The 69,422-nt window shown below is 48.0% G+C and overlaps 3 protein-coding genes across 8 annotated transcripts; 1 reads left to right on the plus strand and 2 right to left on the minus strand.

Annotated features, from left to right (window-relative positions):
* The first annotated feature begins 5,073 nt into the window (after positions 1-5,073).
* Positions 5,074-14,174, plus strand: LOC116241534 (zinc finger CCCH domain-containing protein 11A-like). 5 transcript variants are annotated; one of them, XR_016470226.1, is made up of 8 exons: positions 5,076-11,288; positions 11,577-11,700; positions 12,125-12,187; positions 12,434-12,520; positions 12,812-13,126; positions 13,227-13,276; positions 13,457-13,530; positions 13,988-14,044. XR_016470226.1 is itself a non-coding variant. In XM_090148553.1 (8 exons), exons 2-8 carry the CDS (start codon positions 11,235-11,237, stop codon positions 14,042-14,044), a joined length of 774 nt encoding a protein of 257 aa, XP_090004679.1. In that variant the 5' UTR covers positions 5,104-7,410; positions 9,659-11,234; the 3' UTR covers positions 14,045-14,174. The 5 variants fall into 5 exon arrangements, 4 of the variants coding, with proteins under 4 accessions (XP_090004681.1, XP_090004679.1, XP_090004680.1 ...); XM_090148553.1 differs by lacking the exon at positions 13,227-13,276 and having other exon boundaries at positions 5,104-7,410; positions 9,659-11,288; positions 13,988-14,174; XM_090148554.1 differs by lacking the exon at positions 13,227-13,276 and having other exon boundaries at positions 5,104-6,003; positions 7,102-11,288; positions 13,988-14,174.
* A 7,648-nt stretch (positions 14,175-21,822) lies between these two features.
* On the minus strand, positions 21,823-24,880 carry LOC149916213 (uncharacterized). 2 transcript variants are annotated; one of them, XM_090148557.1, is made up of 7 exons: positions 24,813-24,880; positions 24,579-24,690; positions 24,090-24,213; positions 23,379-23,516; positions 22,917-23,059; positions 22,587-22,712; positions 21,823-22,477 (listed from the first exon to the last, which is right to left on the minus strand). In XM_090148557.1, exons 1-7 carry the CDS (start codon positions 24,820-24,822, stop codon positions 22,357-22,359), a joined length of 774 nt encoding a protein of 257 aa, XP_090004683.1. In that variant the 5' UTR covers positions 24,823-24,880; the 3' UTR covers positions 21,823-22,356. The 2 variants fall into 2 exon arrangements, with proteins under 2 accessions (XP_090004683.1, XP_090004682.1); XM_090148556.1 differs by lacking the exon at positions 24,813-24,880 and having other exon boundaries at positions 24,090-24,600.
* Positions 24,819-33,544, minus strand: LOC149916214 (coiled-coil domain-containing protein 81-like). Its single transcript, XM_090148558.1, has 10 exons — positions 31,580-33,544; positions 30,603-30,731; positions 28,634-28,889; positions 27,988-28,492; positions 27,439-27,904; positions 26,864-26,925; positions 26,156-26,309; positions 25,648-25,904; positions 25,243-25,313; positions 24,819-24,891 (listed from the first exon to the last, which is right to left on the minus strand). The coding sequence occupies exons 5-10, from the start codon at positions 27,515-27,517 to the stop codon at positions 24,831-24,833; spliced, it is 684 nt and encodes a 227-aa protein (XP_090004684.1). The 5' UTR covers positions 27,518-27,904; positions 27,988-28,492; positions 28,634-28,889; positions 30,603-30,731; positions 31,580-33,544; the 3' UTR covers positions 24,819-24,830.
* Positions 33,545-69,422: the final 35,878 nt, after the last annotated feature.

A 69,422-nucleotide genomic window follows, 5' to 3' on the forward strand; every position in this document is an offset into this window, starting at 1 on the left:
ATGCTCAGCTGCTGGCTGAGCAGCCTGAGAACCTCGGACCCCATCACACTTTACGTTTCAGCATTGTACAGTCACAAAGAACTTAGGATTCCTTTTTAGATATCATCAAACCAGCAAAGAGGGTTTTCCTGAGTGGAACCTTTAATGTGAAGTTACTACCAAGTATCACCCACCTGCTTTGCCTTTATCTTAAAAACAGTCTTCACCTCACCTAAGTGTGATGTCAGTCTGTATTTAAATACAGCAAAACACACAGCACTGATAAGCTCCCTGACAAACGCTGCAGAGCAGAAGCAGCCCAAAGGAAACTCTTCCAGCTGACTGCTCTCTGGGCAATTTCCAAAGCAGACATTCAAGTGATCTTTTCAGAGCACAGCAGCTCTCTTATCTATGGGAAACGTCCCACAAGGCCGTGACCAGCTATCCATTCTGCCAGACATAACACTTAAAATTAGCACACCGCTTTTCCTTGAGGAACCGTTGAGCCATTTACAGTTCTGAGCCATTTATCAGTGTTTTATTATTTCTTTTCATCTGGATAAAACAAGAGTCACTTTCTTTGAAGCCATGACAGGAGGCTGGACCATCACGGGAACAAAACCAGTAGGACACCTTTTGTTCTGCTGAAACTCAGGCACACAGCCCAGTGACTCCAAACCCCAACACAAATTTTTGATTGCCTGACTGCGTGTCCTAAGGACAAATTGTCCTCATGGACAGAGGCAGCACTACTGCCGTTTCAGATTCACGATGCAGATTTCTGGATGTAACGTGGTGACTCCTGATGTTGGTTATGAGCAGAAAATACACGACGTGTCTCCTGATGAGACTGTAGGGGTCTTGTCACACCCAAGTGACTCCTTGACTTTATAGTTCTACGATACTGTGATTCTGTGGTTCCATGATTTGTTCATTCTATGAGTCTAAGACCCCACGATTCTGAGATTTCAAAGATCTAAAAGTCATGGTCTTTGGGTTTTGCAGCAGTAAATGACAAGGAAACCCAGCTGCCACTGCCAGATTTTTATTCACTCCCGATCTCCTGCTTGGCAACAAGGGCGCTGAGTGGACACTGCCAGGGACGCGTGTCTTTGTTGCCCTGTATTCTGATGTCCCTGTCACCCACCTGCTTCTATGTGTCCCCCTGTCCTCATGTCACCACGATGTCCCCGTGTCACCATGATGTCCCCACTGTCCATGTCCCATTGGCCTCTCACTTCTCAGTGTCCCCAGATGTCATGTTCCTAGGGCCCCAAGGGATCGGTCTCTCACCTTGGTGCCTCACAGGACTTAAAAGGACTCTGGCATACCTACTTGGACAAATCCTTGATATAGGGACCATCTCCAGGTGGTCCTGGAAGACAGAAGGCAAGTACCAGATGCTTGATTTGGTGGCTTGGGGCTCGGTGCCATTGGGTTCCCAGCACTCAGTGCCTGTCCCCTGATCCACGGCTCCTTCCCATGCCCTGGGGCCGAAGTACGAGCTGGCTGCAAACCAGGCTCAGCCTGTGCCAGGGGACTCTGCCAAGCCCAGGGGCATTTGGGAAGTTATTCAAGAGTTAATTAACTACGGCTGAAAAAAGGACCTGGGCTCATGGTGGTTAGCCTTGCTGCCAACTCCTCTTCTCGAGTCCCCTCATCTCGCCTCACCTCCTGTCTTGTCTTGCCTTTTGTTTCGCCCCTTCTGGCGCCCCCTTCTGTCCTCCCCTCATCACATCTCACCTTTCATCTTGCCCTACCTGGTGTCCCCTTCTGGAATCCCTATCTGGTGTCATCTCATCTCACTTCTTATTGACCCCCTTCTGGTGTCCCATTCTGGCACCCCCTTCTCCCATCCCCTTCTCATCCCCCTTTGTCTCCCCTAGCCTTTTGTCTCACCTCTTTTGGATTCTCCTTCTGGCATCCCCTCATCTCACCTCACCTCTTTTGCCATCCTCTTCTGGCCTCCCCTTACCTCATCTCGCTTCTTGTCTTGCCCCTTCTGGCTTTTTTTTGTATTCCAGCAATACCAGAAGACATTCATTTTGTATTTTTTGTCACTGATGACACACTCCCTGGTGGTTCTCTCAGTCAGAAGGCAGCATCCAGAGATGCTGGAGGAATACGCTCTGAGGCACGTGATTTGATGTCCAGGAGCTGACCTCGATGCCCCTTGTCTCGTCTGAAGCTTCTCTCCTCCTACCCTGTGGGTTCTGTGATCCAGCAGGGACCATGCAGGGACACACACACAGCAGCAGTGGGAACCCAGAGTCCTTTCAGAGGAGATCCAATTCTGTCATGGCCTACTAACGGGGCAAAAAAGGTGACTCTCACATCCAGCGTGTTCTGATGGTAATAATGAAACTTAATGGTGCACGATTCCATGACTTGCACAAGGGGCAACGGGAAGGGAAGGGAAGAGAAAGAAACTGGTGGGAGATGCCACAAGGTAATGGAAGAGAAAGGAGACCAGGAGGAGACACCCCATGGGAAGGGAAGGGAAAGGATAGAAATGGGAGAGATGACATAAGGGAAGGGAAGGCATGGGAAGGCAACTGTGGGGAAATGCCGTATAGGAAGGGAGGGGGACAGGGGAAATCGTGTAAGGGAAGAGAAGGGAATGGGATTGGGACTGGGAGAATTTGCCACATGGGAAGGGAAGAGAAGGAAACCAGGGTGAGACATTACAAGGGAAGGGGACCAGGGGGAAAGGCTGGAACGAAAGGGAAGGGGACCGGTATGAGATGCCGCAAGGGAAGAGAAGGGAAGGAAACCGGGGTGATGATGCAAGGGAAGGGAAGGAGACCAGAGGGAGATGCGGGAAGGGAAGGGGACTGGGGGGAAACGCCGCAAGGGAGGGGAAGGGAAGGAAACTGGTGGGAGATGCTGCAAGGTAACGGCAGGGGACGGGAACGGGGCAGGGGAGAGACGCCGCAAGGGAGCTGAAGGGAAGGGGAGCGAGAAGAGAGCCGGCGGCGCCGGCGCTGACCAATGAGAGGGAGGCCGGTGGCGGGGCGGCGCCGGCGCTGACCAATGAGAGGCCGGGCCTTCGCCGTCGCCCCGCGCCGATGGCGGCCGGCTCAGCCTGCGTGCCGCCGTTCCCCACGGCTGAAGCGGCGGCCGGGCGAGGCTCAGAGCTGGCGGGCCTCTGCCCGGAGGGACCGCGTGCAGCACGGCAGGTTCGGCTGCTCAGTGTGCGAGGCCGGGAAAGCTCGCGGGCTGCGGCTCCAGGGCGGGCAGAGGAAGTCACAGCGCCGGTGCTGCTGGAACCCGCGTGCTGTCACGCTGCGTTTCCATGAGGACGGCGGGCCCTCCCCGAGGAGCCGAGGGCGGCTTTGCTGCTGTGTTCGTTACCCGATGAAGCCCGACGCAGAGGGGCTGGGCAGACAGTCTTGCTAAAGAGGCCCGTGCTAGAGCAGGATTGACAGCACGACTCCTTTCGTTCCCCTTGAGCCCTGGCCAGGCTGCGGGGAGAAAGCCACGAGGAGAAAGAGGGCAGCGGCTGTCCCCCCGCACCGCTCCGTACGTTGGTTTATTCCGTGCGAGAAAGGCTGGAGCTGCTTGCAGCGGCTCTGGACGCCTCACCGTGGGATGGATGCATTGCTGTGCAACTTGCCCATGGCTGGGAGAGGTTCTCCAGATCCTCATTGCAAACGGGGCTCCGCAGTGACTGCGGGTCTGGGTGATGGTAAAGTACTGGGGCAGTTGGTGAGGCACCTGAGCTCAGGTGGCAATGAGGGATCGGGAGGGGGAGGGGGCAGGCAGGTGGACCCCGGGGGTCAGAACGGGGGAGGCACAGACAGGAGGGGTGGAAGAGGACTACAGTGATCAGAATGGAGGAACTGAAAGGGGGAAAAAGGGGAGGGGAGGCGCAACCCCGGGGGTCACACAGAGCGACGGGGGAGGTTGTGGGCGACCAGAGGCAGGGGGAGGGGAGGAGGGCAGTGAAATACACGGGGTGGGGGAGGCGGGGAAACACAGGGCAGCTGCCCCCGCCGAGCGGAAGCCCCGAGCGCCACAGAGACCCCGCGGGGCCAACGCAGAGCGGCACGTGGCCCCCAGCCCCCTTAACCCCGGGGCCCCCCCCGGAACACCCACCTGTAGAAGCTGAGGCGGCGCTCGGAGCCCCGGGGTGTCCCGCCCCACTTCCGCCTCCTCCTCCTCCTCGGGTCGCGGGGCTGGTGACGTCACTCAGCGGGGACGGCGCGGCGCCACAGCGACGGCGCGGCGCACGCGCTGAGGCGCTGTCGCCATGGGGACGCCATCACGCATGCGCTGTCGCCGGGGGGGCGGCTTTACGCGCTGCCATGAGGGAGGGCGCGCCGTCTCCACGGCATCAGATGGAAAACGGCGCTTGGAGACTGCAGCTGCGGGGCAGCAGCTCAGCACAGCGCTGCCGATGACTGGAGCCGAACGAGGAGCGAAGGCGCTGGCCGGACTCCGTGCCGGGCTCGAACGCGCCTCGATCCGCGCGATCGCTCCCTCTCTTCCGGGGCTGCTCGGCTCAGCCAGGAGCCGCTCCCGGACACCGGGCGGGTCCCGCCTCTCGCGGTCAGCCGCCGCTTCTCGCAGCCGGGCAGCGCCTCGCCGCAACGACGGAGGACGGCTCGGTTCCTCCTCCGAGGGCAGCCGGATTCTGACGGGGGACGAACGTGCCCCCGCGCCGCCTTCCCCTGACCGCCCGGCGTCCCTGAGGCACGGGGAGGGCGGCGGCGGACCGCCGTTTTCCCCGCGCGGAGCCCCGCGGCTCCTCCATCCCGCCGTCGCCATCAGCATCTCCATGGCGGCGGCCCCGCGTCCGCAGCCGCCATTGGCGGAGAGCCCGCGCTCGGCCCCGCCTCCTCCGCTCTGCCATTGGTCGGTGCGCCGAACGGGGCGGGCGCTCCGCGCGGGGTCCTTTCTGTCCGCGGTCGCGCCGTCATTGCGACATCACCGCGCGCGTCCCCGTGGCCCCGGCCCCGCTGCCCTCGCGATGCCTGCCGTCGTGCGCCCGCTCCGCTTCCGGGCCCCGGCTGCGGCTGCGGGAGGAGAAGGGCGGGGATGTGGGGGACCTCAGCGGGGCCGGGCCCGCGCCGCCCCGTCCCGCTCCGTGCGGGCCTTGCTGGAGAGCGGCGAGCGCGGGCTGGCGGCCGCCGGCAGGTGGGGGAGCGGGGCGTCCGGGCGGGCGGCGCGGCCCGGCGGTGGCGTGGGGAACCCGCTGGAGACGAGCGGCTCCGGGGCACCTTGACGTTCCGCTCCAGGCGGTCGCGGTGCCGGCCCGAGGCCGGCGCTGTGCGGGGCGGGGCTGAGCGCGGGGCGATCGCCTCCTGCTCCTGCTGCCTTCGCTGCTGCCGGTAAAGCGGGCTTCTCGGCCGCCTGCACAAGGCGCGCTGCTGGCTCGCGTTCAGCCGAGCGTCGGCCCGCAGCTCCAGAGCCTTTTCCTCCACGCGGCCTTCCGGCCGCTCTGCCCCAAGCCTGCAGCGGTGCCTGGGCTTGTTGTGAACAAAGTGCGGGACCCGGCATTGAGTGGTGTTGAACCTCGTGCCGTTGGCATCAACCATCGATCGGCCTGTCTGTAGCCCTCTGCAGGGTCCTTAGGCAGATTATAGGAGGATGCCGTAGCTGAGGGGCGATGGGAGACAGGGAGGGGAGCATCCTGCCGTGCCACCGGCAGCCCGGGGACCACGTGCTGTGGGTGCCGGCACGGAGCTCCTCCATCCGTCAGCACGGGAGCTGCGGTTCTGGCTGCAGCGGCAGGAACTCAGCGCAGCCCTGCAGGGAGCGGTCCGGCAGCACGAGAAGAAGATGACGGCCATGGAGTGCGAGAGCCTCAGCAGCGTCTGCAGCCCGTGAGGAGCTGAGCGGGGCTGGGGAGAGGAAGCTGTGGGAGTCCTGGGGGGGGACGCGCAATGACAGCATCAGTGGCAGAATCATCTGCTTCCTCCTCTGCTCCTGATACCGTGCGCTGGTTTTCTTTGAGAAGCCAGTGCAGAACCAGACTCCACTGTCACATCTGTGGGGTTCCACAGAACACACAGACATGGGGTAAGTTTAGGTTGGATATCAGGACAAACTTCTCTACAGGAAGGTTCTTAAGCACTGGAATGGGCTGCCCAGGGAGGTGGTTGAGTCACCATCCCCAAACGTGTTTAAAAACCGTTTGGATGTGGTGCTCCGGGACATGATTTAGAGGAGGGTTGTTAGAGTTGGGGTACTTCAGGTTGTGGTTGGACTCGATGCTCTTGAAGGTCTTTTCCAACGTGAGCGATTCTGTGATTCTACAGGGACACAGTGTGTTGGATTGCTGTTTGTTGCAGAACACCAGCACAGGGCAGGACTGGGGACTGGGAAGATCACAGAAGATCACAGAAAAACCAAGGTTAGAGAAGACCTACAAGATCATCCAGTCCAACCGTCCACCTATCACCAATAGTTCTCACTAAACCATATCCCTCAACACGAAATCCGAACGTTCCTTGAACAACTCCAGGGTTGGTGACTCTACCACCTCCCTGGGCAGCCCATTCCACTGCCTGACCACTCTTTGAGAGAAGTAGTATTTCCTAACGTCCAGCCTAAATCTCCCCTGGTGCAGCTTGAAGCCATTCCCTCTAGTTCTGTCACCAGTTACACGAGAGAAGAGGCCGAAGCCCAGCTCACTACAGCCTCCCTTCAGGTAGTTATAGAGAGCAATAAGGTCTGCCCTGAGCCTCCTCTTCTCCACAATGAACACTCCCAGCTCCTTCATCCCCCACCCATCAGGCCTGTGCTCCAGACCCCTCACCAGCTGTGTTGCCCTTCTTGGAACACGCTTTGGGGGCATCCTCAGGTGCGTTCAGATGGTCCTGTAGTCTTCTGGAAGGGTCTGGAAATGTTCCTGAAGTGTCTTGGGGTGTCTAGTGGATCCTGGACTCATCCAGAAGGGTCTGGAGATGTCCCAGAGGGTTTGTTGGGGTGAGCAGAGGGTGCCCAGGGTTTCCTGGAGTGTTCCAGAGTTCTCGAATGGGGATTTTGAGGACAACCTCACATAGTGACACGTTCTTATGCTGCTTTGTCCCCATGGGATCGTCCCCAAAAATATCTGTTTCCATTAAAATAAATACTATGTCAATTTTGTTGTATTTTTTCGCCACTTCCTTTCAGAAATGGATGGTTCTCGCCAAATCTCCGTGCAAAGCTCCACAGAAACAACTCCCCACAGGCCACCAGGTGACACCAGAACAACCGTCAGCAGTGTCAGCACCGGGACAACCACCTGTCCCCGAAGTTCTCACTGTCACTGTAACCGTGGAACCTGGGGCCATACCAACCCGTCTACCTCGAGAGCCCCATCAGCATCCTACAGCTCCTGGAGCCTGGTGACGCTGTCACCCTGGCTGTCCATGACTGTCCGAAGCTGTCCCCCCTGCCTTGGTGGCACAACTGCAGCATGGTGACATCCTCATTGAAGAGGTGACGAGGAGGATTACAGGGAGGGAGCTGGGGACAGTTGGGGGACACATGGGGTGTGACATGGGGTTGGTGGTATCATCGTTGGTGGTACTATCATTGGGTGTCACCTTCACTGGATGCCATTGGGTGTCACTGAGTGTCACTGTCTTCAGGTGACACCATGACACAAGGTGACCTCGATGTGGAACAGCCATGACGCAGTGTCCCCATCCCTGGCTGTCACTGTTGTTATCGTCATCTGGTGTCACTATCACTTGTGTGTCACCATGTCTTGGAAGACACTATTCCCTGTACACTGAGCACCACACAGAGGGTGGGACTCGACTGTCATCCGGCCCCGCAAGCCCTGCGTTGTCACCATGCTGTCACTGAGCCTCTTGCTGTCCTTTGTCACCCCTCCAGGTCTGCCTACAGTCGGCCTCTTGTGAGGTTCAGATGTGCTATGTGGATCAGGCTTTGTTTTTAAAGTCCTCGGTGGCTGCTTGCTTTGTACTGCTGGCTGTTGTTTGATAGGAGCAAGAGAAGTCTTGTGTGCTAAGAAGAACCTGGTGGTGGAGGGGAAAAAAATCCTCAGGGTTTGGATGCTTCCGTGTGTTACGAGTGATGGTGATACCGCTGCTCGATCAGTTTGAGTGCATGAAACAAGTCTGCAATCTTTTATTAATGGAGTAATGTGAAGGGAGTCCTATGGATTTGAGAGTTGACTTTAAGTCTGTGGGCATTTTCCAGGAGCTGGGGTAAGGGATGAGGCAAGGAAAGTTGTGGTAAGAGGATGAGGTGTAGGAATAAGAACAGCTTCCATTGATATCAACTCCCGCGGTTACTTTTTGACTTGGAATGCATGCTTTTTTTAGTAAAGAACAAACTCATTGTGCAGCTTTTGAATGAATTCATTCACACCTGTTACTGTTTGGTGTTCTTCTCTACATGGAACTGCAATTGAAATGGAGACTCCTGGTCTGATTGCCAGCCCCCTCCCGCATGCTCAGATCAGCCAAGTTTGCAAGGCCTGGCTCTTGGTGCCCAGTTGTGCCCAAGGTCAGAGAGTTGGCTCTTCTCGGCTTTGAGATGTGTTTTCCAGTTGCATGTTGTGTTATTTCTGTTGCGTTGACCTCTTGAGCTGCAGCCCCAACTGGGGATCCAAGTAAACTAACACAGCAGGAATGGTTGAGGTATATGTGAACTTGGATTGGAAATGCAATGCCAAGGACTGCACAAATGTGGGACAGTTCTGTCAGTGTAAGGAAAGGCATCTGCTGGCTGAGTGCTTTGCTGGGTGGGCATCACCCTGCTGAAGAGTAGGCAGCTGTTGTCTTTGCAGACAGCCACATCCATGGGGATTGGAAAGCTTTTTCTGCCTTCCAGCTCTTGGCTGTTGATCTGAGAGCGGAGGTTCTTGCCTGGAAAGAACCACCAGCAGAAAGGATCCCATGCATGGCTTCTGAGCCCTTTCAGATAAACCAGCTGGATTAACGTGGCCTGTGACCTTGGTTTGGAGTTAATCCAGCAGGCTTTGCCCAAAGCAGAATGACCTGTGGGCACAGCGTCCAGCAGGTAGAAGTGACCAACAGCTGGAGACAGCAGCAGCTTGAGCAGCGCTCTTGAGGGAAATCCTCACTGGGAACAAAGGCCCAGAAGAAGAGAGTAGCTTGTCCCTGTGTTCACATAGTAAGGTTTTCCTTTCTCACCTGACTGTTACCTCTCAGGTGGTGCCTACAGCTGTGTGATGTGCTCTGCAGGAATTGCTAATGTTTTGCATTTAACCTTGTCTTTCATCTTCTTTTAAAGCTTAGAGGCAACCTTAATTTCTACAGTCCTGAGCTTTGTGCCACAAGAGCTCTCCAGTTTCTACCTGTGATGTGAGACTGTATTGTGTCTACTCTATGTCAGGCTCTTCTTCTCTTTTCATTTTAAGCTAGGAAAATTCATTTCTGGGCCAGGAGAAGAAGAAATGCAACAATCTTCCCTGCACTGCTCAGTTTGCCTGAGTTGCCAAGTGCTCCTCATTTTTCTTGTATCCTTCAATTCCAAGTTCATATTTTCCCAAAAACAAAAGAATTCAAAAGTAACCACCTACAGTTAAGTAAGCGATTTCAGTATTTATTTCTGATTGTGGCAATTACTTCAGTTCAGAAGTCATACTTAATTTTAACAAAGTTTGCAGTTGTAGCTGACTTCCCAAGGCTGCAGCACATGGTGGTGGCACAGCCTTGGGCTTCTGCATTTGTGCTAATCCTCTGTCTTGCAGGTCAGCTGGTGCTAGAAGTGGACGGCATCCCAGTGTGAATGAAGGTTTGTGTAGGAGCAGCTGCTGATGGGAGGAAGGAAGTGCAGGCTAATGGACTCTGAAGCATCTCCCAGTACGGTACCAGGGGAGGCAGTAGTGATGTTGGGGGGCAGTTGCAGAAGAACACGAGGAGCTCCTCAGCAGGAAGCTACAAACCCTGCAGAAAGCTGCAGGAGACTCAGAGCACGTGTGGATGCCCAGGAGGAAATGGAGGCCCAGTATTTGAGCAGCGCCTGGCCATGGAGTGCTTTCCAGTCCAAATGCTTAAAGCCACAGTCCAGTTAGAGAGGCTGACACACGTCCTGGGGCCTAAAGATGCTGCTAGAGAAGCCAGGACTGGCCCTGAGGCCTAAAAACAGAGCCAGAGAGACTGGCAGTGGCCACAGGACCTGAAGCCACAGCCAGAGTGGCCAGCACCAACTCTGGGGCATAAAGCCACAGCCCCAGCCAGAGAGGCTGGCACAAGTCCTGGGGTATAAAGCCACAGCCAGAGAGGTCTGCGCTGGCCCTGAAGTCTGAAGCTCCAGCCAGAGAGCCCAGCACCAGCCCTGGGCCATAATGCCACAGTTATAGCCACAGAGGCCAGCACCAGACCAGATGGGGCTTAAAGCCACATCTACAGCCGAACAGGCTGGCACCAGCTGTGGAGCCTAAAGCCAAATCCTGAAAGGTCGGCACCAGCCCCTGCGCCTGAAGCACAGCCAGAGAAGCCGGAACCAGGCCAAGGGCCTAAAGACAAAGCCACAGCTGGAGAGGCCTGCACTGGCCCCAGGTCCTAAAGCCACAACCACAGCCAGAGAGGCTGGCACCACTGCTGTGGCCTAAAGCCGAAGCTGGAGAAGCCGGCACTGTCCCCAGGACTTCAATCCACAGCCTGAAAGGCTGACACCGGCTCCAGGGCCTAAAGCCAGGCACAAGAGGCCAGCACCAGCTTCGGGTCTAAACCACAGCCACAAAGGCCTACGCCGGCCCCGGGGCCTGAAGGTGCAGCCACAGCCCGAGAGGCCGGAACCAGGCCAAGGGCCTAAAGCCACATCTGCAGCCCGAGAGGCCGGCACCAGCCCTGGGGCCCAAAGCCAGAGGCACAGGCCAGTTCCGGCCCCAGGGCACACAGATGTGCCTTCCTATTGGTTTCTACTGATTCCTATAGGACTCCATTGACCACTCTGAGGCCATACTGGTCCTTACTGGTTTTTACTTAGCCATACTGGACTTTTCTGGTCTATACTGGTGTGCACTCCTCCCAGTTCCTACTAGTTCCTCTGGGACTCTACTGACCACAACGAGGCCATATTGAGTTTTTATTGGGCTGCATAAGAGTCATGTTCACTTCTCTGTTGCTTTACTTCAATTAACCCCCATTCAGTTAACCCCATTCACCCCACTGGGTGACCCTGGTGTTGATTTCCTAAAATTTGGATCTAGGAGATCAAGGCAGTTGAAGAACGAGTGAAGCCAGCTCCTTCTAAGAGCGAAGGAGGTTCCTGTGGAGAGAACCCTCAGACCTTGCAAGTCTTCCTCTGACACTTCAGCCATCATGGCTCAGCAAGGAGATGACCGTGGTTCTAATTCCTGCTCTGTGAGAGGAAAAGTATGGCTGGGTTTCCTTTGCTTGATGTTTCTTTCTTTTTCCCATGTTTAAGGGAAGGGGTGGAGCAGGAGGAGCCCTACTGGTCCTTTGTCACCTCAAAAACCACTTGGATTTTGCGCTCCCTGCTGACAGTCTGGGCTAATGACGTGGACATGGCTTAGGCTGTATTTTCCCTTAGTGATAATTAATCTCTCAGCACTCTGATAATCTATCTCTGGCACAATCTGGAACCTCTCTGCAAACCTTGGCTGCCCGTTCCCACTGACGTTTCTTCCTTTCTCTCCCCAGAAGCAGCGCGGCGCGGTTCCCTGTGTTTGGGAGCAGCAGCCAGCAGGCTGCCGGAGATCCAACCGCATCTTGCAGCGCGCAGAGGGACGCGATGGGAACAGAGCGTCCTTACTGCCACGCAAAAGTGAGTTTCTTGAGGCCTCTGTTATGAAGGATGGAGGAATGAATTTTGAGTATTACTTCTGAGTGGGTGTAGTGCTGCAGGGGATGTCAAATAAGCCACTGTGGAAGTGTTGGAGAGACCGACAGCGGCAGTTGGTGGCAGCAGTGAGGCAGAAGTCTGCATATAAATGCTTAGAGTCGAGTGAATTCCTTTTAGAGCCACAAAATGTGTCTCAACTTTTGCACCTGATAGTGTTTTGTTTGGTGATGCACCTCTGCTCTGTCAAATGTAGAGCTGTCAGGGAGGCTGGGGTTCTTCTGCTGTCATCTGAGCAAGAATGAGACTTTTGGTTTTTTGTTGTTTTGGGGATGGATTTTGTCTGACAGGACAATACTTCTACAGGCTACTGGTTTCTGTTAAATCAGCAAATTGTATTTTGTTGTAGGGACGGAGCCTGCGCGTCTGTGGAATGGTGCTGGGCAAGGGGGGAAGCGGAAAGCCTCCGCAGGTAAGCAGCTCTTGTGAGCTGTGGTGTGGGTACCTGCCTCTAAATAGGGCTGCATGCAGGGCTGTGTGTGATGGAGAGGAAAGGACACTGCAGATCTGTGTTGACTGCAGAAATGGCACAGTGTTGAATCAGCAGAAAGGCAAATGGAAGAAACTATGCTTGAAGACCAGAAATTTGTGTCTGACTGTGCTAAAGTCTTCCTCCAAAGAGATGCTCTTCATGTCTTTCTTGTTTCCTTTCTGTCAGAAGCTGATGCCAGTGGCCTTCCTCTGAAGCGCAGCCTTGCAGAAAGGCAGGGGGAAGCTACAGACCATGACATGGCACCCAAGAGAGGTACAGACGCACAACAGGCATCTGGGTTTGGTGCACTGTCTTTCTAACTAGGCTTTCTGTCTGTTCTTCCTGGGACTGTTCTCACTGCGTGTTGCTTGGGGTCTTAATCCCCGGGACTTATAGTTACCTTTCCTGTGCTGATTTGAAATACAAACCCACAGTTCATCCACGATTCTAAGATCCGTGACTGTGAACACTGCAGATGAGATGTGCTAGCATTGTGACCCATTTTGCAGACCGAAAGTAGTATTGGACTCTTGTTATATCTTCTTGCTTCTTCTTTCTTGCCAGAGATAGGTGCTGAGCCCAATGGAAAGATCTACACGAAAGCGGTGCAGGAAGTCCTTTCTGAGAGAGCTCATCTCCATGCTGGAGGGCTTCCTACAACAGCAGGTCCCAGCTCAGGGAGAAGACCTTCCCCTGCAACGTGCCCCCGCTCTGTCTCCAAGTCCCTGGCTGAATGTAAACGCAAGGGCTTGGAAGAAGAGCAGCAAACAGCAGCGCAGTTGCCTGCTACCAAAAGAGCGAGGGGTCAGAGCGGAGACAGCGTGCCGGCTCCAGCAGCACAGCCTGGGCCTGCTGCAGCACGGAGCTCCAAGCTAAGAGGTAAGAAGGTGCTGTGGTACCCACCCTGTAGGGTAGGTGCTGCCCTTATCAAGCACACTGAAGTTGCATAGGGTTTGCTTTGCTTTTTCCTTCTCTGCAGAGGGGAAAAGAGTTGAAGCCTACAAAGTCCAAAGGCAGTGAGGTGCCACAGTATGTAACCCCGACTCCATTAACTCCATGGTAGTCTTCTGCACCTTTCCACTGGAAATGTCATTCACTGAGAGGCTTCCAATTTCCTTTGTCTTTTTTCTGCCATCTGTTTTTATGGTACCCATGTTTCTGCAGTTTTGCTGCTGACAGAACGAATTCAGTTTTATTCTTGCTTTATAGCAAGAAGACAACGAAAAGAGAGAAGAGTGGAATTGAAGAAGGCTTCTCTGAGAGCTGCCGCTGCACGTGCAGAGGTGAGTCCTTGGTGAGCACAGACACGGCTCTTGTTGTTCTCAGTGCCTCTGCCTGTCAGACATGAAAGATATTGCAGAATCCCAAGGCAAGCAATGTAATAGAAAAACACCCAGCTGTATGTTTAAGGAAATCACACTGTCAGTGACAGCTGCCTAGGGGAGCTTGGATGCCTTCCTCTGGCTTGAGAAGGACACTGTTGGTAACGGCTGGAGGGTTTTTCTGTGATAAAGAGCCTTGCCATGTCGGGCACTGCGACCTTTGGGACCTCGTTCCCCCAGCAGAGCATGAATCTTACCATAGGCAGCGTGTTATGGGAAGGAATGTCAGTGACCTGAATGGCAGGAACGTGCTGGGCTGCATGGGGCCGTTCTGGAAGGTTTACTGATCAGACTTTCTTAATGAGATCGCCCTAGATTGTTTCTGTCCTATCTCTATACTTGCCTTATTTCTTTCCAGTCATCCGCAATGAACACCCTTGTGGAGATGATGCAGAAGCTGCAGCTGAAGGACTGAGAGGAAGAGCATCAGAAGGCAGCGGCTGCAGCACGCAGAGTTACAGGGCAGCGTTCTGAGTGCCACCCAACTTGGCACTCCATGTTTGGTTGTAGTCAATAAAAAATAGTCACAATTAGAGATTGACAAAGAGCGCATGGCCTGATTTGTCCAGTGCCATTCCATGAGCTGCTGCACTACTGCTGGTCCAGAGTAGAAACTATGCAGCTTCGGACCACCAAGCTGCCATCCTGGCATTGTTCTTCTTGGAGGCAGTGGAACTTGGAGGTTCTCCTGCTGTTGCTGACACCTGACGTTGCCTAGGGAGGACTTGGCCACTGCACTCTGCTTCACCCCCTGTGCCACACACACGTGTGCAGCCCACCACCCTTCCACCTGCCATGCAAACGCACCATCCCATCTTGCACACTTCAGCCACATGGCTTTCCTCCTCCTCCCCCCACCAGATCCCATTCCTGCTTCCCCTTCCCCACCCCGCCCCCCCATTGCTTTGGCCCCAGTAGCGTGCCACCCCCCGTAGCCCTCCAGTTTGCATGAGGCTTTGCTTCCTTCGTGCACAACCCCTCCATTGCTGTGCCCCTTGTTGCAGCCTTCTTTTGCAGCACCATTTAGCGATTTCACAGAATCACAGAATTGCCAGGGTTGGAAGGGACCTCAAGGATCATGAATCTCCAACCCCCCTGCCACACGCAGGGCCACCAACCATTCCACCTAATGCTAGACCAGACTGCCCAGGGCCCCATCCAATCTGGCTTTGAACACCTCCAGGGACGGGGCATCCACAACCTCCCTGGGCAGCATGTTCCAGTACCTCACCACTCTCTCTGTAAAGAATTTCCCCCTGATGTCCAACCTAAATCTCCCTTCCCTCAGCTTAAAACCATTTCCCCTTGTCCTGCTGTCACTCACCCTTTCAAAGAGTTGATTCCCCTCCTCTTTGTAGGCTCCCTTTAGGTACTGAAAGGCTGCAATGAGGTCACCCCGCAGCCTTCTTTTCTCCAGGCTGAACAAGCCCAGCTCTTTCAGCCTGTCCTCGTAGGGGAGGTGCTCCAGTCCCCTGATCATCTTCGTGGCCCTCCTCTGGACCCTCTCCAACAGCTCCCTGTCTTTCTTGTACTGGGGGCTCCAGACCTGGACGCAGTATTCCAGATGGGGCCTCACAAGAGCAGAGTAGAGGGGAACAATCACCTCTCTGTCCCTGCTGGCCACCCCTCTTCTGATGGAGCCCAGGATACCATTTGCCTTCCGAGCCACAAGGGCACACTGCTGGCTCATGTTAAGTTTTTCATCTATCAAGACCCCCAGGTCCTTCTCCACGGGGCTGCTCTCAAGGACCTCTCCTTCCAATCTGTAGGGATGCTTGGGATTCCTCCGGCCCAAGTGCAAAACTCTGCACTTTGCCGTGTTGAACCTCATCAGGTTCACCCGGGCCCACCTTTCTAGCCTCTCGAGGTCCCTCTGAATGGCATCCTGTCCTTCAACCGTGTCAACCACACCACTCAGCTTGGTGTCGTCAGCAAACTTGCTGAGGGTGCACTCGATTTCGTCATCGATGTCATTGATAAAGATGTTAAAGAGCACCAGTCCCAAGACAGACCCCTGGGGGACGCCGCTCGTTACCGGCCTCCACCTGGACATGGAGCCATTGATGACCACCCTCTGTCTGCGGCCTTTCAACCAGTTTCTTATCCATCGAGTGGTCCACCCATCAAATCCACATCCCTCCAGTTTGGAGAGAAGGATGTGGTGGGGGACCATGTCAAAGGCCTTGCTCAAGTCCAGGTAAATGACATCGGTCGCCTTTCCCTTGTCCACCGATGCCGTCACTCCATCATAAAAGGCCACCAGACTGGCCAAGCATGACCTTCCTCTGGTGAAGCCGTGCTGGCTGTCACGGATCACACGCCCTTTCCTCATGTGATCAAGCATGTCATCCAGGATGATCTGTTCCATGATCTTCCCAGGCACAGAGGTGAGACTCACTGGCCTGTAGTTCCCGGGGTCCTCCTTGCTCCCTTTCTTGTAAATGGGAGTGACGTGACCCTTCCTCCAGTCATCTGGGACCACACCAGACAGCCATGACTTCTCAAATATGATGGAGAGCGGCTCGGCAACCACCTCAGCCAGCTCCTTCAGAACCCTGGGATGCACGCCATCCGGCCCCATAGACTTGTACACATTCAATCTCATGAGGCGGTCTCGGACCTGCTCTGTCCTCACAGCGGGGGGGGATTTACCACCCCAGTCCCCACCCAGAGGTGTAGGGATGCAGGGCTCAGGGACGGAAGGAGTACTGGAGTCCTGGCTGCAAGTGAAGACCGAGGCAAAGAACTCATTCAGTACCTCGGCCTTCTCTTCGTCTGTTGAAACCAGTTCTCCTTTTACATTTACCAAAGGAGGTACACTCGCTTTGGCCTGTCTCTTCTGGCTAATGTACCTATAGAAAGTCTTCCTGTTGTTTTTCACGTCCCTCGCCAAGTTCAGTTCCACCTGCGCCTTGGCTTTCCTGATCCCACATCTGCAAGTCCGGACAACATCCCTGTATTCTTCCCAGGTGGCACGTCCTTGTTTCCAGAGTTTGTACACACCTTTCTTCGCCCTCAGCTCCCTCAGCAGGTCCTTACTGAGCCACGCCGGCATCCTCCCTCCTCTGCCCGCTTTCTTGTTCAGTGGGACAGAGAGTTCTTGCGCTCTTAGGAAGGCGTCCTTGAAGAGTAACCAGCTCTCTTCAGCATTTTTGTTTTTAAAGAGAGCATCCCAGGGGATCTCGGCCAACAGTCCATTGAACAGCTTAAAGTTTGCTCTCCCAAAGTTCAGGGTCCTGATGCCACTCTTCACCAGGCCCACAGTTCTCGAGATCACAAACTCAACCAGAGCGTGGTCACTGCAACCCAGGCTGCCTCCAACCTTAACACCATTAATTATTTCCTCCACATTGGTGAGCAGCAGGTCCAGCAGCGCTTCACCTCTGGTCGGTCTGTCCAACACCTGGACCAGAAAGTTATCATCAACACATTCCAGGAGCCTCCTGACCTCTTGCAACTCGCCATGTGATCTATCCAGGAGATATCCGGATGGTTGAAGTCCCCCATCAGGACAAGAGCCCGTGAGCACGAAGCCTCCCGCATCTGAAGAAAGAAAGCCTCGTCAACAGTCTCCCCTTGATCAGGTGGCCTATAGTATACTCCTATCACCAGCTGGCCTTTGTTAGACCCATTCCTAATTCTAACCCACAGGCTCTCAACCTGATCATGACTGTTTCTCAGAGGAAGCTCCTCACAGTCTATCCACTCTTTGACATAGAGGGCTACTCCCCCACCCTTCCTACCTAGCCTCTCTCTTCTAAAGAGCTGATAGCCCTCAATGGTGGTATTCCAGTTATGGGAACCATCCCACCACGTTTCCGTGATAGCAACAAGGTCGTAATTTTCTAAGCACATCACGGTTTCCAACTCATCCTGCTTGTTTCCCAGGCTGCGTGCATTAGTATAAAGGCACTTCAGCTCGGCTTTCCGTCGCACCGCCTTTATAGATGGTCTAGGTTCCCCTAGAACAGCAGCATCACCAGCACCCCCCTGCCCCAGTCCATCCCTTCGTACTTGACTGTCGTCGCCCAGCAGGTTCGGTACGAGCCCTGGAATGACCCGCTCAAGCTCGACATCCCTGATTTTGCTCCCTTCCCCCTTCATACCTAGTTTAAAGACCTGTCAATGAGTCCTGCTAGTTCCTCAGCTAAGATCCTCCTCCCCCTCAGAGACAGACTACTTTCATTTGCTGCCATCATGCCAGGTGCTGAGTAAGTTTCCCCATGGTCGAAAAACCCAAAATCCCTGGATTTGCACCAACTTTTGAGCCATTTATTTATGAGGTGTGTTTTTTGGTATCTCTCGGTATCCCGCCCTGCCACTGAAGGTATGGAAGAAAACACCACCTGCACACCCGCTCCCTCGACTACCCACCCCAGTCCCCTGAAGTCTTTCTTGATAGCTCTGAGACTTCTCTCTGCAACTTCGTCACTGCCAGCCTGGATTATCAATAACGGGTAATAATCGGAAGGGCGAATCAGACCAGGAAGTCTCCTAGAAATGTCTCTGACCCGTGCCCCAGGGAGGCAGCACACCTCCCTGCGGGTAGGGTCAGGCCGACATATAGGACCTTCCGTTCCTCTCAGCAGGGAGTCTCCTACAACAACCACCCTTCTGTCCTTCCGGGCAGAGGCAGTCTTGAGGAGTGGGGCCAAGTGCTTTTCCCAAGGCAACCTCACAGGCTGACCTCCCCCTACATCCCCACTCACCTCTCCCTCGAGTTCCAGGGCCTCAAACCTATTACTCAGAGGCTACTGGGGAGCCGAGGATGGTCGGGATGGGGGACGCCTACTTTGTCGAGCCGGTATATTTTCCCCCCTACTAAAAGTACAGTTAGCTCAGAAATCCATATTGTTTTCAATTAGCATTTTTAATTAAAACACAGCCTTGCAGCCAGTGCTGTGAATCTTTATCACTGGACTGTGAGCTACTCCTGGCAGTGAATTCTCTCTCTGTACCATTGGTTTTGTAGCAGTCATTGTTACCTTTGCCTCAATATCCCTCTGGGTTCTCTGTATGTGTCCCTTTCTGGAATCTTACTTCTCATTGGTAAACCCCCTCACAACCTTTCCGCTTTGCTTTTGTGTATGGAACATCTTATAATCTTACGTGGGTTAGAGTCTGATTCTGCAAATCAGCAGAGAGGATGGAGCCAGGCTGCACCCAGCGCTGCAGAGCAGCAGGACCAGAGGCTCACGCTGCAGCACAGCAGGTTCCCGTGCAAAGCTGCCACCACCACGCTGCTTCTCTCTGCTTGCACTGGGCATGCTGCAGAGCACGTGCAGACAGTGCATGCCAGAATCCCCCAGTTTCCCTCTTCCACCCTTTCTCCAACTCCAGACCCTCTCTTCACCTCACAGAAGCCCCATTCACACCTTTCCCCCTGTAGATTCCCCACAACCCCCCTACCCACCCTCAGACTTTCTTTCCACCTCTAGAAGCCTACTAACCCCTTTCTTCCTCCCACAACCTCTCCTATCCACCCCTGGAGTAATGCAGAAGAATCTGGAGATGTCCTAGAGTGGTTTGGGGCATGCAGGGGGTCCCCAGGTGGGTCCAGGGGGTCCTTGGATTCATCCAGAAGGGTCTGGAGATGTCCAAGTGGGGTCTTGAGGGTGTCCAGGGGGTCTCCAGGATAGTCCTGGGGATCCCTTGAAGGATCTGGAAGCTCCCAGGATGGGCTCAGGAGCTCCAAGGAGCCACTGGGATGATCTGGAGATGTCCCACCAGTAAAGTCTGGTACGGGCCTCGTGTGGTCCTGGAGTCATCCAGAAGGATCTGGGGATGTCCCAGTGAGAACTTGGAGGGTCCAGGGGATCCTCATGTTGATCCAGGGAGTCCTTGGACTCATCCTGTGGGGTCTGCAATGTCCCAGAATGATGCTGTGGGGTCCAGGGGGTTTTCAGGTAGGTTCAGAGGGTCCTGTTGTCTTCTGGAAGGGTCTGGAGATGTCTCAGAGATGTCCGGGGGTGTCTAGCAGGGTTCTGGACTCACCTAGAAGGGTGTGGATCTGTCCCAGAGGGATGTTGGGGTGACCAGAGGGTCTCTAGTGGATCCTGGTGTGCTGTCACTGAGCCTCTTGCTGTCCTTTGTCACCCCTCCAGGCCTGCCTACAGCCAGACTGAGTGACACCGGAGCCCTCTGGTGCCCATCATCGTCTGTCACGAGGACGGGGACACGCATGGTGGTGAACTCTGTGCCACCACCAGAAGAGACTGCATGTGACATCAGCGTGGCACAGCCATGGCACGGTGTCATAGTCATTGTGCATCGTTTTGGCAGCTGGCGTCGGGTGTCACCGTCATGAGGGGGGACAGAAGGACCCCGTGGGGACATTGCGCCAAAGCTGGGGACACCTTCCTGGCACCCTGGTGGTGTCACATCCCGGAGTTGGGGACACCCCCACCGTCTCAGACCCCAGAGTTGGGGACACACCCCTAAGGGGACCCCATCTGTGCCCTCCCCCACAGACCACATTGTTTCCATGGGGCGGGGGTGACCCCCCTTACCTTTGTAATTAAGGTTTATTTTTTGGCACGTCGTAGCGCCGACGCTCCTGAAGACGAATGAGCCGGTTCCTCAGGAGGTGACAATCCAAGAGGACGCTCTCTGGCACGCAGCGCTGCACCACGTGCGGCGGGACAGCGGAGGCTCACGAGAGCCAGGTAGACCTGGATGCAGATTGCAATCCGCTCGGCAGAGACCTCTGGTCGCCTCCGCGGACCGGACGAGCCGCTCGGGGCCGGGTAGACCGTGTGCAGTCCGGACTCCGCTGCGGAGCGACCGGGTCGGTTGTCTGTGGTTCGTTCGTTCAATTCGTCCGCACGCCGGGCTCGCCCCGAGCCTCTCTCCCGGCGGGAGGGCAGCTCGCTGGCGGACAGACGGTCGCTCGAAGGCGGGGGGGAGAGAGGAAGGTGAAAGATGGAAAGATGAGTGAGCGACTACAGGCGTGAGGACGAACGCGTCCATCCTCGCACACCCGCAGCCCCGGTGCGGCCCGGCCCGGCACCTCCAAAGAAAAAAGAAGAAAGAAATGGAAAGAATGCGCGTGGCGGGCTGGGGGTGGGTCCGCGGTCGGCTCGGGGGGTGCGGGGACCGGTCGAGCCATCGGGTCTAGCCCACCGGAGGGAAGAAAAAACACATGGGGGTGGGGAAAGCAAAACCGAGGACGGGGGGGAGAAGGAGTGGGGATAGAGATGGGGGAGGGGGCGGGGGGGAGATGAATAGGTTAAGAAAAAAAAATAGGGCGGGAAAGACAAAGGAACCGAGGCCGACCGGGCGGGGCGGATCCGGGCGGTGGGGTGGGGGTGCCGCCGACCCTCACGTCTCGCCACCGTTCGGCCGAGCCATCGGTTCCGGGCTCCCGGGAGGTGGGTGGTGGGAGGAGGACGGGTGCGAACTGTGATAAAAGAACGGAAAGTCTCCCCAGAGCCTTCTCTTCTCCAGGCTCAACAAGCCCAAACCGCTCAGTCTCTCTCCAAAGGAGGCGTTCCCGATGCTGGCCTTTCAAGTCATGTTGCTGATGTCCAAGTTATGCCGTCATGTGCCAATCGATGGGCTCAACAGGAGTCTCTTTTCATTCCTTGCAGTGTATTCCTCCGGTCCCCTTCTGTTCCCTTCCCTTCCATCATCCTTTGTTTTTTCCATCATCTTCTGTTCCCTTTGTCCTTCCCTTCCCTTCCCTTCCCTTCCCTTCCCTTCCCTTCCCTTCCCTTCCCTTCCCTTCCCTTCCCTTCCCTTCCCTTCCCTTCCCTTCCCTTCCCTTCCCTTCCCTTCCCTTCCCTTCCCTTCCCTTCCCTTCCCTTCCCTTCCCTTCCCTTCCCTTCCCTTCCCTTCCCTTCCCCCATCTCCCCCCTGTCCCATTCCCTTCCCTGGCACAAGAACTTGTCACGTATCACACAGGCTGAATTCAGCTCAGCAGAGGCTGGGTGCTGGGCGCAAGAGAATTCTGTCACAGCATTTCTGTTGCAGGGAGGGAGCTATGGGGATACGAGGGGACACATCAATTCTTCTGCACAGGAAGTGTGCACGGCCAGCAGAGATGGCTGCCGTCCTGGGAATCCGCTCTTGGAGAGCATGGGCCTACCGGGCCTTGGGAGCAGCTCTTGTTGCCACCCAAACTCCTCTCTCAAAGCACGGCTCCATCACATTAGTTGATGGCAACAGACACGACACCAGCAGACCGACTGGAAATAAGGCCAATTTATTTTTATTGGGAGTACTGCGTCCAGGGCTGGGGCCCCAGTACAAGAAAGACGCAGAGCTTTGGATCGAATCCAGAGGAGGGCCACTAAGATGATCAGAGGGCTGGAGCACCTCTCCTATTGAGAAAGGTGGAGGGAACTGGGCTTGCTTAGTTTGGTGAGGAGAAGGCTCCGGGGAGACCTCATTGTGGCCAATTCTTGAAGGGAGGATATAAAGTGGAGGGGGAACGGCCGTTGACGAGGCTGGATAGTGACAGGACAAGGGGGAATGGTTTTAAACTGTGGAAGGGGGGGCAGAATTTGGTTAGATGTTAGCAGTTCTTCCCGCGGAGGGTGGTGACGTGCTGGAACAGCTTGCCGAGAGGTGGGGGATGCCCCATCCCTGGAGGCGTTCTAGGCCAGGCTGGATATGGCTCTGGGCAGCCCGGTCTGGTGGTCGGCGACCCCGCACATAGCAGGTGGGTTGAAACTAGACGACCTTCAATGCCCTTTTCAACCTAGGCCATTCAATGAGTCTTTGATTCTACGATCTTCCATTCACAGGTGGAAATCTGGACAGCTTCCCAGCCCCCTTGCCAAGAGCTCCACCGCGGTCACCACCGTTGGCTGCACCTTCCCCTCTGGAGCGACGCGAGCATCGAGCACTACGGAGGTGAAAAGAACAGCGCACGGAGCGTTACGGGCTGAGCGCAGGCAAGTAGTGCAGGCTGGGCTCCAGCCCGGCTCTCAGGATCTGCTGCCTGTGGAGCTCACCAGGGGAGCTGCCGCTTCAGCTCCAGCTTCTGCCGGTTTCTTTCCGCTGTGCTGGCAAAAGCCTCTTGCTGATGGAGGTGCGGCTCCAACCTTTGGAGCACCTGAGCCACTCGTGGGGAAAGGAGGCTGCAGCAGGAGGAGAAAGTCATCCCTTGGGCTCTGCTGAGCCCCCCTGCCTCTCCCCTCACCCAGCCCAGCATCCCCGTGCTGCCGCGTGTCCCCACCCTTGCACCCCGCCAGAGTTTTTGGCCGGGCCGTGCCTGTCCCCGAGCTGCAGGGTCACAGCTGCCCGAGTGCCTCAGGCAGCCAGCAGAGCCCGCACACACTTACTCAGCATGCAGTGCCAGCTTGGTCGCTGTTCCCATTTTACTTCCCGGCAGAGGATCCACATCCTTCCTCCACCTCCTCTCCACTTGCTGTCCCCTGGGCTGGGCTGGAGGATGCGGAGCACGCATGCTCTGCCTGGCCATCAGCTGCCAAAGAGGAGACGCTGTCAGCAAAGTGGCTGGGAGCACGGGGCTGTTTCTCAGAAGCCCTCTGTCAAGGGCCCTGCAGCAGGCCTCGGCAAGCAGGAGACTTGGCCCTGCCAGCCCACGGCTGCCCGCCGCCCTTCCCTTCTCCCTGCAGGGCTCTCCCTGAGAGGTGCCAAGCTCTCCTCCCAGGGAGGAGCAGGCCAGCCCCTGCCATGCTGCACGGCGCCTGTCCCACTCCCCACCCCCTCAGTCCTGCTGAGCTCGCAGCCTGGCTCAGAGGATGGCGGCTGTTGCCAGCAGGCTCGATCCCTGACAGTACCTGGGGTGGACGCTGGTCCGCCCCTACGCTCCAGCCTTCCCACACTGCCCTTTCTGCCCGTGCTTGCTCTACTTGCTGCTGGTGCATGGGCCACGTGCGGTCTACTTCTTTCCACAATGCAGACACTTCCCGGAGCTCCTGCAGAGACACAGCAGCATACAGGATCAGCCTCAGCCCCTGGGACTTTCCTTCAGCTCCACGCTCCTGCTCCTCGCCTCTGGCAGCCGGTCAGCACTGTTTTGTCCCTGAAAGACCAGGGGCCCTAAAGGCAGGACGGGATCCGCAACTTGTAGCAAACGTGGCTCAGAGGTCGTATTCCACTCTCATGGCCCCTGCTCAAAATCAGAGTGCTGTGGCAGGTGGCAGGCCAGGAGGCGAGAAAAGATAGGGAAGGTGTGCAGCACCCTCCATCTACTGAAGAGGAGCTGAAGGAGCGGGTAGAAATGTGAAATGATGGCACCCCAAGGGCTGTGCTCCAGGTCACTGCACACACAGAGGCTTTTGCTTCCCTCCCTGTGGAAGCACTCAAGGCCAGGCTGGGTCAGGCTTAGAGCAACCTGGTCTAGAGACAGGTGTCCCTGCCTACAGCAGGGGATTGGAACTAGGTGGTCTGAGTGGCCCCTTCCAACCCAAACTTCTCTATGATTCTACCATTCTGTCATTTGTGCAGTCTCAAGCAGCACAGTCCCCGTAGCAAGGCAGGGCCGGTACCTGCAGCACCCTCTTAGACTCCTCTGTGGCAGGGAGTGCAGTGCTGGTCTGGGCAGGAGTAGATGCTTCCTTCTGTCCCGCTTTCTTCGTCCTGCGGGAGCTGCCTGCACATGGCGGGAGCGTGCTGCAAACAGACACAAGAGGAGTCTGCAGGAGCCCAGGGCACCTCGGTCTCCCCCCGTGCTCCCACAGCTGTAAAGATGGGCTCCGGTGCAGTGCGGAGAGACCCCTGAAGGGAGAAGAGCTTCTGCCATCAATGGGGATCAGCATTCAGCTCCCCCAGGGATCGGGGGCCAGGGTGGAACATGAAGCTGGTGTGTCTGCCTCGAGCAATTGTGCCGCGTGCTTGCCATCCCTGGAGAGAACGGCTCCCACTGGGACACGTGTGTCAGGAGCCTTTCTGGGTGCTGAGAGCTGGCAGCTCCAAAGGGGAGGCTACTCCTACACGAGCACACGCATCTCCTTCTTCTTTTCACCCAAGGCTCTCACCTGGCAGAAGGCTCCTTCGCCACGTCTTTCTGCCTTGAGCTTGGCTTGCGCTGCAGCAGCATGGAGGGGGGAAGTGTCTTCCGCCTCTGCAGCAGCCTGCCGGCAGAGCCCCCTGGAACCAAGACAGAAAGAAGTTCTTCAGAGCAGCCCAACGGACACAGCACGTGAACCTGGATCCAGCCACCCGGCACGGGACAGGGCCCACCTCCCTACAGCTGGGACCCGTTCCCTCACCTCTACTCATCTTCCGCTCTACTGCAGTTTTCTTTCCGCGGCAACCTCTGCTCTGCTCTTTTCCACAGTGAGCTGAAACCTGGAAACAAAGAGTGACAACCCTTGAAGAAGGATGACCTCCTACCCATGCAGCTGTTGGCGGTATTTATCTATGTGCTATGCAAAGCGTGGCATCCTTTTCCTTCCTGGCCACGCCAAACCAGCACACGTAGCCCAAATTCCTCTGCACGTGCAGTCCATTCTCTCTGATGAGAATCGGGACAGCTTGGGCACCAGTAACACAACCATGATTCCCAGGAGCCAGACTTTCCAGGATTTCTACCCGACTGGATGCCGAGCACGGAGACCCAGCAGGGCACGTCTCAGAGGAGGAGGTGGGAAATAAGCCTGTCTCCTGGCCAGCTAAGTGCTGCAGAGGAAATGCGCTCACCTCGGGAACACCCGGATCCCATGGGCGGTGGTCTCTGGCCCGAAGTCAGCAGAATCTTCTGTCCAAAATCTCTGCAAAGGGACACAGACCTGCTGGAGGCTTGCCAAGGCCATTTTTTCATGGCTCTTCTTGACAGGAAGCAAGCCTGGCTCCCATGCCAAGAGAAAGCTGCTCTCCACCAAAGCCTCTTCCGTGAACATCAGAGCTTTGTTCTGCTCTGAAGGAGCAGGATGGCCAAATAGAGAGGCTGTGCAAGAGCACTGCCAGGCTTTCTGCAGGGGCAGAGATCCAGGAAATCTCTTTGCCAGTGGAGAAAGCCGTGGGGACAAGCATTGGACTGGCCTGCCACATCCAGGCTGGCCAGCAGTGATCTGATGGCGCACCCTCAAAACCTCCTCAACTTACAGTGCGGAACAGAGAAAGGACGGTGGCATTGCTTTCCAGCGTTGCAATGCAGCTGCAGAAGAACCTCATGAGGAGGAAGTCGTCTTGGCACGTCATAACACCGATGTTCTTAAAGACAAATGAGACGGGCTCCCTGTTCCTCAGGAGGTGACAGTATAAGAGCACGCTCTCTCGCACGCAGCGCAGCACCACGTTCAGCGGGACGCCGGAGGCTCGCGAGAGCTGCCGGTAGTTGAGCGACTCAATCTTGACATCGTCTGCAAGGAGAAGGCACAGCCTCACTGCCACAGCAAGCCACATTCCCATGCAACATGATCGTGACCAAATCCCATAGAAAAGGTCTTTCGGAGAAACAGCTCTTGAGCTGTGGTTCCTTCGGGATGAACTCACGCTGTACCCCGAGCTTTGCAGACAATTCTCTGCTGCTCCCGGCCATTTCCAGAGAGCAGGGATAACACACCCAGCCAGACGTGGGACAGGAAGGGGAAGGTGGCTGCTGCCTTCTCACCAGGGATGATGTCATTGGGTGACTGGAGGTCCTGCAGCCACAGCACCCCGATGTCCAGCTGGAAGACAGGCCTTAGCACCGAAACTGCCTCTTCTTTGCTGTGGAATTGCTCTCGGACCCCAGCAAAGACCCCGAGCCCCGGAACCAGGACTCCCTGCACGGGGAAAAGACAGAAAGGCTGACGAGTGTGTACTTTAGGGGCGGCAAAAGCCACAAACATCAAGAGCATGGGGTCACTGCTCTCCGCCCTCCCCACTCCTGATGGACAGCAGGGTGAGATGGGGCTCTCTGGAAAGCTTTGGAAAAATCTGTGATCCCTGCAAGACAGTCACCTTCGCATAGTATTTCCCAACATCCTTTGGCTAGAGAAGAGCCCGGGCATTTACAGCACAGGGCTTAAGCCTGGGACTTATTCCCAAGGACATCCTTGGCATAGGGCCAGAAAAAATCCCCCACCCATTTCTCCCTTGGCTCTCCCCGTTCTGATCACAGGGCAGAGCAAAGCCCCTGCGTGTGCCGAACGTTTGCTCAGGGCAGCTCTGGCCTTGGGTTTCCCTCCCAGTTGGCCAACAGGCTGCTCTGGGCACCCGGCTTGGGCTCAGAGTGCTGCTCAGTGTGGTGCTCAGGGAGGGACTGCTCTGTGAGGCCCACACTCTTGGCGGGACTGAACCTCTCTCCCGGGCAAGGGCCACCAGCATACCAGCCCACCTTGTCCAGCTTCATCTGTTCCAGGATGTAATCAGACACGGCATCCCAGACCGCCACAATCTCTGCAAAGGAAAGAAAAGACATGTCATGCTCCAGGACAGCCTCTTCACAACTGCTTGGCAAGCTCCTCACACAGACAGTGATCGATACAGGCACATGCACACACCCCAGAAAAGCACCGCCATGGCTAGCGGAGCTGGGCTTTGCTCTGATTTCAGCCTTATTCAGGGCCCCGAGGGGAAACGGGGACATAGGAAACCTGTGGGACACAGGATGCCTTTCCTCCCAGAGCAGGAACCTACGGAAACACCTGTAGGTGTGTTCTCCCAGGGAAACCTGGTCTTGGACTGCCCTATCACAGGGGACTGAGCATGCCTAAAGGAACCTGGGGGCTCTGGGCAGCTCTACTATTGGGACCTGGCTGCCACGTGGTCCCCAGAAGAGCTGGACCCTTGGGCAGGGCTCTTGCAGCAGCCCCCAGCCATGCCCAGCCAAGCACAGAGAGCAGGAGCTGAGGCTTTGGACAGCTAACAGCCCCGTGCGATGCCTTGGGAAGGGAGTCCGGAAAGCCTTACCTTTGGTAGAGAGTTCCAGCAGCGTTGGGAACGTGTAGACCAGCTCCGAGCTGAGGCTCACAGTCCAGCAGCCTTCCATGTCGCTGGCCGACAGCCCTCAGCTCAGAACTAAGGATGCCCTCCACAAACAAGGCTCCTCAACCAACCAACAATTCTCCGCAAAGTGCCCCTGCTCCTCCACGTGTCAACAAAGGTCACCCAGTGCAGCCTTGCTGCCCCTGAGCCAACTCCTGACCGCAGAAGGACAGAGCCCCTGAGCAGTGCTGCAGCAGCGCCCAGGCCTTGCAGGGAAGTGCTGGCACTGATGCTGCCCTGTGGAAGATCTCCTTGTGATGCAGCGCATCGCACTGTGACATCAGCCCGGGTCACCTGGAGCTCTGTTGGGTCACTGGCATGGAGAGGAGATCTCCTCTTCCAGGAGGAGTTCCAGTTAACTTACTGAATTCTGTTATGAAAGAACGCAAGCCTAACTTTAATGGCTTAGTAAGAGAAGTTGTTTCACGTCTGCTTAATAAACAAAAACCTGTGCGTTCACAGGCACACACACACCTCACGAGGTTGAAATATCATTATTGACAGTCACCGTGGTTTACTCGGCAAATGGCACGAGAACTTGCCACGTGTCATACAGGCTGAAGCTGGTGAGCTGCTGGCGACGCACAACGATGATGACACTGCATCACGGCTGTGCCACGCTGATGTCACATGTGGTCTCCTCTGGTGGTGGCACAGAGTTCACCACCGTGTGTGTCCCCGTCCTCGTGGCAGACAATGATGGGCACCAGAGGGCTCCAGTGTCACTGAGTCCGGCTGTAGGCAGGCCTGGAGGGGTGACAAAGGACAGCAAGAGGCTCAGAGACAGCACGGTGACAACGCGGGGCCACCAGTGCCTACCTCTGTGTGGTGATCACAGCACAGGGAATAATGTCATCCAAGGGATGGTGACACACGAGTGATGGCGACACCGGATGACGGTAACAACAGTGACAGCCAGGGATGGGGACACTGCATCACGGCTGTTCCACATCGAGGTCACCCTGTGTCACGGTGTTACCTGAAGACAGTGACACTCGATGACACCCAATGGCATCCAGTGAAGGTGATACCCAACGATGGTGACACCACCAACCCCATGTCACACCCCACGTGTCCCCCAACTGTCCCCAGCCCCCCTCCCTGTACCCCTCCTCGTCACCTCTTCAATGAGGATGGCACCGCGCTGCAGTTGTGCCACCATGGCAGGGGGGACAGCTTGGGACAGTCATGGACAGCCAGGGTGACAGCGACACCAGGCTCCAGGAGCTGTAGGACGCTGATGGGGCTCTCGAGGTAGACGGGTTGGTACGGCCCCAGATTCCATGGTTACAGTGACAGTGTGGACTTCGGGACAGGCGGTTGTCCCGGTGCTGGCATCCGATGCTGGGACCGGGGGGGGGGCAGACAGGTGGACCCTGGGGGTCAAAACGGGGGAGGCACAGAGGGGAGGGGTGGGCACCTTCGGCCCACGGAGCCGAGCGCGTTCCACCGCCGCCTTCTCCTCTCCCTCCCTCCCTCCGCCGCTCGGGCGCGTAGCGCTTCCCCACGCCGCTCTTCCTTCCCTCCACCCCCTGCCGCTCCTCCCTTTTCTCCCCCCGGCCCCCTCCGGGCCCCGTCCTCCCTCCCCACCGGCTCCGCTCCCTCCCCCGGCTCCCGGGGGTCTAGCCGAGCTGCCCTCCCCCTTCACCGCCCCTACCCGGCACCGCGCCCCTTTCCCCGGGCCGTGCCGGGGATTACGCGCAAATCGCCTCGGCCTTAACCCTGTTTGCGGCCGCTCGGGCTGTCGGGGAGCTCCCGGGGTGTGCGGACGGCCCTTCACGCCGCCTCTCCGTTGCCCCGGACCGGACCGGACCGGCGACCCCCGGCCCTCATCGAGCGACCTTCGAGCTCGGCGCCCCCTAGACTCGCAGGAGGGGCCCGAGGGGGTGAGAGCATAAAGGGCAGCCCTACTGAGCAGCCCCTTGCCCCCGCTGGGGGATCTGGGCTCAGCAGCTGGTCCCGCGTATAGGGCGAGCACTGCGATGTAGTCCTTCGAGGCATGGGTCGGGACGCGATCCGTGGCTGGGACGTGGGCTGGGACATGGGCCCTGCGTTAAATGCAGAGCAGAGATGGACACCGTGTGCATCCGTTCATGGGGGCACCACGCCTTAAGGAGCAGCACATTTCTCTGCCCTCCACCAAGCCTTTTATTGACACACTGAGTGTTTACTTGGAGGCTTCTCAGTTTACGAGTTACCAGCATACCCTTGAACCAGCATACCAGCCAACGTCTCATGGCTCTTCAAGTGGAGCTCATGTCTCCTACAAACTCAACCCTTTCACTGATTGTTTTTTTCCTCTTGCTGTACAATAGCAGGGTATGTGAAAGAGCAGAATTTCAGAGGAGATAGGAAACAAAGCTCCATCACCACGTGAAGCCACGCTGTTCTTTTCTCCAGCATTGCTGTGTTGCTTTCGTTCCAGCCTGCCCTTTTGAGTTCACAGCTGCCAGGTTTGATCACAGAAAGTAATCACTGGGTTGTCTACTTGGTAAGTGCAAACATCAGGAAAGCAGTTGGAATTCACAAGAATAGAAGAAAGGAAATTGCATTGCTAATATTTAAAGATATAGTCATTTTCTTTGTGGTTTTAGGCTTTCATACAGAGCATTGGGATACTGCAAACTGAGGGTAGTTTGCAAGAAGTAGCAATTTTTGCCTCTCCTGCCCTCCCTCTCAGTAAAAAGGTGAAGTACCTTCTGTATTTTACTAAGCCTACTAAGTTAAAGTGGTGCACCACTAACTCAAGCCCAAAGAAGTGCTGCAGTGGTATAGCTCATCGGGAGACTGAAACTGCTGCAGCTCTTCCAGCAATAGAAAAAAAGAACTATTTTTGTTGACCGTGAGTTTATGAGTGGTCTGTTGTTGAATTGCTTTTGTTGAAGGGTTGTAACCTCAGAAGGGAGCAAGCCAGATGACTGACAGCAGGTTACTTTTTTGATGATGGTGAGAAATTGCATGTGGTTGTCCGAGGATGTTTGGTCTCCTTCCCTTTACCCCCAGGTGAGAGATACTGCTAAGGAATACCATCCTACAAAAGCCTGTAGACTAAGAATTGGTGTCAGAGTCATATTAGCTCCCCTACTTACCACGTGATGCACTGGATAATCACACGACTGCTGTTCTGTATCCTTTGACATCATCCAGCCTCTGTAGCCATGGCCATGCTTTGTGGCAGAAGTGGTCTGGTATTAAATATTTGTCATCCTTGCACCCTGCTGAACCACAAAAGCCAAAAACAAGAAACAAGACTCTTATTTAAGCTACTTCTTCAGCTCCAGCCCTATACATATTCTACTACCTTAAAGTTCAAACCGGTTCTTGGTGTCCCTTTTGCCCCATTTTTTATTTCATATGCCTTAAATCTTACAGCTGTGACTAGATAGATAGACAATTTTGTTCACCTCATTTCATCCCCTGGAGTTCAAAACTTAGTTTCCATTAGTGGAAAGCTAGTATAGGCCCCTGAAGACTACAACAACCTACTTAAGCTTAAGGTATGTTTCAAGGTCGTGTTGGATAAGGAGGAAAGAAATCAGCTCCTACTAGCTAATGAAAACTGCAATGTCATTTCAGATCAGGCCTGCCAGTTTGGGCTCCGAGATGCCAAATTTGTTTTTTCACTTCTTTTTGTTCAGGGGATAGATTCAAACCTGCTGACAAGCCTGCCCTTAGTGATTTCCCCTCATGTGAGCTTTGCTCACCCTATCTGAGAGCCCCATTTTACAGAGACCAAGGTCTGTGCACTGCTTGACAGAACTAACTGAAAATCACAGGCCAAGTACTCCTCTAAAAAAATGTAATTCTGTCAAAGCAGACATGGAATTTGAGGACAGGTGTCAAAACCACAGGATTATTTATTTATTTGTTTGTTTATTTTTAGGGGCATGCTGCTGTGTTTGCAGAGGGGCAAGAGAACTGAAGGCAAGGGAACTTAAGTTGAGGAGGTGCTGCCCACTAAAATAAACCATGGCACCTGTCCCCTGAAGGAAGGGGGTGGTGGTCTGGGAGGAAACCTTCCAGAGGTCTACGGTTGAACCAGATGATATTCATGGCCTTTTCCTACCTTAACGATTCTGTGAGTCCATAATTCAGAGAGCAATCTTCACAGCTGGCCTGGGAGCAGGAAGTGAGCATATAGCTGGTCTGCCAAACTGCATCAAAACATCTCCATGAGGGGAGATGGAGTTTGTTTCATTTCATCCTGGTTTTTTGACTTCGTTCCAAGTTGTGTTTTTGTGTGTTGTTTTTATTTTCTTTTCCTTCAAGTTTTTCCACTTAGTCTAGACGTTTGGGTTTGAATTTCTCAGTAGTCCGCTGTATACGCTGCGTTCAAAGATGTCTCATATCCTTCTGTCTCTTCTGTTCCCTGCCCTTAATGACTCAGTGAGAACTGGATCAACAGAGTGAATGCTTCATTATTGACTTTTTTTTTTTTTTTTAAACATGAAACGCATTGAAAATAGTAACACATGCCTGCCTTCTCTAAGCAAAATATTTTGGCTGTGTTGGACACGCTGAAACATACAGATTTTGAATTCAATGCAAATGTTTTGTTTAGACATTGACAATAAAACCCTCATCTCTTGAAGTACTTCCATTCTTCATGGAAAACAAACAAACAAACAAAACAACAAAAAAGCCTTTCCATTGAAGAACTTGCCATTTTCTTTCCCTAAATTGAGGCAGGAAGACCTTAAAACAATGATTTTTCTTCATATTTTTTTTTTCCAGCATTGCCTTCAGCATGTACCATATAAAGAATATATGCTAATGTTCATCAACTGATGCTAGCATCAAATTTCCTTCTTTTCTTGGCACATAATACGCACGCCTACTTTGAGTAAATTCTTCAAGGAAATGTTGCTCATTCTCCTCATAGTAGATATGCCAGTTGGATTCTTTTCTGTTAAGTAATTTTGGATGACATCCAAAGGTAAGGTTTGATCAACGGGGTAACTGGGTAGTTCCTGCCAGACAGATAGGTGGTAACAACCCACAGGAAATGGATTACAAGCAGAGAAAAAAGCACTTAGTTTTCAACCCTTCAGATAGAGCCAAAGTAACACAATGGGTTAAGGAACACATTTAAAACTAAAGGTATGTTTTATTATTGGCCAAATCCTGATACCTGTCTTGAAGCCCGCTCCTTTCTCTTTGTGAGGGCATTCAGACAAAATGCTGTAGAAGTTCTGGATTTCTCCCACTTCACAGTGTCTGTTGCTTGGGAATATTTCGTGCAAGGAACCTGAAAAAATGCTTTCGCCCACACTTTCTTCACAGACTTTTTCCACCTTGTGCTTTTTCTTGTCGTTATTATTCCTCTTGTTACTGTAATTGCTGCTTCTGTATGTATCTGTACAAGACAGGATGCTTTTAAACAGTTCCCCACTGTTTTCAGTGTCACAAGGTGGAAGTTATTAATGCAGCTGGCAGGAATGTGTCTGTTGCCTTAGGGAAGGGCTGCAGGAAGCAAGAAATTGCAGTGAGAAGAAAGCCCTGCCCTCAGAAAAGAATTTTAGTGAAGGACCAGCAGAGGTATGGAGGGACAACCCACCTGCCACTTCATTGCCTTCTTCTTGTTTTACTTCCCCTTCTCAGTATTTTTTCCTCAGATGTTAGCATCTCCTACTTTCTCTGTTGTTCTACTGACTTGATTCGGAGATATCTAGCAGGAGGTTGATGTGTTTCTCATTCAGTATTGTCAGGGCATTAGGAAAAGTATTAACAGCAGGTTGTGTGTTTATGGCCTCAAGTTGTGCCAGGAAGATTCAGATTGGACATTAGGAAAAATTTCTTCTTCAAAGGTGTGGTTAGATGCTGAAATGGGCTGCCCAAAGAGATGGTGGAGTCACCTTCCCAGGAGGTGTTCAGAAAACATTTAGATGTCGTACTGAGGGACATGGTTTAGTGGGGAAATATTGGTGGTAGGTGGATGGTTGGACTGGATGATCTTGAAGGTCTTTTCCAACCTTGGTGATTTGATGATTTGATGATGATGAAGAGGACTACAGTGATCAGAATGGGGGAACTGAAAGGGGGAAAAAGGGGAGGGGAGGCGCAACCCCGGGGGTCACACAGAGCGACGGGGGAGGTTGTGGGCGACCAGTGGCGGGGGGAGGGGAGGAGGGCAGTGAAATACACGGGGCGGGGGAGGCGGGGAGACACAGGGCAGCTGCCCCCGCCGAGCGGAAGCCCCGAGCGCCACAGAGACCCCGCGGGGCCAACGCAGAGCGGCACGTGGCCCCCAGCCCCCTTAACCCCGGCCCCGCCCCGGTGCCCCCCCCGAACACCCACCTGTAGAAGCTGAGGCGGCGCTCGGAGCCCCGGGGTGCGCCGCCCCACTTCCGCACGGCCGCCTCCTCCTCGGGTCGCGGGGCTGGTGACGTCACCCAGCGGGGACGGCGCGGCGCACGCGCTGAGGCGCTGTCGCCACGGGGACGCCATCACGCATGCGCTGTCGCCGGGGGGGCGGCTTTACGCGCTGCAATGAGGGAGGGCGCGCCGTCTCCACGGCATCAGATGGAAAACGGCGCTTGGAGACTGCAGCTGCGGGGTAGCAGCTCAGCACAGCGCTGCCGATGACTGGAGCCGAGCGAGAAGCGGACTCCGCTGGGCCGGACTCCGTGCCGGGCTCGAACGCGCCTCGATCCGCGCGATCGCTCCCTCTCTTCCGGGGCTGCCCGGCTCAGCCAGGAGCCGCTCCCGGACACCGGGCGGGTCCCGCCTCTCGCGGTCAGCCGCCGCTTCTCGCAGCCCGGCAGCGCCTCGCCGCAACGACGGAGGACGGCTCGGTTCCCCCTCCGAGGACAGCCGGATTCTGACGGGGGACGGACGGGGCCGGCGGCGGTGCCCCCGCGCCGCCTTCCCCCGACCGCGCGGCGTCCCCGAGGGCGGCGGCGGGGCGGCGGAGCGCCGCTTTCCCCGCACGGAGCCCCGCGGCTCCTCCATCCCGCCGGCGCCATCGGCATCACCATGGCGGCGGCCCCGCGTCCGCAGCCGCCATTGGCGGAGAGCCCGCGCTCGGCCCCGCCTCCTCCGCTCTGCCATTGGTCGGTGCGCCGAACGGGGCGGGCGCTCCGCGCGGGGTCCTTTCTGTCCGCGGGCGCGCCGTCATTGCGACATCACCGCGCGCGTTCCCATGGCCCCAGCCCGGCTGCCCTCGCGATGCCTGCCGTCGTGCGCCCGCTCCGCTTCCGGGGCCTCGGCTGCGGCTGCGGGAGGAGGGCGGGGACGTGGGGGACCTCAGCGAGGCCGGGCCCGCCCCGCCCCGCTCCGCTCCGCCCCGCCCCGCTCCGTGCGGGCCTTGCTGGAGAGCGGCGAGCGCGGGCTGGCGGCCGCCGGCAGGTGGGGGAGCGGGGCGTCCGGGCGGGCGGCGCGGCCCGGCGGTGGCGTGGGGAACCCGCTGGAGACGAGCGGCTCCGGGGCACCTTGGCGTCCCGCTGCAGGCGGCGGTCGCGGTGCCGGCCCGAGGCCGGCGCTGTGCGGGGCGGGGCTGAGCGCGGGGCGATCAGCTGCTGCTGCTGCTGCTGATGCTCGGCCGGCTTCTCGGCCGCCTGCGCAGGGCGCTGCTGGCTCGCGTTCAGCCGAGCGTCGGCCCGCAGCTCCGGATCCTTTTCCTCCACGCGGCCTTCCGGCCGCTCTGCCCCAAGCCCGCAGCGATGCCTGGGGTCGTTGTGACCAAAGTGCGGGACCCGGCGTGTGGTGGTGTCGAACCTCGTGCCGTTGGCATCAGCCGTCGATCGGCCTGACCGGAGCCCTCTGCAGGGTCTTTGGAATCCTTAGGCAGATTATAGGCGGATGGCGTAGCTGAGGGGCGATGGGAGACAGGGAGGGGAGCATCCTGCCGTGCCACCGGCAGCCCGGGGACCACGTGCTGTGGGTGCCGGCACGAAGCTCCTCCATCCGTCAGCACGGGAGCTGCGGTTCTGGCTGCAGCGGCAGGAACTCAGCGCAGCCCTGCAGAGAGCGGTCCGGCAGCACGAGAAGAAGATGACGGCCGTGGAGTGCGAGAGCCTCAGCAGCGTCTGCAGCCCGCGAGGAGCTGAGCGGGGCTGGGAAGAGGAAGCTGTGGGAGTCCTGGGGAGGGACTCCCAGAATAGCAGCGTGAGTGGCAGGATCAGCTGCTTCCTCCTGACACCGTTTCCTTTGAGAAGCCAGTCCCCATTGTCACATCTGTGGGGTTGCACAGAACGCACAGGCATGTGGTAAGTTTAGGTTGGATATCAGGACAAACTTCTAAACAGTAAGGGTTGTTGAGCACTGGAATGGGCTCCCTGGGGAGGTGGTTGAGTCACCATCCCCAAACATGTTTAAAAACTGTTTGGATGTGGTGCTCCGGGACATGATTTAGAGGAGGGTTGTTAGAGTTGGGGTACTTTGCTCAGGTCATGGTTGGACTCGATGCTCCTGAAGGTCTTTTCCAACGTGAGCGATTCTGTGATTCTGCAGGGACACAGTGTGTTGGACTGCTGTTTGTTGCAGAGCACCAGCACAGGGCAGGACTGGGGACTGGGAAGATCACAGAAGATCGCAGAAACACCAAGGTTAGAGAAGACCTGTAAGATCATCCAGTCCAACCGTCCACCTATTACCAATAGTTCTCACTAAACCATATCCCTCAACACGAAATCCAAACGTTCCTTGAACACCTCCAGGGTCGGTGACTCCACCACCTCCGTGGGCAGCCCATTCCACTGCCTGACCACTCTTTGAGAGAAGTAGTATTTCCTAACGTCCAGCGTAAATCTCCCCTGGTGCAGCTTGAAGCCATTCCCTCTAGTTCTGTCACCAGTTACATGAGAGGAGAGGCCAACACCCAGCTCACTACAACGTCACTTCAGGTAGTTATAGAGAGCAATAAGGTCTGCCCTGGGCCTCCTCTTCTCCACACTAGCTGCTAATGGATCGCTCCATTAATGCAAAATTGCTGTAATTAAGAGCAGGTAAATGCTCCTGCACAAGACTGGGCACTGAGACCTTTGTGTCTGTCAGTGATTCTCCAGCACGTTCTGTGTTAGCTGCACGGGGCTGCTTTCCTTTCTAGGGCCTGGGAACAGATGACAGCACTCTGATCAGAGTGATGGTGTCCTGCTCCGAAAAAGGATCTTTTTAGATCTGCTCTTCTTACCTGTATCCTCTCTTCTGTTCTGCCCTCTTTCTTCTCCCCTCTCGTTCATCACTCTTCTCCCCCTTACAAGCTCCTCTCTTCCCTTTTTCCTTTGTTCTGCTCAATCTTTTCTCTCCTCTCCTTCTCTCCTCTCCTCTCCTCTTTGTTGGCAAGAGGGCTCCGAGCTCCCTTGCTGGTGCGGAGAGGCTCAGACTCCCTTGCTGGTGCAGAAGGAACGATGAAGGACCTTTACTGAAGATGCTTACAACCTTTTATACCCGTGCAACAGCAACTTACATGTAGGAAGTAGGAGCCTCGTGTGTGTTTACGTCTGGCTCAAGTTACTGCTAAGTTTCTTTACTCATTAGCAAGATAATGACTTTCTTTATCCCACATCTCCCCCTTCGCTATTAAGAGAAAAAGAAGCACGGTTCAAAAACAATCCTAAAAGTAGCTAAACTAAAATTAATACACTGAACAAGGATGGGTTCTGTAGAGTACAAACAGCAGTCCATATTAACCAGTTCCAACGATTCCAATTCTTATGATTCCTTGGTGACACAGTTGACAAAGTGCGTCTTGTCGCTGTGAGTCCAAACCACTGATGAAAGTGCTGTGGTCATGTTACAGCAGATGATGAGACGGATGGCCAGACCCCCCAGATTCGCATGAGCACCCACTGGACACCCCAGGACTCCTCTGGGACATCCCCAGACCCTTCTGGATGACTCCAGGACCACTCAGACCCACATGAGAACTCCCTGGACCCTACCAGACCCTGCTGGGCCATTTCCAGATCAGCCCAGGGACTCCTCAGAGCTCTTGGGCCCATAGTGGGAACTTCCAGATCCTTCCATGGTGCCACAGGACCAACCCGGGGACTCCCTGGACATCCCAAGGTCACAGAATCACAGAATCGTAGGGGTTGGAAGGGACCTCCAGAGATCATCGAGTCCAACCCCCCTGCCGAAGCAGGATCCCTACACCAGGTCCCTCTGGGATATCTCCAGACTCTTCTGGTTGAGTCCAGAAGAGCCCCCTGGAGCCCCCAAATCTCTCTAGGATGTCTCATGCAGATCCTTCTGCATGATTCCAAGTGGGGATAAGAGGGGATAAAGGAGGGTGTGGGTGGGGTGAGAAAGGGGTCAGTGGGACTTTTTTGGGCTGGAAAGGGGGGTTGTGTGGAATCTAGGGGGGGAAGGTGTGAGTGAGTGGGACTGCTGTGGGGTGGAAAGGGGTTCTGGTGATGGAGGGAGGGATGGAAGGGAAAAACTGGGGAGTTGTGGGGAGCTTCTATAGTAAAGGAAGTCTAGGGGCAGAGAGTGGGGGATGGGGGGGAAAGCAGAGGTTCTGACACAGTGCCTGTTCAACAGCTCCCCTCTGTGTCCCTTCCCAGGGAGAAACCACACTTTGGGCCTGAATGACACTGGGCACACAGCTTCCTTCTTAGCTTGACGTCAAGACACCTTGCTGACACAGATCTTCTGTAAGAGATGCAAGGTTAGTTTGGAAATCCATGAGCTTCTCTAAGGTCATGCGTTACATCAAAGATCTAAAGGTAATCACAGAATCATAGAATAGCCTGGGTTGAAAAGGACCACAATGACCATCTAGTTTGAACCCCCTGCCATGTGCAGGGACACCGTCCACCAGACCAGGCTGCCCTGAGCCACGTCCAGCCTGGCCTCGAATGCCCCAAAGGATGGGGCATCCACGTCCTCTATGGGCTACCTTTTAAAATGCCTCACCACCGTCTGAATGCAAAACTTCCCCCTGATATCTAAACTAAATCTCCCCTGTCTCAATTTAAAACCATTCCCCATTATCCTGTCATTATCCACCCTCGTAAACATCTGTTCCCCCTCCAGTTTATACAGTTTATACGTTTCCTTCAAGTCCTGGGAGGTCTCCCGGAGCCTTCTCTTCTCCAAGCTCAACAAGCCCCGGTCCCTCGTTGCACCAAGAATGCCTCGGCGGCTGCATCTCCCTCGTCCCCCACCAGGGGGGACTTCACTGCACTTCAATGCACTTCAGTGCATTTTTTTTGTAACTTTTGGGTTGAAATGTTAAAGACAGTAAAAGGAATGTTATTTTAGTGATCTAAAAGTACAAAACAATAGTTGTAATTCTTATTTTCAGGATAGCTGGGCTAATCAGAATCTAGTTGCTCTTCAAGCTTAGTGTTGCTTATGTTGAGCTGTTTCAAGCTTTTACAGATGTTTAAATGAGAGCAGCTAATGACACCCAGTTTTCCCCAAGAACATAAAGACGACTTGCCACTCAGGAGTAGTGGTTTAACACAAAGCTTTTGAATGGCGTGGTCTTCCTTACAGCTGCAGTTCTAAGATGACCGTGTGTTAAGATCAGCTGCATCAAGCAGCTCTTTCATCCAGTTGCTGAAGACTAACAAAGACTAAATTTGTCAGAGGACAGCACCTAGCATTTAAAGAAGAGGTATATGTAGTTGTACCGTTTCCCTCCAGACTCCCTTGACTGTGCAGTCCAGCACCATAATGGATAGACCTTTATTCTTTGGAAGCCAGGTGCAAGGTGTTGTGTACACATCTCTGCTTGGATAAATAAAGGAGGATTACATTTGGGAGTTCTGCAAATTTGCAGGTGGATCCTAAATTTGTCAGCGATGAAGGGCAGGTGATTGAAATATGCTGGCATCCCTGCAGACAATAAATGCCATGACATGATTAGCAATAGTATTGCAGTCAGGATAGAGCAAGAACATACACCAGGCAAGAGTTGTGTGTTGAGTGGATGTACAGATGTTCAGCTGGATGTTTACTAAAAATGCGTATGTGACTCTTCATTGCTGGATTTCCAATGCTCAGATGTTCAGGATTAGGGAAGCAGCAAAACAAAACCATATTTGTAGAGGGTGGAGCAGATGTAAAGAAATATTTTCATTTTTAATATCATGAAGACATTTGTAATTAGATGACACAAGATTCAATTGGAAACCCAAATCAGACTTGCCATCATTCTCCTTTTATTTCATTTTAAATAAAACAGGAAAGCTATTGAGATACATTTGAGAAATTACCGTCAATAAAATCATTGCTTGAAAACTTTGTTTCTCCTTCCTCTTCAGCTGTTTTGTTTCCACTGCAGTCATGATTGAAGGAGATGGTAAGCAGTTCTCTAGCTGTTTTCTTAGCTTAGTTACGTTTTGATGAAAGTTCTTTCTAAAAGTGGAAGGAAGGTCCTTTGTTGAATCCCTCACTGCTCCCATTAGACCGCAAAGAGGTCTCTCTATCAGACATCAGGATAGATGTGATTAGTCAGAGGCCAAATGGGCAGAAGACCTTACAGCAGCTGTTTTGTGATGATGGAAGATCAAACAGGAGCTAAAGAGAAACCTTTTAGTAATAACCAAAGGCCAGAGTTGCTGGGAGATGCAGAGGAGGCTTCCTGCCCCACCGGCTTTAAAAAGGGACACATACCGCTGTGAGGGTGACCACATAGGCATCTCCCCAAATGAACTTAGGGATCCATGACCCAGATTTGTAAAATATTTAGATACTGAACAATTTAGGTGGGCTTTGTGAGGGATTACTTTTTATTAAGTGCCTAGCTTCTATTGTTTCAGTTTGGTTCCTGGAGATATTCACCTATCTGTCACAGGCACCTGTCTTTTGAAAACAGAGACTGATGATAATTGCACAAAACCAGGAAGGGATTGTACCTGGAAAGATCTGTCCTGCAAAGGCATAAGTGCAAGTGTCTTAATTTTGAGGAAGAGAGATTGTTTGGTGGGCTTTTTGGACTGTCATCAATGATGAAATGCCCTAAGGCAAATCATTTCACGTGCATCATGCCACGTTATTTTGTCCCTAGCTCTACAGCTCCCTCACCTAACACTGTAATACACGTCTTAGCCTCACCTAGGCCAAATCCATTCTCAAAGCGGGAGGAAGCCTCTGGTATACAAAAGGAGCCATAAAGTAGCTCATAGTCATGTGGGTCATGTAGTCATATAGGGTGAGACCTACGTTCCAGAAATGCGCTTTCCCCACACTTGGGGACTGGGCTGGACCTCGGCGGCTGCATTTCCCTCGTCCCCCACCAGGGGGCGCTGCTCCCCATCCAGCTCAGCACGCACCCTGCGCTCACTTCCAGGGGGCGTTCTCAGCAGCGTGCGCCCTTTGCACCGGGCAGCCCGGGCTGCGCTTTACTGACGTGCTGCTCGGCCGCGTTCACAACGTGTGCTCCAGTCAGCCCGCAGGCTGTCGGCTTTTCAGCGTCTATTACACAGCCCAGTGCCGGAGCTGGTGTGCGCTAAAGGCACCTGCAGCTGCCGGGACAGCCTGAAGAAAAGCCTCGGGAGGGGTTTGCACGACCCCAGGTGAGCCGTCAGCCCGGCGCTAAGCGCACAGAAGGGAACGCTGGAAGGGCCGCTAGAGGCAGATGTTGCCTGCTGGGTCCCCGAAGGGAAACTGCGGGCTGCCGGGGAGAGAGAGGGGAGTGGAAATTCCCCCGCTGGAGGCTTCCCATTCAGACACTCCAAAGGAGGAGTTGAAAGCTGCCATCAATCCATGCGTGCAGAGCTGTGGAGCGGGATCATCTCGTGTCTGCCGTGGCCCAGAGGGAGAAACGCACTCCCGGCTGGGCTGCGTTACACAGAGCCAACCGGGCAGCAGAGCACGCTGAGCTCCTCTGCTCACTTCCTCACTGTCCCAGCTGCAACCCCTTCCTGTGCCTCTCGGAGCCCAAGCCGGGCTGCAACACGCCTGGCAACCGCTGCTCCCCTCGTTGCAGCCCGTCTGGCCCAGCAAACCTGCCGTGCTGGGCAGGAGCTGGGGCCGGGACCGGGCTCCCGCCTGGGCTACAGCAGCGCCGGTTCCGCCCCGCCCGGTGCCGCTCCCCGCTGCCCTCCCGCCGCTGCTGGCAGGGGGCAGGAAGCGTGCGCTCCTCTGCACGAGGCACGAAGGGCTCCTACCTTGGGTGCGGAGCAGGCTGCTCCCACCTCTGGCGCAGGCAACCGGGCTCCTGGGAGTCGCTCCTGGGAGAGCAGGGGATGCCGAGTGCCCGCAGCCCGGAGCTGGCCGCAGGACGGCCTTGCTGCACCTCCTGCCGCCGCGGTGCTGCCCGGATGGCTTCCAGCCAGGCTCTGGCCGCTTCGGCACAGCCTCAGGTGCCGGGCAGCAATTCCCACAGCGAGCACGCCCCGAGCCGGCTGCCAGGCCGTGGGCAGTTTCACAGCTCGTTCTCTTGGCACATCTGCACCCGTGGGAGAGAGGGGAGGATGGGGGCTGTGTTTTGTCACGCTAATGAAGCATCGCTCTCTGTTCCGTCCCTTTGCTTCCTTTGCTGGGGACATTCGCACATCCTTGCGGTCGCACATCCCCACGTTGCTGTCCTGGCGCTCCTTTAACTCCTCTCACCCGTGAGCAGGTCCCAGAAGAGGCAATCTCCGGCTGCCCTGCTCTCGAGGGCAGCATCTCCCTGCAGCTGGCTCACTTCCTCACTGAGCGCTGCCCATGGCACTCATGGCACGTTTCTCCTCACTGAGCGAGTGACTTCTATTGCTAACAACTTCCTATCCTGCTTTCTCAATTCGGTCTTCTCTGCAAGGCATGAGCATGGTTAAGCTCTCTGTGTACGAGGGCCAGCTCTGCTGTTCACTTATGTAGATCTACAGACTTTAAGGTCACCCAGGAGGAACCGCCCTCGGGGTAACCGGGGGTTTGTGTCCAGAGAAGACTGCTTCCTCTTCTATTGCATTTTCTGTGGGGCAAAAGTGGCTCCAAGTTTCACTTGGCAATGTTTAAACTCTACGCATCTTTCTGCAGGGGATGTTCCTCTGAACTTTGCCGTGATCACAGCCGCATCTCTTTCCTTTGTGCTGGTAACCCAGCTGCACGCATGAGCAAAATTATTTCCTCCGCTCACATCAAAGTCTTCTAGAAAGCAATGGTTTTGTAACAAAAGGGCCAGTATCCCTATGGCAGAGGAGGTTAACACATCCTCTTCTGACTCTGCTCTTGAGAAGAAAAACAAAAATAATAAAAACCAAACAAACAAACAAACAAAAAAAAAAAAAAGGAAGCTAACAAAGAGGCCCACCCTAGTCTAGTCTGGGACATGGTTCACCAGATTCTTCCAAGTGTTCTCACTTCTGTCTCACTCAAGGCTAAACAGAACTTCCATATGTGTGGAAGAACACAGATCATGGCCTGAACAGGATGACTTGTGGAAAATCAAACTCCATAAGCACAAAGTGGTTATAAAGCAGGTATATTTTGAGGATATTCTCAGGCACCACAGGTTTGTGATCTGCAACAGCAATGTGTATCCCATACAAGTACATTTGTTATGCATCAGTGGATGCATAATCAAAGTCAGATTTAAAAAAAATCTATTTTACATGCATACATATCCCACCAAAATGTTCAGTTGCATACTCAAACATTTTTCAATTACACTTGAACACTTTTTTAAATCATTCAGCATTTCCTTTAGAAGAGTATGTATTGCTAGTTCATTTTTAAAAGATTTTTTAAGGTTTTTTGATGGAATACTGTATAATCAATGAATGTACAGATGTTATAACAGAATCACTGAATGGCCAGGGTTGGAAGGGACCTCAAGGATTGTGGATCGCCAACCTCCCTGCACATGCAGGGCCACCAACCTCCCCATTTAATGCTAGACCAGGCTACCCAGGGCCTCATAAAATCTGGCCTTGAACACATTCAGAGATGGGGCATCCACAACCCCTCTAGGCAGCTGTTCCAACACCTCACCACTCTCTCTGTAAAGAACTTCCCCCTGACATCCAACTTAAATCTTCCCTCCCTCAACTTCAAACCATTTCCCCTCGTCCTGCCATTATCTACCCTTTCAAAGAGTTGACTCCCCTCCTCTTTGTAGACTCTCTTTAGGTACCGGAATGCTGCTAAGAGGTCACCCTGCAGCCTTCTTTTCTCCAGGCTGAACAAGCCCAACTCCCTCAGCCTGTCCTCACAGGGGACGTGTTCCATCCCTCTGATCATCTTTGTGGCCCTCCTTCAGAAAAATTGATTTAGAAATACTAAATTTTTTTTTATGGGACACTTGGACTTTGTTTATCTTTTAGAAAGTCACAATAAATTAAATAAGATTTAAATACATTCCCTTAAATATTTTCTTTGCTCTGAAAGTAATGCTTCCCATTTATCAAATTGTATCATCATAATCTTATATAATATAGTTTCCATTTAAATAGAATAAGTTCTAAGCTACAGAAGATTATTTTTCAATGTAGTCACCATGACTATCTATGCATTTTTGGTGGTGATTGAAGAAGGGCTTGTATGCTGCGTGTATTGTTTAAAAAAAAAAAAAAAAAAGCCTGGAGCAGCAGATTTGATCCACTATTACTGTCACCACTGCTGAAACACACCACCTAACACACTATGCTAACACTGACTGTTAAATCTCTGTGAATGTTCATCAAGTATTGAAGAATGTCAATGGATGCTGTTTTTTCCACATGGAGGAATTCAGTTATATCTTTGTTTCATGTGCACTTCTGTGTCAGATATAATTTTCACAGACTGCCACTATGCTGCCATCATGGCAACAAAATCTAGTGGGATATTGGTGGGAACGTTCAATCTCTACTGTTATACTACTGATGTCTACCTCTGATATCATGGGCCAACAAAATAAAATAGAAGGCATTGCTTTCAGAGCAGCCTTTGCATGAGAAATCTATAAATCTTTCCTTTTCACATAAGTGCTTATGTAACTTCTAGATTAGAACCTCAAACTTTTAGAAGAATGTATGTAATTAGCAAGTTCTGAAAATAAATATTTTTTTTTACATTATTAATTGTTTTCAGCATTTATTTTTCCGAACAGAACTTCATATTTCTGTATTGGTTGCTGGAAAAAGAATTATTGCTTAATTCCTTGCATGGTAACATCTCTATTTTTCTTTTTCAGAAACTTGAAGTAGTGGATTTTTAATTCTTTCAATATAAACATGTTCTTACTTCCTTTCTTCCTTCGTTTTCTCTCTCCTTGTTTTCTTTATTTCTCATGGTACATAGTTGCCCTTTTGGTTCTAAGTATATTGAACAACTTGAGAGAATAACTTTATAAAACTATAGCTATAAGAAAGTTCTTTGTTACCTAAAAGATCGCATCCCTGGATGTGTTTAAAAACCATTTGGATGTGCTGCTCAGATAGATGATTTAGCAGAGGCTTGTTAGGGTAGTAAGGTTAGGTCGTTGGACTCAATGATCTTGAATGTCTTTTCCAACCTGAGTGATTCTATGATTCTATTTGTTTAGCCACAGCTGGCATTTATGTAGCATGCTTTTATTTACGGATGCTCTTGCTTAGTGATGCATGTATAAGTGTGTCTGTCCCCCCATCACTTTACCCCTGTGTACATTCTCTTCAGGTAGAGAGAAAAGCGGTGATTCTGTTTCCTATGAAGACTAAATTGCAAACAATCATACAGACTGTTACTGAACTAAAGAAAACTGAGTTAGTTGTGTTGTTTTTGGTGACATCAGTGTTGCCATGGTACCAGAGGATCTCAACACACCCCTTTTGCTTGGGTACTTCTTATATTTTTTTCTATGCCTTGTATAGATGCAGAAAATTGTACCATTGAACTGTCCACTGGACTAATGGGGTAAGTGGGACAGCTGTCCCTTCAGCGCTGCTTCATAGCTTCTCTTCTTTGACTCGTTTTCTGAGGAAAGCCTCTGAACGGAATACAACTTGCAAGCATTGGTTGTTGGTTCTGTAGGTTAGATTCAGTGAAGCTTACTTATATCTGGTTAATCTGGGGAGGATTGAGATCCTCTGTATCTCTGTCACCTGTTCCACGTTTGAGCACCCTCACAGTGAGAGCCTTTTCATTCTACTAAGTGTCACCCTGGGTAGGGACACATTTCACTAGATGAGGTAAAAGGAGCAGTCCTTGAGAGCAGCCCTGCAGAGAAGAACCTGGGCGTCCTGATGGATGATAAACTTAACATGAGCCAGCAGTGCTCTTGCAGCTCAGAAAGCAAATGGTATACAGGGCTCCATCAGAAAAGGGGTGGTCAGCAGGGACAGGGAGGTGATTGTCCCTCTCCACTCTGCTCTTGTGGGGACCCATCTGGAGTACTGTGTCCAGATCTGGAGCCTCCAGTACAAGAAAGACAGAACTGATGGAGAGGGTCCAGAGGACGACCACAGAGATGATCATGGGACTGGAGCACCTTCCCTACCAAGATAGTCTGAGGGAGCTGGGCTTCTTCAGTCTGGAGAAAAGAAGGCTGCAGGGTGACCTCACTGCTGCCTTTCAGTACCTAAAGGGAGTCTACAAACTGGAGGGGAGTCATTTCTTTGAAAGAGTAGACAACATCAGGACAAGGGAAAATGGGTTTAAGTTGAGAGAGGGAAGATTTAGGTTGGATGTCGGGGGGAAGTTCTTTACAGAGAGAGTGGTGAGGTGCTGGAACAGCTGCCAAGAGAGGTTGTGGATGCCCCATCCCTGGAGGTGTTCAAGGCCAGATTGGATGGGGCCCTGGGCAGCCTGGTCTAGCATTAAATGTGGAGGTTGGTGGCTGTGCACATGGCAGGGGGGTTGGAGATTCATGATCCTTGAGGTCTCTTCCAACCCTGGCCACCTGTGATTCTGCAATTTTTCTGGGAGGCAATTAAAGTTAACGTAAATACAGTTTTGCAGCTTACTGCTGTGCTTTCTGGAAACTTTTGCCTGTGTAGCTGTGCTCATCAGAGGTCATATTTCACTGCAGTCTGGCTGACATAAATAAGCCAGAAAGGTAGGTAGTATATATCTCAAGTGAAGCAGCAAATGACAAATTCACCAAGAAGTTTAAAAAATCGCTGCACTGCCCAATAACTCAGTGTATTCTTCTATGTTTTAAATACATGAGAAGACAATGCATTCCTGGAGCATGCCTGAAAATCAGTAAAGATGTGCAAGTTGACAACACATTCTAGCAAATCACACTGCCATGGCTTAATACAGTATTTTCCTACAAATGATCTTTACTGCTTTTTTGCTGAAGGTTATTGATCCTTCTGAGAATTTTCACCAGCTTCAGTGGGTCCAGTGCTTCATAGTATAGCTTAAAAAAAAACAAACAGGACCTTCTCCCTGCCTATCTTCAAGCTCTGTTTCCTTGTAGGAAGGTTACTGAACCTCATGTGGCCTGTAGCTTCCCATACAGTAATCTTTTTTTGCTGCAGATTTTTAAGAGTGATCCTTATTCCCCTAGCATTAAAAACAGCATCTTTCTTTCACACAGCCACTTGATTGTGTTCTTAAAATGAGATAATGACAATTTCCACTCTTGAAGATATTCAAAGCTCTGGATACTTGAAGCTCTGGATGTACTTATGGGCAACCTGCTCTAGCTGATTCTGCTTGAGCTGGGGGATGGACGAGATGACCTCTAGAAGTCCTTCCAATCTCAACAATTTTGCAAGTTTCTGAAGATGAAATTATAGCTGAGGCAAATACAGTTCTCCCAGTCCCCTACCAATCCTTTCCAACAAGTTTCTAATAATAATATATTGTTGATCTTCATTTTGATTTTACTTTCATGTTATCTCACACAAAGTGGGGGGACATAGGACAGGAAGTAAAAAAGAACAACATAAAAGGAATGATGAATATTTTCACAAAATTAAATTATGTGGCCTGCCATATCTGAAGAAAAAGAAGGATATAAGTTCTTTTGAGAATTGCGGTTTAACTTGTCACGTAGCTAAACATCACACAGCCATTCACTCTCTCCAGACTCCCCCTTTCCATCCCAGATGGAATGAGGGAGAGAATTGGGAAAAAAAAAAAAACAAAAAACCAGGAATTGCAGGTTGAGATAAAAACTATACACTAAGAAAGAAGAGGAAAATGGGAAGAAATGCAACTATAAATATATAAATGCATACATTATACAGCCACAGTGCAATTACTCTCTACCTACTGACCAATCCACAGCAATAAATACAACTCCCTGCTGACCTGTGGCCTGCCAGCAATGCAAGTTCTTACCCCATACCAACCAATGCCCAGCAACCCTCAAGGGGTGTCTGTCCCATGTCCTGGCCTTCATCAATACTAGAGCACTTCTCCACCAGTCCAAGTCAATCTACATCCCCATCCCCCTTCAAACTTAGTTTACAGGTCTTTGGATGAGCCCTGCTAATTCCTGTTCCAGAACCCTTTTGCTACTGTGAAATAAACCTTTTCTATGTATTACTGTCAGGTCTGGTGTCTTATAAAACCAGCCATGATCAAAGAACTCAAAGCCCTGCCTATAGCATCAGTCTTGTAGCCAGGCATTTATGGACTGGATCCTTCTATTCCATCCCATGTCATCACCTGAAAACGAAGGGAGGGAAGAGAAAATAACTTGTGCCCCAGACCCTTTCACCAACTGTCCCAAGGCCTTGAAGACTTTCTTCATTCCCCTCAGACTATGGGATGCAGTTTCCTCCCCATCTGTGGAAGATCAGCAGAGGGTAGTAGTCATGACCTTCTGCATGTCATATTTTATAGAATAACCCTTGGCCTAATTCTGGCCACCTGTCCTGGCTCCACCCTCCCCTTGCAGTCATGCGTATAGTGGTGACTTCTTTTTCCCACTAAGTGGCCTGTCCTGGCTTGGCCATGGACATGCTCCCATGACTAAGCAAAAGCCAAGACATCTTTATTTCAGCTGAAACCAGAACAAGTGTTAAAAAGGACACAAAAGCATACCAAAAAAAAAAAAAAAAGAAATTACCTAAATTTAAATTTAGAAAAAGTTTGGCTTTCTTGAGTTCCAAGGTGATATAGTCTCCTTGTTGTCCTTCTCCATGGAAAATTACACCTTCACTTTCAGAGGTCTTAAATTTCAGAGAGATGACATCTTTCAATGTTTTCATTTTCTTGTTCCTGAATCTGTATGGTAGCACTACGTGGCCATCAAAATTGATAACATCAGCCCCTAATGAAGAAAAAAAAAAACAAAAAACATAACATTGTTTATGAGCGATTATATATTCCAGTAGCTATTGGAAAAAACAGATACGTTGTATGTAGATTGTATCTGAACAGAATAAAAACTTGTGCAAGTGCAGTATGCATTGCAAATATATTTTCTATTGACCAAGGATTATTCCTATAAAAAGTAGGAACGAGGAAGGGCATAAGTTTAATTCATAGGATGTAAAAAAGCAGCATCAGGAAAACAAATACTGCCACAGTACTGATTTTATTCTGACTTTTCTTAAATGTATTTGCTTTCCTATGCATTTTCTTAACTAGTTGACAACTTCTGAGTTATCATTAATTACTCATATTATGCCTCCTAAAATCAAATATATGCATCTGTGAAGACTGTTAGCACTAAGACATGAAACTAAAAAAACTGTGTAGGAGTTTTAAAATATTTTTCCTTGCCTTGTTCAGTTGTATATATAGAAATGTTTGATAAAATTTAGCTTCAACTGGTCTTGAGAAGAAAAAATTCTATCATTTGGACCAAGCTTTTATCTAGGTTTGGTTTTATTCAAAATCAGGGAGGGAAACTGAGGGATGCAATGATTATCTTTTAAAGTTAATCCAATATTCATGTAAAAGTTGCATAATATACTACAAAATTTGATATATTCTTATTTTCATTTTTTTAAGAATGAGACAGAATTTTTCACAACTTTTTTTGGATGCACGGTCCAGAAGTAATAGCTACAGAATTTCATTTCAATGAACAGGCATACTTCTAGTGAGTTTTGAATCTTCTCTTTTAAAAACAGTTCAGTAAAAGACTGCAAACATATAGATCTTTAAAATTTTATAGATTTGTTTAATAAAACCCTTTAAAAGCCACTTAACCTGTGACCAGTAACTAGTGCTCTAGCTATTATTTCTATGAGTATTTCCTCCTCTCTATTCACAACTAATAATTTAAATTCTTTAAAAATAATTCTTTCAAATGTTGACCTTTTTAAAGAAAAGAGTCTTCCCCACTTATATTCTACGGAAGCGTCCACTGTTATTGGCACAACATATTAGTATAATTCATTTCATGTTCTGAATTAAATAAAAAATAAAATTTATCATAAATTCTTCAATTACATCTTCCTTATTTTTGCCTGCTTCTATTGTGTGCCTATTTTCTTGTGTGACTGCTTGTAACTTTCTAAAAATCCTAACTAGTTTTTGTTATCATGGTGGAAAGTAACTTAAATCTTTCAGACCTTCTCAAAAACACACAAACAAAAACATTCCATTGTGCAGTTAGTGCAGCAGAATCTTAAAAAATTCCATTATAGCATTTTGTACATGATTAATATTACATATAAATGATTAATAAATTATATATATTTCAGTTCAAATTTAGGTAGTCAACATTATCCGCTATTATGTTAAAAAAGTTGCCTTTGTTTTTGGCAACATATGTCAGACATGCATTTTAAAAAATGCTTACTTTGAAGTAATTCTTGAAATATTATTTTTCATCCAGATTCAGTGAAGCGCCTAAAGAAATGTCTACAACCATGCCTAAATGTCTGGGAATTTAGGGGATACCAAAATGATCTGCTGAGTCAATTTTTACGAGTTCTGAGTCCTCAACTGCTATCAAGAGACTGCTTATGTACAGCATCAATGTAGGCTTCTTTTCACATTCTATAATTTCCAGGAACATTTTTGCAGTGATAGAAAAGTTACCTGAGTGTCAGAGAAAAGCAAGCTTCATGATGTTTATTCTTTACTGAAAGTATGTACAAACAGAACCAATGTTTCATTCTATTTCATTGTCCAGTCACAAAATCCACAACACATCTTCTATTCATTAACTAAACAACAGTCAGTTGAGATCAAGGCTCGCAGTTATGTTTATTAAGTGCCTGTCCATACATCCTTTCACCATTAAGCAAAGTGAGTTTTCTGATATACGCACCAACACATTATGTTTCTGTCCTTCAGGATTTTTCCAGCTAGACCAGGCATGTCCAACCCATGGACTGTGGGCAACATGCAATCTGGCGCAGCCTGTCAAGAGGCCCAGCCTCTGCCCCTCACCACCATGGTGATTAGTCTTCTTAACCTACCTGCCTGGTCTGGCCCTAGGTGCTCACCTAGAAACAACCACACATAGATCTGCCACTAACATCATGGTGACTGAAACCAGGAGCTCAGTGTACAGGTAAGTCAGGTTATGGCAAATAATTTTATACTATTTGATACTTTAGCCAAAAGCAGTACTGCAAACAGTGAAAAACATGCAGCCATGCTTTCTGTTTTGATAAAGGAATTTGAGACTATATTTCAAGACTGATGAAAAGAATCTTTTTTTCTTTCCTTTCCTTTCCTTTTCTTTTCTTTTCTTTTCTTTTCTTTTCTTTTCTTTTCTTTTCTTTTCTTTTCTTTTCTTTTCTTTTCTTTTCTTTTCTTTTCTTTCCTTTCCTTTCCTTTCCTTTCCTTTCCTTTCCTTTCCTTTCCTTTCCTTTCCTTTCCTTTCCTTTCCTTTCCTTTCCTTTCCTTTCCTTTCCTTTCCTTTCCTTTCCTTTCCTTTCCTTTCCTTTCCTTTCCTTTCCTTTCCTTTCCTTTCCTTTCCTTTCCTTTCCTTTCCTTTCCTTTTCTTTCCTTTTCTTTCTTTTCTTTTCTTTTGTTTTCTTTCTTTTCTTTTCTTTTCTTTTCTTTTCTTTTCTTTTCTTTTCTTTTCTTTTCTTTTCTTTTCTTTTCTTTTCTTTTCTTTTCTTTTCTTTTCTTTTCTTTTCTTTTCTTTTCTTTTCTTTTCTTTTCTTTTCTTTTCTTTTCTTTTCTTTTCTTTTCTTTCCTTTTCTTCCCTTTTCTTCCCTTTTCTTCCCTTTTCTTCTCTTTCCTTTTCTTCCCTTTTCTTTTCCCTTTTCTTTTCCCTTTTCTTTTCCCTTTTCTTTTCCCTTTCCTTTTCTTTCCTTTTCTTTCCTTTTCTTTCCTTTTCTTTCCTTTTCCCTTTCCTTTTCCCTTTCCTTTTCCCTTTCCTTTTCCCTTTCCTTTTCCCTTTCCTTTTCCTTTTCCTTTTCCTTTTCCCTTTCCCTTTCCCTTTCCCTTTCCCTTTCCCTTTCCTTTTCCCTTTCCTTTTCCCTTTCCCTTTCCCTTTCCCTTTCCCTTTCCCTTTCCCTTTCCCTTTCCCTTTCCCTTTCCCTTTCCCTTTCCTTTTCCCTTTCCTTTCCTTTCCTTTCCTTTCCTTTCCTTTCCTTTCCTTTCCTTTCCTTTCCTTTCCTTTCCTTTCCTTTCCTTTCCTTTCCTTTCCTTTCCTTTCCTTTCCTTTCCTTTCCTTTCCTTTCCTTTCCTTTCCTTTCCTTTCCTTTCCTTTCCTTTCCTTTCCTTTCCTTTCCTTTCCTTTCCTTTCCTTTTGTGTACTCATGACCCTATTTTCAGTTCCCATAAATAAATTACCTGCAAATTTTTAAATGTAATGTGTAGAGTTACAATCACATATTTAACTCAAACATTGATCCTGTCTCTTCATCAGACTTCTGTGAGACCTCTCTTAGCAGAGACAAACATTCCTTGCTTCACCACCCCATCTTATTCATGTCATTGCTCTCTGATTGTACATAAATTTGTGAACAACAGTTATCAAGGATGAAGCACAGAATGAATGAAATTTCATCAAAAGTCTCTCACTAACACCTTGAGAACTCACTAGGAATTGCAACCACTACTATAAAAACAGACTTGTGCATTGATTTCACAGAAATGAAATCAAATATCTTACTAGTTTTATGGTTCCCCACCCCCCCGCCCCCTTTTTAAAAATTAAAAATTGAAATGTTTTGTTACTTACATACATAAACTATATTATATATTTTACAAGATGTATTTTTCAATGGATTAAGAACTGTTTGGCTGGACATGATCTGTGGTTCTGTGTCAGGGTGAAGGCTGGTCACAAGTGGTGTCCCACAAAGGTCAGTCTTGGGAACAGGGCTCTTCAACATCTTTGTCAATGGTCTGGCCAATGGCATCAAATGCATCCTCAGCAAGTTAGCAGGTGACACGAAGCTGAGCAGTGCAGTTGATACATTGGAGGGAAGGGAAACCATCCAGAGGGACCAGAACAGGCTGGAGAAGTCAGCCCCTGAGAATCTAATGAGGTTGCACTTAGGCTGGGACAACTCCAGCCTCCAGGGCAGGAGGAAGACCACCTTGAGAGCAGCCTGCAGAGAAGGACTTGGGGGTACTGGCAGATGAGAAGCTAGACATGAACCATCAGTGTACATTTGCAGCCCAGAGGGCCAACTATGTTCTGGGCTGCATTAAAAGAGGAGTGTCTAGCAGGGAGAGGGAGGTGATTGTTCCCGTCTACTCAGCTCTTGTGAGGCCCCATCTGGAGTACTGCATCCACACCTGGGGCCCTCAGCACAAGAAAGACACAGAGCTCTTGGAACAGGTCCTGATAGGGCTGCTAAGATCAGAGGACCAGAGCACCTCTTGTATAAAGAAAGAAAGGCTGAAGGAATTGGGCTTGTTTAACTTGGAGAAGGGAAAGCTCCAGAAAGACCTCATTGTGGCCTCCAAATACTTGAAGGGAGCTTATAAACAGGAGGGGAAAGACTGTTTACATGGGTGTATAGTGATAGAACAAAGGGGAATGGTCTTAAACTGAAACAGAGGAGATTTAGGTTAGAGGTTAAGAGGAAGCTTTTCACTCAGATGGCGGTAACACACTTGAACAGGTTGCCCAAGGAGGTTGTGGATGCCCCATCCCTGGAGGCATTCAAGGCCAGGCTGAATGTGGCTCTGGGCAACCTGGTCTGCCGGTTGGCAAACCTACCCGTGACATCAGGGTTGAAACTAGATGATCATTATGGTCCTTTCCAACCCAGGCCAGTCCATGATTATATGTAAGCAATGCTCACCTTTAATCACCAGTGCAACACAATATGAACTTCTAGGAAAAAATAAATAAATTCTATTCCCCCATTATCAGAGAAGGGATCCTGTTGCCCCTTCACTACAGCCAATTTCAGTGAGGTTTGAACAGTCCCTACTTTCAGCATTCTTTACTTCATTCTTCCCCCCCTCGTTCCCTTTTCAAGCTTTTCTCCCTTTTGATTTCTTTCTTTTTCACTTTCTTCTTAAGAGTTCTTCTTGCTTTCCTTTCCTCTTGGCCTTTAATAAAAAGAATTTTCCTATCTAGATGTTATCATGCTTTTTTTTTTTTTTTTTTCTCCATTAAGGTAGGAATAATCTTGTCTATAAATAGTGATAAGCATTTTCAGCATCACATTGCATGTGTAGGCTTGTTCAGTCAAGAAATCAGACGATAGGACCAGCAGAATATATATTAACAGATAATTAATCTACTTCCTATAGTAACTTTTGATGAAGTAATTTCTAGCTTTCTTCTGATGTTTTTATTTTGGTAGTTTGTAATATATTATTAAATAGCTATTATTTTTGTCTGTATTTCCTATGACAAAAGTTCACTAAAAATGGAAATTTTTCTAATAAAGAACTGATCAGCAGTCTCTTCAGATAGAATCTGAACAGAAACTTCAGTGCTTTTTTTTTCCCTGAGAGTCAATACAGTTTAGAACCTGCTAATCCTGACTGCATCTTTCACTAATGTTTGAGGTCAAAAAGCTAAATCTTGAGGGAAAGCCAGCTTCTTATGTGCCTGAAAATTGAGTAACAGATTTCTAATTTTAGAGAAATTGCCTGTTTATATATTTTATTCACTTATTTGTTTTTTGATAAAACACAATCAGGATATGTTTTGAGCTTTTAAGAGGGAAAGTAAATTTACAAGTAAAAAATTAAAAACTGTATAATGTAAAAGCTAAAAGCAAGTTTAATAATTATCGACTTATATAGATTGCTGTAAAATTTTCAAATTATCAGAAAAAGTCTGGAAAGAAAGAAGTATTCCAAATTCCAAAAAATATTCCAATATTATTCCTGAAGGATGCTTTCCCAGGATTTACTGGGATCTTTACTGGACAAAGTATTTCCCCTTCAGCTCAAACTAGCTGTGTGCTCTGGTGGCCAGGCAGGGTCCTGTCCACCTCTCCCCAGATGGCCACCTCTGTCTTGGCACCAAACTATCCATCCCATAAGTTTACCACTAGCTGGCGGAGTCCCAACTCCAGTACCACCTTGCAGGCTCACATGGCCATTCCTGGTAATTCTTTTGACAACAAAAGCTCCTGTGAGACCATCCTTCGCATCTCCATCCTTTTCCCTTGCCAAAATCTGTCATTTCTTCTTCCCCAAGTCCTCAGGAATAGGGGAAGGCAGAGACCAGCATTCTCTGAGCTGCTGTGCCAGGACAACAGAAGGAATCCAGCAGAAGGACCTGAGCTGACTGGGGCCCTGAGAATGTGTCAAACAAGTTACAGAAGTGGCTACTCATGTGGAGAAGATGACTTTGGTTCTGACATGAAGCAGCCTGAAGTTCAGCATGAAGGTCATCTTTTCAAGATGAGGCATATTGAACAATTGATTCAATAAATAAAAAATGAGTAATACTTAAGAAAACGAACTCACAAAAACAACAAAAACAACACATATTTCTCTCTCTACTTTTTCCCCCCTTTTGGACCTTGAGAATCTGCATGTGGATTCTTAAGTCCCTACCTGGTGTCCCTGGTATGAAAAAGACATTGCCACATGGAGCAAGAGCTCAGCCAGGGCTGGTGAGAGTCCAGGGCACCCAGCAGTCGCAGCAAAGGCTGAGGGAACTGCCTACAATCAGTATTAAAAAAAGTGAGTGTTACCTACAGATGCTTACTGGGATTGCGGAAGATCATGAAGCCTGGCTTTTCTCACAGGTGCTCAGTGACAGGAGCACAAGTGGCACCAGACACATGCTGCAGCATGGACATCTTCCAGCTGGGAGAAAAAGACTGTCCCCATGAGGATGCGTTCCCAGAAAGCATGGGGGTCTCTGTCTTCCCCATGATATCTAACCTTGACTCAATCTAGCTGAATGTAACTCCCCTCCTCTGAAGAAAAGCTCTGGGCAACATGTTCCAGTACTCTGTAACCCTCATTGTGAAGAAGTTCTTTCGCTTATTGGTTTGGAACTTCCTATGCTCAACTTTATGGCCATTTCCCCTTGTTCTGTCCCCATGGACTGCTGAAAAGAGGTTGGCCATGTCCCTTTGACTCCCACACTTAAGATATTTATAGACATTAATAAGATCCCCTCTCAGTCTTCTTTTCTCAAGGCTGAAAAGATTCAGGTTACCTAGCCTTTCCTCACAGGGGAGACTCTCCAGGTCACTTGTGGTCCTCTGCTGGACTATCTCCAGGAGATCCCTGCATTTTTTGTACTGGGAAGCCCAGACCTGGATAGAGTACTCCAGGTGAGGCCTGACCAGAGCAGAGCAGAGGGGGAAGATCACCTCCCTGGACCTTCTGGCCATGCTCTTTTCAATGAACTCATTGGCCTTCTTGGTCATCAGAGCAGTATGTTGATAATATATTGTTTATGTGCTTAAATTTTCATAATGATATTTTGGTGCCCGTGATTAATAACAACAACAAAATACTGTACATGTGTGGAATATGGTAGCCCAGCGAGAGGCTCTTTGATACATTTTACGTTTTTGAAAGATAGATGCTTTTAAAGGATAGATTCATGGTTAATGCTTTTTAGTCATACAGAATTAGTATATGCATTAGTGCCCATACAGCAGCATAAGGCTCACATAATATGTTAAGAAAAGAATGCTGAAAGTGAAGATCCTCACTCTAAAAATGTTTTAATCTAAAAAGTATGTCAGATGTAATAGAGTTAATGTAAGTGAAAAAAGTGAGAAAAATTTCACCTAAGATTGCCAGCAATCATTAGTACAGAACCTTTATATTTTTAATCCCAGTGAAATGTTTTGTAAGAAGTGTGCAGAGTTGATCGTGTAGAAGCCATTGGCAATTTTGAAATATGTGTGAATGGTAAATTTCCTATGAATATTGTTGGCTTGATTTCAGATATATTCACAAGCATTTCTCTGGAAAGTACACTGCTATTCTGTCCAATGTAAATTCACTGACACCTGCTCTTAGCAGGAATTTTTTAGTAATTCAAGGCAGTAACGTTTATCAAAGTAGCTAAATTAGCTGTTATGAAATCACTGTTGAGTTTTTGTGAATGAGCACCTCTATGCACTATTCTACTTCTATTCTAGCACTTTTCAGACACTAACATAGGTAATAGACTAATGAGGCAGGGGAACCTGCGAATCCAAGCCCTGGGAAAAGGAAAAGGGGAAAAGGTAGGGAGATGGGTCTAAAAACAGCACAGTGGCAATGATCTGAGGAGAAACAAACTAATTTACTAAATAAGATATCAGAATGCAAGATAACATACTATAATGCAATATAATATAACGTAATTAGAATTGAAGCTAATAACTAAAGTGAGAGTGTCTGAAAAATAGAAGCCTTACTCTAATTAAGCTGAGGTGATATGGCTGGGAGCAGAGATGAGCCAGAAAATCAAAAGAGGGAAGTCAAGAGATCTACGAATGGTTTTTATCTTTCCCACTGAGCAGAAATGGTAACAGAACAGTGAGCAGTCCTCTGGGGGATATAGTTCTTCTTCTCTTCTAAAACAGGTACCCCGAAGTATCTACTATGCATGGAACAGGAGCATTAATGCTTTAACATGTACTACATGATGTTATGATGTGGAATACTGAGAACAAAAATCTAAAACCATGACATATAGTTACACTTCCGTCACCAGAAAAAAGAGGAAATAGGGAAGTTCTGGAGTCTGAGTCTAATTCAAAATTGTTTGTAATTAATTAAATGAATTATTTTGGAATTCAAAAAGGAATCTCTTTTACAGATTTTGTTCACTGACCAAAATTTACAAAATTCTTCAAGTAGATACAAGTATAGGGCAAAAAATATCTGAACAAGCCTACCCAAGTCTAATAAGGTAATAAGACTGTGGGTGGTGACTTATTTTCCTTTGAGATTTGGAATTGGGGTCACTTTTGTCACCAGATTTTTTAACACCTTCTTCGAGATATTCTGATTTATTGTTCTTCAGAGGAAAACTGCTTAAATGTGGCATCACAGAAATGTATGGATTAAGGGCTAATACATTTTCCTAGCCAGATGAAAGTAGTGTTGTATTTTTAACATGTCAATAGTGCTTATCCATATCTCAGGAAATCCAACAGTGGAGAATTCAGGTTTAAAGTAATTAGATTTATATTTCTTATTTAAATGCATATATTTATTTTCAATATTGTCAGTTACTTTTTTCCTATCTTACCACATTTTTGTCTCTCTTCCTCTTTTCCTGTCTCTCTCGTGCACTAAGTAAATATATAAACAAATATATAAACATATATGTATACACTTATATACTGTCTCTTTCCTATTAATGGTAGTTAGTTTAGTGACTAAGGATGAAAAATATTATATATTTACGCTTCAATTATAGGAACAATATGTTTTACTGTCTAAGTACCATTTCTTGTCATGGTTATTATCGTGATATTAAATAGCTGAGAGTCATTGTAGAAGGAACATAAGTCATTACCATCTTTCTATACATAATGACTCTTAAACATAATTGCTATGTAATCTTTAGGTGAATTATTATATTGAATTATTATATAGGCCAGTGCACATGCTGGTAGCTTAGCTAGGAATAAAAGAAAGCTACTCAATCAAAGATTAGTCCTGTTTCTTTTTTAATTGAATGATTTCAAAGCATAATATTCAGGGCCGTGTTTTAGAAATATGTGATACTTTTACTTGACTCTGTTAAAGTGTGTGATATTAATTTATGTAAATTGATAATGAAAAGAACATAACTGCATGACTGAAAGACTGATCCAGGTATGAAAAGGATACTTGTATTTCATGAGCTACATATTGAGAACCCACAAACCCACAAAAATCTAGTCAAAGTCTTGATTAGATGTGAGTCACATGCTTGACAGTCAAGGTAACTTATGCTGATGTTACAAAGAGATACCAGCTGATCTTAGGGGAAAGGTGATATGTTCTACATAGGGGACTTTACAAACAGCAGAAAATTAAATTCTTTCCTTTGACCTCCTTCATAGGATGCGAAGTCAATGCTGTGGAAGTCATGATAGGTTGAGGTGATCCATGAAAATATCTACATATTAATATATATCTGTACATATATATATAGGCAATTGGAAAGAGCCTGAAAACCTTCCAGTGATGTGACATGTCTATTTTGGTGATACTAAGCTGCTATTACATCAATTGTGTTCAAAAATAACATGAAATAAAAATGCTCTGTAGGTGCCTTTTACTCCAGTAGAATGTAGAGTAACAATGTCATAGAGAGACATGAGGAAACTTGCACTATAGAATCTATCCCCTCAGTCTTCTTAATCTCTTTTACTTCCACAGGAAGAATTTTGTGGAGCCTATGACTGTTTCTAGTAGAGAAAGAAAGTATTACCTTTTTCTGATCTAACTTGCCACTCCCAGGGCAGTCCATCCCAGTGCTTGACCAATCTTTTGGAAAAAAAGCTTTTCCTAACATCCAACCTGAACTCCTCTGTCACAGCTTGTAGCCATTCCCTCTAGTCCTATTGCTAGTTACAAAGGAGAAGAGGCTGACGCTCACCTTGCCACAACTTTCTTTCAGGTAGTTGTAGAGAGCAATAAGGTCATGCCTGAGCCTCCTCTTCTGCAGACTAAACAATCCCAGTTCCGTCAGCTGCTCCTCATAAGACTTGTGCTCCAGACCCCTCACCAGTTTAATTGCCCTTCTCTGGACAAATTCCAGGCTTTCAATGTCTTTCTTCTAGTCAGGGGCTAAAAACTGAACACAGTACTTGTGATGCAGCCTCTCTATAACTTAGTACAGAGGGATGATCATTTCCCTGCTCCTGCTGGCAGCACTATTTCTGGTACAAGCTAGTATGCCATTGGCCTTCTTGGCTACCTGGGCATACTGCTGGTTCATGTCTAGATAAACCTCTATTATAGTTTGCATGTAACTAAATAGCAAGCATTACTTTCAGAGTGACCTATGAATTAGTGATTGGTGCATGGGTTTCCATACTTTTGGTTTGCCTGGTATGTTCTGAGAAAAGAGGAATTTTTGTGGGCTACATGTACGTAGGTTACTGCAAGTAATGTCTCCATGGAAACTACAACAGATACAAAGAGCATAATAACACTATTTGATAGAGCAAATTCTCAGCCTCATAATACTATTTTTTCAAGAAAATCACCACCACTAGCTGTGTATTTTCACCAGGGATGAACAAGAAACCACAGGCCATTCTTGTAAAAACCTGCACCAGAGGAGGAGACTAGCTGTCACAATTGCTGAAATCTACCACCTACCAACTCGTATTCACATCCACTGTTGGTGTTCATCAGTGTTGAGTCATCACCAGTGAATGTCAATGAGAGCCAGTTTTCCACCTGGAGGAATTGAATTATCCACCTTTGCTTCTTATGCACTTCTGTGTCAGAGGTTATTTTGTCAGACCACCATCCTGTCACACACAAAATGTGATGGAATATGGTCAGGAAGTTTCAGCCTCTACTACCACACTTTCAACATCTGTCTCTGTCACCATGGGCCAACACAATAAAGCAGGAGGCATTATTTTTGGAGCATCTCTTGTAAAATATATAATATAGTTTATGTATGTAAGTAACAAAACATTTCAATTTTTAATTTTTAAAAAGGGGGCGGGGGGGTGGGGAACCATAAAACTAGTAAGATATTTGATTTCATTTCTGTGAAATCAATGCACAAGTCTGTTTTTATAGTAGTGGTTGCAATTCCTAGTGAGTTCTCAAGGTGTTAGTGAGAGACTTTTGATGAAATTTCATTCATTCTGTGCTTCATCCTTGATAACTGTTGTTCACAAATTTATGTACAATCAGAGAGCAATGACATGAATAAGATGGGGTGGTGAAGCAAGGAATGTTTGTCTCTGCTAAGAGAGGTCTCACAGAAGTCTGATGAAGAGACAGGATCAATGTTTGAGTTAAATATGTGATTGTAACTCTACACATTACATTTAAAAATTTGCAGGTAATTTATTTATGGGAACTGAAAATAGGGTCATGAGTACACAAAAGAAAGAAAAGAAAAGAAAAGAAAAGGAAAGGAAAGGAAAGGAAAGGAAAGGAAAGGAAAGGAAAGGAAAGGAAAGGAAAGGAAAGGAAAGGGAAAAGGAAAGGGAAAAGGAAAGGGAAAAGGAAAGGGAAAAGGAAAGGGAAAAGGAAAGGGAAAAGGAAAGGGAAAAGGAAAGGGAAAAGGAAAGGGAAAAGGAAAGGGAAAAGGAAAGGGAAAAGGAAAGGGAAAAGGAAAGGGAAAAGGAAAGGGAAAAGGAAAGGGAAAAGAAAAGAAAAGAAAAGAAAAGAAAAGAAAAGAAAAGAAAAGAAAAGAAAAGAAAAGAAAAGAAAAGAAAAGAAAAGAAAAGAAAAGGGAAAAGAAAAGAAAAGAAAAGGGAAAAGAAAAGGGAAAAGAAAAGGGAAAAGAAAAGGGAAAAGAAAAGGGAAAAGAAAAGAAAAGAAAAGAAAAGAAAAGAAAAGAAAAGAAAAGAAAAGAAAAGAAAAGAAAAGAAAAGAAAAGAAAAGAAAAGAAAAGAAAAGAAAAGAAAAGAAAAGAAAAGAAAAGAAAAGAAAAGGAAAGAAAAAAAGATTCTTTTCATCAGTCTTGAAATATAGTCTCAAATTCCTTTATCAAAACAGAAAGCATGGCTGCATGTTTTTCACTGTTTGCAGTACTGCTTTTGGCTAAAGTATCAAATAGTATAAAATTATTTGCCATAACCTGACTTACCTGTACACTGAGCTCCTGGTTTCAGTCACCATGATGTTAGTGGCAGATCTATGTGTGGTTGTTTCTAGGTGAGCACCTAGGGCCAGACCAGGCAGGTAGGTTAAGAAGACTAATCACCATGGTGGTGAGGGGCAGAGGCTGGGCCTCTTGACAGGCTGCGCCAGATTGCATGTTGCCCACAGTCCATGGGTTGGACATGCCTGGTCTAGCTGGAAAAATCCTGAAGGACAGAAACATAATGTGTTGGTGCATATATCAGAAAACTCACTTTGCTTAATGGTGAAAGGATGTATGGACAGGCACTTAATAAACATAACTGCGAGCCTTGATCTCAACTGACTGTTGTTTAGTTAATGAATAGAAGATGTGTTGTGGATTTTGTGACTGGACAATGAAATAGAATGAAACATTGGTTCTGTTTGTACATACTTTCAGTAAAGAATAAACATCATGAAGCTTGCTTTTCTCTGACACTCAGGTAACTTTTCTATCACTGCAAAAATGTTCCTGGAAATTATAGAATGTGAAAAGAAGCCTACATTGATGCTGTACATAAGCAGTCTCTTGATAGCAGTTGAGGACTCAGAACTCGTAAAAATTGACTCAGCAGATCATTTTGGTATCCCCTAAATTCCCAGACATTTAGGCATGGTTGTAGACATTTCTTTAGGCGCTTCACTGAATCTGGATGAAAAATAATATTTCAAGAATTACTTCAAAGTAAGCATTTTTTAAAATGCATGTCTGACATATGTTGCCAAAAACAAAGGCATGAATGTGTTCAAGGCCAGATTTTATGAGGCCCTGGGTAGCCTGGTCTAGCATTAAATGGGGAGGTTGGTGGCCCTGCATGTGCAGGGAGGTTGGCGATCCACAATCCTTGAGGTCCCTTCCAACCCTGGCCATTCAGTGATTCTGTTATAACATCTGTACATTCATTGATTATACAGCATTCCATCAAAAAACCTTAAAAAATCTTTTAAAAATGAACTAGCAATACATACTCTTCTAAAGGAAATGCTGAATGATTTAAAAAAGTGTTCAAGTGTAATTGAAAAATGTTTGAGTATGCAACTGAACATTTTGGTGGGATATGTATGCATGTAAAATAGATTTTTTTTAAATCTGACTTTGATTATGCATCCACTGATGCATAACAAATGTACTTGTATGGGATACACATTGCTGTTGCAGATCACAAACCTGTGGTGCCTGAGAATATCCACCAGTAACTTCACTACAGCTAGACATTTAAAAATAATGGACTGCTCAATTTGCTGTGGTTTCAAGAAGTTGATACAAAAATAAAACATTTTTTGGTATCAGACTAAATATATGTTAAAAGAATGAAAAATATATGTTAAATTTTAATATTTCATTTAAAAATTGTACCATTCTTAGGTGCCGAGTTGATGACAGGGCCTGCTGGGCTGCTGTGTGTGTCTGGGGTGCCCTGTGCTGGACACAGCCAGAACCAAAATAGACCCATACCTATTACTGTTAACCACTAGAGATAAGAAATTAGCTGAAGTCTGTTCTCACTTACTTTCATACCAGAATAACAAACACTTGCAAAGAAACAATCACAACTATTTCTTCCTGGGGAGTAGGTAAACAACCCACACTTTAAATACTTATAAAAAAAAAAAAAAAAGTTATTTTTGATCCTAAATCTGCAAAACTCTACTGTTTGAGGAGTACCATGGAGCAAATGAGGAAAATCACCAATTTTTATGATCTTCAAGATAAGAAGTCCCCTCTATGTAAAAACAAATAAGAAAAAAAAAAGAAAAAAAAAAACATGCTAGAGAGTACATTAGAAAAGAATTAAGCTTTCAAACAGAGCATGTTTTCAAAGAGATCTTCAAATGTTTTCACAGTTCATTTCCCTCACTCTCCATTGTTTTAATACAAGTACTGAGACATGCACCTGTAATATCAGAAAAAGTAAATACCAAGCTATGCTTGCAGATGTTGAACTGTGACTATGCTGGCTGAAGATCAATTACATAGAAATTGTAGAAATATCCAGAATAAAAATATCTAAAGAGAAACAGAGAAAAAGAGGGTTGGATGCTTCGGATAACTCTTAAGTGTTCTATTCACTGTCACAAACAAAGCTACTAAGTTTACAGTGACTGCTGATAATTTTCTCAAATCTGTGATTCTTTTTTTCTCCAAAATGAAAAACAATTTTAATTACAATGATTTAATACAGTTGCTACAAATATGAGAACATGATTAGACAAAACATATGCTTCAAAATGTTTCTTCCTATCTATCATTTAATATTTTTATGCAGTTCCATCACTTCTATGGTCATAGAAGTCCATCTTTTCATTAAGACAGTTTAGTGAACATTATTATTATGAGTAATAAAATATTATGAGAGGTTGGCAAAGAACCATTTACATGGATTATGAGACCACATAAGTATCTTCACAATTTAGGTGGAAAAAAAAAGTGTAAAAGAATAAATATGTATTCATATGTTTACATACATATGGACATATAGTTCATTCAGCATAGGGAGTTCCAGTGGCCATCAAGACACTTCATCAGTTTTTTGATCGTGAAGATTTGTTTGTTTGTGAGCATAGGCTGATGAAACAAAATGTCCAGTATATCTATCTAGTGGCACTGGACAAAAGAAAATTGGTTAGGTTCCACACAAGTTAAATAGTGGCTTTCTTATCTACTTTAAATATTCCCTGTGATATTTTGATGTAATATATAGTTTTGGAGAGAATGGAGTTTCTGTGAAGTACATATGGCAACCATAGGAGAGAGTGATGGAGATATGAATAGTTGGTAGCAATAGCATGACAATGGCAAAGGAAATTACAAGTATCACAGAAATTTTTCTAATGATGAATACAGCTGATGAATGTGGAATTAATAGTGAAGAGGAACAATGGTTTCACTTAAAGTCACTACAGGCAAATAGGATTAACTTGTCAAAATCTGTTCAAGCTCTAATTTTTAGCACTTCAATATTTTCAAAACAGTTATTGTAAATATTCCTTTCAAATACTTATGGCTTAAGCCTTAACAGCATCTCCAAGTCTAATTTTTTTTTCTCTTGTAAATATTCACATGACCAAGATTTTGTTCACTGTACTATCTAAGGAGTAAATAATCTCCATAAAAAAATGTTCATTTCTTCATAAAATGATAAGGTCTGACTTGTTTATTTTTCTTCTTTTCTCTCCTTCCTTAAAAAGAAATCAGTCATACATCAGAATACTCTAACAGTAACATTTGACATAGCAAGATAGAACTAGTCCATGAGCAAAGGTATCAGTGACTCCATTCCACTCATGCCATAAGATTTCAGCACCCAGAAGTCCTCATAAGATTATCTTAAAAAGTGCTGTCAAAGACTGTTCAATAGGAATGCTACTGTTTTTTTTGTTGTTGTTTGTTTGTTTGTTTGTTTGTTTTGTATGCATTAATCTGCTGCAGTATTGTGATTGAAGGAACTATTCGTATGGCAATGATTCTGCAGGAGCTTATTATGAACTTCAAAAATCAGTGATAAAATACAATATATATTGTAGTTGTCATAGCCTCCAGATGCCTTGAATTTGCTGATTGTCTAAAAAATTCATAAATGGGAACATGACGAGAGACATCTATCTATCATGTCTCTTTACTCTCTGTCTCAAAAAGAGCTTGAATATAAATATTCCATCAGCTTTGCATTAATGAATTCAGTGGATACTTTGCCTTCTGTAACATTACTTTCTTTCCTATGACTTGCTTTTTGATAAATTTTTCCTATGGCTTGCTCATTTTCAATCTTACTGTAGAGGGAGACTTTAATTAATTAATTTATTAATTTATTTATTTTTGTGACTTCCAAGAGATCTATTAGAAAGTAACATCACAGATCTCATCTGCAGTTTCAAACATAGAAAAATCTCAAAGCAAGAAGGCAAGCAAATAATTAAATGAATAAGAGCACCTTGAAAGGAAATATTTTGTAATTTTACAAACTTCTCTAGGGAATAGATGTCATCTCTAATTCTCTTTTAAAGTTGAACCTTTTTTTTAATTCACATTGCTGTGTAAGGAAGAATGTGGTTTCCATTTCTGACACACAAAAAATAATGTGTCTTTTATCAGCATACTCAAGAAAAATAAGAACAAATCAATATGGCAATTAATGACCACGTATTTCAATATGTGGTTTAATGAGAGTTCTTAATACTCTGAGACTAATAACCAGATTGCTGTATTGTGCAATGAAATATTTTTCTTAAGCACTAAGTTTATGACTTTCCAATTAAACCTTTACTATGAGAAAATGTGCAAGTTCTACATCTGAAATATGTTCTCAAATATTCTCTAAATAAAAGACTGCATTCAATATAAACCTACAAACTTGAAGAAAAATATATGATTGTAAGGTATTAAGCAACCTTTTGCTTTAGGTAATGTTTCAAAAATTTTCACAAATTGGATTAGATGCCCATGTTTTAATCAGGCTTAAAAAATTGCTACTTATCTATACAGTCAGTTTCTTCACTGACAGCAGGATTAATCTGCAAATCTCACTGGTTAATGACAATGCTTCAATATACAATACTAATTATAGGGCTAAAAGCTTTGCTCCTGCTGAATTCCATATCTATGGAACAATGTAACTTTACATAAGTTGCTCCAAATAATGCATTTGAAAACAAGTTTGGAACTCTCAAACATTATTCTGTTTTTCCAAGAAGTCATAAGACAGTGAACTTTTCTTCTCTACTGCGCTGCTGCTGTCTACTGGTTTCAGCATACTGACTCAAGGACAGCCTGATTCCTGCTTCTAAAATCTACACAGTATTTTAGGAGAGGTTTTTTTTGTTTCTTCGTTTTGTTTGTTTTGTTTGTTTTGTTTGTTTGGGAGGAGAAAGAAAAAAAAAGTTCCTATAGACATATAAATGTAAAACATTATTATTAATGTCATTAACAAAATACTGAAATAACTTATAATACTAGCAGTTCAATGCTTCTCTTCGAGGAAAACAAAAGGTTAGGTTTCTTACTTCAGTTGTCTGTGAAGACAAATTTTATCAGTATTTTTTTAGTTGATTCATTATTTCCTTGATAGATGTGTTTTATTTTTCTCCAGAAATATGCAGTCTTTCAAGCAGACAAGTTTTCATTTCGTTAGCCAACTATGCTTTTCCTCACATTTAGTTTCAGACTCCAAATTCATCTTGTAACGTGCTTACAGTGCATTAGATATCAATTTAATTAAAAAAAAAAAAAAGGAAACAAAACAAAAACCTAAAACCTTTTGCTTGTAAATATTTTTGGCTAAAAACAAACAAACAAACAAACAAAAAAACCCCTACAACTTAAAAATATTTTCTTTTTTTTGTTGTTGTTTAAAAAAGTGTTGGATTAAAAAAAAAAAAAAAAAGTTGGTTTCTGTCTCCATATACTTGTATTTGTATTCAAAGTAGATATACTTAAATGTAAAAAAATGTAATCATGATGTGAAATCAACCATGTTATAGTGTTGGCTACACTTAAAACAGCATATAAAATATTTTAGTAGAGTGATGGCAAATTTGGTTCATTAAGAGCCTTGTACACAGTGCTACCTAATACTTCAGATGATCACTACCTTTTTGAACAAGAACCAACTTGTTGTAGGATAACCTACAGTTCCTCAGATAACACATACCATGTGTTTTCTTACAAACGTATCCAACACCCATGAATTCCCCCAGCACAGCCCTACCAACACCGCAGCAAGTTTGATTTGATTTTTCAGCTAAGTTATTTCAGCTGTTAAAAAATTATCTAAGTTTAATCTAAATTTTAAAATGAGGCTTTAATTCTTTGCATGGAAATAGGAAAAATAATACCAGAATGTGATTCTCAATAGTGTTTAATGAAAGTACATAGCCAAGTCAAAGCAACAGAAATCACAAGATATTTTTGCTAGTTAGTTAACATAATTGCTAGTTACCATGACAAAGTGTTTCAATAGGCCTTAAATCACTTGATGTCAATGGAAGAGTCTTCAAGATAGGTGCTTCTTAACTTGTTCTAACATTTTTTTTTTTTTTTTAAGATAAATCTCAAGTATTTATTTCCCCTAAAACACCTACAAGAATACTGTACTAAATTTGCATAGAAATAGGACATCAGACATTTACAGTTTGCAGGCATGTGGACTTCACATAAGCACCCACAGGATCAAATTCAAGGAATGGTATTTAGAAACTACACTTGCTTTTCTTAAAACTTGATCTGTTGTGCTCTTAACCACTTGCACCATTGCTCATCTCGTTTTTTTTTTTTTAGAAGAGATTCTAAAGTTATACTCAAATATTAAAGGAAAAATCTCTGAAAAACATGTCATATTTAGACAAGATGAGCTTCTTCAATTGAATTTTTACTTGTTTTATTTTTATCTTTGTCATCAGGCAATGAATTATGTCTTGTTTCCCTCTCAAGACCCAGCATGAAATGTATCTGAATGCTATCTTTTCCTCAACTGGTCTATTCAAGTCTTCTGCAAAAACAATTTTGAAGATCAAAAGTAGTGATTTCAAAGCACTCTTACTAATTCTAATGCTGTATTTCCTATAGAAGAGCTAACTAGAAACTCAGAATAAAGGATACAGTAAATATTAAATTAAGCTCCAGTTATTACAATTAGTAATCCTGGAATATCTTCATGCATTTTAGCAAAAAGCACTTGAGATTCAGATTTAATCTGAAATTCAAAGACAGTTTCTATTTAGATTTTTTTTTTTTTTTTAAGGAATATAATGGAAAAACTTACAGTAGGAGCAGCCGTAGACCTCAATTCTTAACCCAATTTGACCTTCTCCATTCCAATCTAAAGGAACTATACGTACATAGCGAGCAATGACTGGGTGTTGCAAATCATGTCGGACCACACTATCAGAGTTTGTGTTTCCAGGAAATGCCTAAGGGAAAGAATAAGAAAATTATTTTATTATTTCTATCTCATACACTGTAAAGATTCTGTTATGAAGGAAAATTTTAGGTAGTGAAGACCTCCGAGTGACTAGTTATCACTTAAGTTTGGTTAAAATGTTTTCTTTGATACTGAGCAAATGAACAGTGGTTTTAAAAAGTTTTGTAGTGCTCACAACACAAACACTGTAGCACTGGAACCTCGTGCTTTCTCCACAATAGATACAGTAAATTCAGATAAGAGCTGCTGCTAGATAAGAAAGTATTTTGCATCACTGATCCATTGCTCAGTTACTAAAACATTTATAAAGATGTCCAAAAGGGTTGTTCTGTGACAAGATACCCATCCTCTAACAGATTACAAACAGCAGTCACTGTCTTGTAAACAGAAACACTGATATATCCTATTTCCTACAGCAGACCCTCCAATTTCTCAAATTTCCAGGAATACAAAGATCTTTCTTTATTTTTTATGTACTACCTTCTGGAAAATGAGCACACAGTTTCTCTCCTAACCATAGTTACCTCCCACAGCAAAATCAGCTCTTTTTTGACTTTGGAAGTCAAAAAAGTACAAAACACAGTACTCTGTCATGGTTTTATAATTTTGTTATCGGTATTCCACACCAAACATCATGTAAAGCACGGGTAATTAAAGAGTTAATACTCCAGTTCCGTGGACTGACAACTTTCTGGATGCCTGGTTCTCAGAAGAAAGGAAGAACTACACATCCCAGGGGAATTCATGTTCAGAGAGGAAGATAAGCCATGGGAGGGAGTCATGGGATCTTGCTCTCTGGCTCTCTTGCTCACTGCCTAGCAGTGTGTGGGTCTGCTCCCCAACCGTGTGCCTTCAGTTCAAAGTAGGCCTTTTAGTTTCGGACACTCTCTCTTATTTGATTTATTAGCCTCAATTTCAATTATATTATATTATATTGTGTTATCTTGCATTCCGATATCATGTTTAGTAAAATTAAGTTTTCCTCCTTAGATTGTTGCTGCTGTTCTGGTTTCTGGGCCCAGCTCCCATCTCCCTTCCCTTCCCCCTTTTCCGTCCTGTTTTTGGGCCAGGGGGCCTATGGGCTTGCTG

This window comes from Phasianus colchicus, chromosome 12 (assembly GCF_987193195.1).
Source record: "Phasianus colchicus chromosome 12, bPhaCol1.hap1.1, whole genome shotgun sequence".
Classification (NCBI taxonomy): domain Eukaryota; kingdom Metazoa; phylum Chordata; class Aves; order Galliformes; family Phasianidae; genus Phasianus; species Phasianus colchicus.

Bases quoted from the DNA above. Each gene is read 5' to 3' on its own strand.
- LOC149916214 (XM_090148558.1), bottom strand. From the start codon at position 27,517: ATGGAAGGCTGCTGGACTGTGAGCCTCAGCTCGGAGCTGGTCTACACG. The intron at 25,905-26,155 runs GTGAGAAGGCAG...TTCTCCTTGCAG, and splicing joins ACCCAATGACATCATCCCTG to ACGATGTCAAGATTGAGTCG. The intron at 24,892-25,242 runs GTGAGCGCATTT...CTTTGTTTCCAG, and splicing joins GGGATCCGGGTGTTCCCGAG to GTTTCAGCTCACTGTGGAAA.
- LOC149916213 (XM_090148556.1), bottom strand. From the start codon at position 24,359: ATGCTGATCCCCATTGATGGCAGAAGCTCTTCTCCCTTCAGGGGTCTC. The intron at 23,060-23,378 runs GTACTGTCAGGG...CCTCTTTGGCAG, and splicing joins CGGACCAGCGTCCACCCCAG to CTGATGGCCAGGCAGAGCAT. The intron at 22,713-22,916 runs GTAAGTGTGTGC...CTCCTGCTGCAG, and splicing joins AAGCTGGCACTGCATGCTGA to CCTCCTTTCCCCACGAGTGG.
- LOC116241534 (XM_090148552.1), top strand. From the start codon at position 11,235: ATGGCTCAGCAAGGAGATGACCGTGGTTCTAATTCCTGCTCTGTGAGA. The intron at 13,127-13,456 runs GTAAGAAGGTGC...CTTGCTTTATAG, and splicing joins ACGGAGCTCCAAGCTAAGAG to CAAGAAGACAACGAAAAGAG. The intron at 13,531-13,987 runs GTGAGTCCTTGG...ATTTCTTTCCAG, and splicing joins CTGCCGCTGCACGTGCAGAG to TCATCCGCAATGAACACCCT.